This window comes from Calidris pugnax, unplaced genomic scaffold (genome assembly GCF_001431845.1).
Source record: "Calidris pugnax isolate Ruff unplaced genomic scaffold, ASM143184v1 scaffold211, whole genome shotgun sequence".
NCBI classification, from domain to species: domain Eukaryota; kingdom Metazoa; phylum Chordata; class Aves; order Charadriiformes; family Scolopacidae; genus Calidris; species Calidris pugnax.
Genome location: NW_015091083.1, coordinates 5,002,608 through 5,070,609, shown reverse-complemented (window position 1 = coordinate 5,070,609; position 68,002 = coordinate 5,002,608). Strand labels below are relative to the sequence as shown.

The window sequence follows — 68,002 nt, the reverse complement described above, 5'->3', positions numbered from 1 at the left end:
GAAGTGTGCCTACTCTTATCTGCAGTTTGCATCCACATCTGAGAAAGACAGTGGGGGTATACACCAAGCAGGCGAACACAGATTAAATGAAACTCAAGTGACTGTGAAAAGTAAAATTATTATAAGCTAAAATGAACCTTACTGCATTTTGGTTGGTTCTTCAATAGTAGTTCAGGACAAATCTTAAAGACTGGAATACAGTGATTCACATACTATTCAATAAACCTTGAAAGAACACGTTCTGATCCTAACAACCCGACCTGAATAAAAGTTCTCCTTTCACAGCCAGAAGGTAATTAGACTTCTACAGATCTTAGTTGCCTGACTACCACGTAAATATTTGCTTAAACGGCACCTACAGTCAATATTATTAAGGGCATTCTTGTCTCTTTTAGCGCAACTTCCCTTATACAAGCATTTAATGCATACACATACTGGGTGGTTGTGATAGCACTCTTCAGATTTCAGGAAGGTTGAGAAATACACCTCTACCTAGTGTTTCCCAAATTTGTAATCCCAGCTTTCTAGCAATCAGAGTAACCACACGGATGTAGTAAGCTGGTAATCTTCAGCCAGCCTCGGCAGACTTCTTGCTGCACCCTTGTGCAAAGCCGCCAGGCAATGGCTGCAGCCTGGGAACTGCTGTTTTAGGCTGCCTGTGGCTGGAGGGATGGGCAGTGGGTGGTTTTACCCTGGCAGATGACTCAGTGACACTCTGCCAGCTCTGACAGGGAAAAAGAGCTTTGGGAAGTGTGGTCACAAATGCCTCTGAGGGGTTTTGGGAGGTGCTGTGAGTGCCCAGGCACCATACATCTCTGCTGTGACAGCAAATGGGGCTGTTAAGTTTTGAAATATCTAGAAAACAAATAAAAGTTCCTGTTCACTGTGGCTGTTCCCATGTCTGTAATTCAAAAAAAAAAAATATATATTGTTTGACGGCCTGATATTTTTTCAGCTAATTCACTCATAATGAGAAGCAAATTAATATCTCTGGGTGCATTAATAGTAAAAAAATCTAATTAAAATCAGCCACGGTATTTCATTTCTTTCAAGTGTTTGTTTGCCCGTTAGAGCTTCACAAACTGTTAGCTACAAATTATACCAGTTAAGGATTCAGCTCGTTTTGATTAAAAAATAATTTGCAAATGGATTTTGCTTTTATTTGTCATAGGTATTTGTTAAATAGTTCACCCAACCATTTTGGCTTGTGGCTTGTTTGTTTCAGCTTTTCGCTAGTCACTCCTGTTCTGGTGCTAAGCACACAGTATTTATGACACACAAAGTACTGTTAAAAGAGCCCCTCAGGTAAAGGTAAGAAATACTCCAACCTCTGCTCTGTGACAGGCACAGTATCCACTAAATTTAGTCACTGCTGTTACAGAGAAATTGATCAAACCCAAGGAACTACTACTCCTCCTGTGCTGGATGATTTTAGATGCATGAATATTACATAGCAACTAATAATAAGCAATGGACTGTGTATTTTTAGGGAGAAATTTGCAGATGTGCAGTGATTCGTATTAATATCTGTGCAACTTTCAGCATTCACAAATATTACCCTGCCATGGGGCAGCTGTCTGAATATTTCCAACTAAAGATCTTTCTGTGACTCACAATAAAAAGCACCTTCTAACATTTACTCTAAACTTTTTGGGTTTTACCCCCATTTGGACTTCTAGCCAAACTCATTTCTTTCTCCAATTAAAATTTAAGGAGGCTTGATTTTGCATACATAACATACAAGGTAGCAGCTAAGAAATGCATGCAATTAAAAAAATCCCTAAGTATTCACTAAGCTGAAGGTTGACAGTCTATCAGTTTGCAGAAAAAAGTAAAGCTAATAGCTTTACTGAAAGAAAATACTTTGCATGGAAAAGAAACATCACTTTCTGCAACTGCTGCTCTAACAGAAACTGCTGCACGGTCCACTGCTAAATGCTAAGCACACCATCTTAAAGACAACAGTTCCTTCTCCGTGTGATCAAGGAAACACTTATTTTCTTACCAAGCAGAAGAACTAAAAGTATGCTGCTTTTAACTTGGTCTCCATGTCACTGTTTTACCAGTATGATAATCATTTCTGTTGATTGCGAGCCTGAAAAAAACACCTTTTCTGATCAAAATGGCTGTGGCAACACAGAGCCTAAGGCACGCTTGGCAACCCTGATATCAAAAGGAAGTCCTTTTCCTGGAACTGGGTTTGAGCTGCCTCAGCAAGTGACCCTCCTAAACTGCATCTCTGCAGAGGGATGGGAGAGTGCCAGTCAAGCCACAAGGAAGTACTTTCAAGTGCAGACAAGCCTGAGAGCTCTGATATTCAGAATCAGCCAAACAAATGCACAGTTCAGTGGGGATGGACATTCTTGCACTGCTTTATCATTTTGTGACCAAGGTTTAAGCCAGCATTAGGAAGTTTTGCAAGACAGATAAATCAATCTGATGCCGACACACACAAAAACGTTTCCACTCATATCCCTTGCTCTCAGATGTAGGCTGCTGCTTCTTGCTTTGCAGAGACACTGGTGTTCAGCTGACCTCTACGCTAATCAATTCATTTCACTAAACTGGCAGAAAATGGCGCATTGTTATTTCCTGTGTTCATTTTCTGCCTGTATAGTGAGCTGAAGTAGCTTACCAGGGCATCAAACAAGCTCCAGAGCTAGCATGAGGAGGGAAATCAGTAGGATTTTAGGATTGTCCTCTGAGGAAAGCACCCCCTTAAATAGTGTTATGTCACTGGACCTGGAGTTATCCCTTTGGTCACATCAGAATTATTGCTCTGACCAACTACAAGGATCTTTGGTAAGAATAAAAGACAAGACTTGCACAAAACCAATTTGGTTTTTTTAGGGTGGAATAAATTACACAAAGAAATACACCAGCCTGGCAGTTGAGTTATGCTGGCATTGCTGTGTTGATTAAGATTGTGAAGAAGAAAAATGAGAGGGAAAAAAAAAAAAAAAAAAGACAAAGAGCAAGCAACCCACACTTTCCTCTCCTAACCAGCACTGCTATGGCAGCAACTCCCCTGACGTATATGCCATTTTATCTACAAAAGAATACTTTTGCCCTATACTTATCTTGTTCAGGAAGTTGTATCAGTTTATCAGCTTTTTGTGCCAGTGTAAACTTGCCTCCAATGGAAGTGTCTGACAGTCTAGCTATATCACAAGCCCTTTCTAGCTAGGATATGGTCATAACAGGAACCTTTCGGCTTTTGATTACGAAGAAAGACTATATTTCAGTGGATGCCCTGCCACAAAGCTGCACAGCTGCTATGAGGGTGCTATTTTTGCTTCTTCAGTCACCACCTTTCCAAACAAAAAAGAAATTCTGCATGTGCTGTGAATAACAATAAAAAAAGAAATCTATTCAAAATGACTATGCTGCATTTGTGTCCTTTTATTTCTTTGCCAACGATAAAGGAGTTCACTCTAAAATCCCTAACATTCTGCAATCGCTTGAGAGCCAGGACAGCTCTCAAGCCAGGTCTAAATTATAAAGTGTTGTTGACAAAGCTGTTTCAGTCACAAGCATGAAAAAAATCACACCCTTAATTGATATAGATATGCCAGCAACACCCTCTGTATAGATGCAAGAATCCCTTTGCTGGCATGGCTTATGTCACTCAAAAGGTAGTTGAAGAAAAAAGAATCCTTTTGCCAATATATATTTTTCCCCCGGTACAGCTCAGCCAACAAAGCCTGTGTATCACGGGCCAATGATTCCCAAAAGTTCTGTAGTCAAGCCTTGCTTGAGAAAATTGGCAATGTGTAACACCTCCCTGCATCCAGCTCCCTTCTCCCAGGCTGGGCTTTTAGTTCCACCTTGTGTCCCTCTTCTTGCCTCCTCTCTCTCTGACATTTGTTCTATGGCCACCCTGTCTCCCTCCTCCTTGCGAGTCTCCTATGTTCTATGGGGCTGTTTCTGTTGAGTCACTCACACATGGTCAACTCACATCTCCCAGCACTTCTACTTGTGCCTGGGAAACCTCTGTGCAAAATGCTACAGATATTGTCAGAATGAAAGCAAGGAAAGACTTTCCATGTTACCATTTAGTTTTTTCACAGTCACCACTGACAGTCACCAACTCTCAGGATGACTGAAGTTGAGAAGGACATCTGGAGATCATCCAGTCCTTTGACCATCCATGGTCAAAGCAGAGTCAATTAGAGCAGGTTACTCAGGATCTTGTCCGGTTCAGGTTCGGAATATCTCCAAGTATGGAAGCAATGGAGAACTCCATGTAGGAGCCAGTATCATTTAAATCATTCCGTCATGGAAAACATCTCGAAATCTGCACAGACTCCAACATGTTTTTCTCATTTAGTTACAATACCCTGTAACCTGCAGAGGTATAATTACAGATAGAGAATATGCATGGGAAAAAAATAAATTAAATTGGAGGTGCCATTTTGATAAAAGAAAGGACATTTTAAAAGCAGGTATCATTTGGGGGGTTAAAGTTGATTAATTTCCTGTAATTCCTCTACCTTTATGTGTAGTCTTGAGTAACTGGAAGACTGTGTCCTCTGTTTCTTTGTACTGGGGTTGCTACCTGACTGCTAATAAGCTTAAATCTACTGATGCTTTAAGGGACATGAACAGGTCTAGCAGGAAGGATGAATTCTTATTTTGCACTTGGATTTACAGTCATGTATTTCAACTGAGTGGACTGAGGTTATTCTTATTTTATATGTTAGATTCAAAAATATACCAACGGCTTAGAAGTACAAGAAAATCAGTATGAAATACACAAAGTTGACTCTAGATTGTAGATGTAGCCATATGAAGACATGCTTATCCCCTCCTCCCTCCTTTTCCTTTAACTAATTCTCAATGGAGTAGCTTGCCAGACACACCCTAAGCCACTTTAGGTTCATTGAACTGAAGATTTAATCTTGCAGAATGGAATCTTCCCACGCTGTATCTTATGCTTGGATGGATCTATGGCAAACTGGACACATGCAAGGATGAATGATAATACATCACCATATTAGTAACTGCTGCCTTCTCATAACTTTCAGAAGGAAACTCTGGCCTATAATGATGCTTCATTTACTTTGGAGTTAAATACAGTATACACAGTATATACAGTAAATACCTCACTGATGTTCGTGGAGTTACATTAGTTTTAAAAAAAAGGCAAATTAAAAGAAAATTAAGTTCTGCCAAGCTAAGCATAAGGGAACAATATTGTGGGTTTTTTTTTTCTTAAACTGTGCCTTTGATTGTAAAAGTAGAAGAGTAGTAAATATAATTTAACAATAACATCATCTTAATATTTATATGAGCAACTGACTGAGCAACTATTACCCAGAATCTAACTTTAGAAGCATTATTTGAGGAAGTACGAAAAATGTTCTTGATATCTTCTTCAAAATTAATTGAACTATGTGAAATCTTTCTCTGTCTCTCTCTTAGTCATGCCACAATATTGTAGCAAACCAGCAACAACATATCTTTAATACATATACATTAGAGAAATCCTTCCCAAAAGAGCACATAGCTCTGTGTAGATGATGAAAGTTCTTTAGCTACTCCTGAAAATCAGCTCCATCAGAGGTGAAAAAGAGCAAGCACTTAACACATAAAGGATGACTCTAACTGTAGAAAAAGATTGTACCCAATTGAAATTTCAGGGAACGTAAGTAGAGAGAATGTAATCACCCAGTCAGAAGTTGATTAAGATACCACCCTTTCAGCTGTGAGATCTTTAGTTTTTGTAAGTGGCTAGGACCAAGTTAACTTCTCATTCGGAACATGCTACCTTACAAACAGCATAGCCTTCCCAACACAGCAGGGACAACCATGCAGAGGAAATAGCCATGATTGGCTGAAATCCTAATATCACACAAGTTCAAGTTCTGGATTCTTCATCTTGCTTGCTCCTAGACCTCCTTTTTTACTTGAAACTCTAAATTTTGAAAGAAATCTTGCAAGGCAAGAAAATAAAGTATCTAGTACAGAAGAACTAACCCTATTCCCACAAGATTCCTGAAAACAACATGAGTTTTCTTGCAGATTGCATCAGTAATTATTAAGCAGTAACAGCATTTTTATGTTTACAATATTTTCCTCTGTCCATCAACTACTCGTACTCTAATAGACTATTTTTCCTTATTATAATTCTCAGTAGCAGATGAGAACTGCAAAATTCATCCAAAAAGAGTGGCAAAACAGGCTTAAACTGACTTAGGACGTTTTCCGGAAGCCGAGTCCTATTTCTAATTTGTTCTTAGGGTCATGCCTAAGCAATCCCAAAAAATCCTTAATTTGTACCACAAATATTTGGCCTTAAGGGCTAAAATTAAGTAGTACTCTGCATCTCCATTTAAAAAAAAATTAAAAAAGGTAAGACAAAAAAAAAGCTATGGTCTTTGCTATAGTGTCTCAGCAACAGAGTTGCTAAAGCGTCACCAAAGCCTTCTCATGCAGGAGAGAGGCTGCAAGACCAGCCTTAGGGCAGCTCTTTCCCCAGGAGCAGCAAAGGACTGCCACGGAGGTCATAACCCAGAGCATGTTTCTGTGTCCTCCACACCCTCAATGCTGCTTGTGAAAGATGGGCACCCGTTTAGCAAGACGTTATGCCAGCAGCAGATCAATGCAAACTGTGCCGCCTTCCAATAATTTTAATGCTACATCATGATTGAATAAGAGATCAAGTGGACTGCAAGGTATAGCGTGACACTGCCCTACTGTTAAGCTTTAATTAGCAAAGGCAGCATAGAGCCTCCCTGGAACAAGGTGCTCATATTTCTTAGAAATGCAGACACTCTTTTATAGAAATATGAATTAAGAATAACTTTTTTTTATAGGCAAGGTAAAGGCAGGGGAGGGAATTAAGGTATGAAATCCCCACAGGACAGCTAATGAGCTTTCTCTTCTGGGCGGTGTTTGAAATATAAGTACTCCCTGAAGAACAGCAACAAGTAACAGTCTAGATACAGCAGCATAAGTACCAGGTGCTGTGCCTGGTACTTGCACACAAGTGCAGTGTGTGCAACAGGAAGGGGGAAGAAGATGAAAACTGCTTGTGTTTTACTATTTCCCACCTCTGCCACTGGCGCTCTGTGAGATCTTTAATGATGCACTCCTCTCCCTACCAAAACTGAAAATAAAATATGGGTGCCATAAAGGTACTGGGTGTTTTATCTATCTGCAAAAGCGTTTTGATCTGTGGATTAAAAAGCCATGAAAGAAATTGAATCCCTGGGCTGAATACAGGAGAAACATTGCGGGGAAAAAAAAATAAAACCATAAACATCAGCTTGGCTAATTATGGGATTATCTTCTGCAGCGAACTGGCAGTGGCGACATGGGCCCGCCTGAGACAACAAGGAGCACTGCATAAAAAAGGTTGACCAGTTATGTTATGGCAGGAAGTGTTAACACATTCTTAGAAGAAAATGTTGCATTAAGTTTCTGTATTGGAATTTGAAGTCTATGGATATGCAGAATGGAACAATTTCAAATGAACAGCAGAGTTTATCCTAAGTATAGTCACTTCAGTTAAAAAATGAATGGGTTTGCAGGCATGTGGTAGAGAATAGTTAAAAATGACTGGAGTACTCTTCAGATTATTGAAGCAATCTAGGAAATCTAAATTGGTCTGCAGTGCCCGTGCCCAGAGCACCCTATTCACTTCCAAAATGAAGAGCACTTAAAAAAAAAAAAAAAAAAAAAAAACTGTTGTGTGCATTCACACACACGGGAGTCTGCGTTGTTATGATCCAGAAGTTATGTGCCGTAACTACTCAACTCTAATTGTTGCCTTTCTTTAAAGTATTGAAAATCAGGCTCTTGTAGTTCTGGAAAAAAAAAAAAAAAAAAAAAAAAGTGAAGCATTGCATTTGGAAAGGATCGGAGTTCCGGAGTTCTGGGCATGCACTATGCAGAACAATTTAAAATTACTGGAGCACTTCTGGTTTTTTTTTTTTGTTTTTTTTTTAACACACACTTCTTTTTGGAAGCAAATCAAAAAGCATTCTATCATTGTAGGCAAACTCATGAATGATTTAAAAATTGAACCCTACGTAAAGCAAAAGGAGAAGAATAATTAAAAAAATAACGCTAACCCTCTCCTGCCCTGAAATCCACTGAAAGTGAAAGGGAAATGGAGAAAAAAGTAGGCAAGAGAAGAAAAAAATCCATACATTCAAGGGATTAAAAGAATTGTAGGGACATCTCTGACCTGGTCCGTGTGCTTTGCAGAGATCCACAAATCAATACACCACTGGAGCAATAGATGGTCTTGGGAATAGACCATAGTGACCCTATCTCCTCACCTTTGGCTACATGAACTTACTTCATATCACAGAAAATGCCTCTCCTCCTTCCTGGTTGTATCTGAGTGCCTGCTCCCTTAACAGCTGCACTTGCCCAGGACTGCTTAACAACATTTTTTTGTATGGATTTTTCTTTCTTTGGAGACAGACATCTTGCACGGGATGAATCTAAAGATCTTGTTGCGATTTAGTCAGGGTTAAAGCTCTAGATCTTCAGTGTGTAGGACTAGGGGGAATTTCAGCTTTCATTTAACATGAGAGTGTGTTTTCTAGCCCCTATTGTTGATGATGAAAACTTGGAAATGTCTCCCCAGGAAACTACAGGCTCCGAATCCGAGCAAGCAAATCTCCCCCTTCTCACCCCTCCCCACGCAAACCGAATTATTTTTAAAGCTCAGTATTTAGAAACCATCTTCACAACTAGGGAACATTTGGGGCTGGCAATCTCCCTCTGCTTTGCCTCCCTCCTGGTATGCAACGTTTCTTCCTCGCGAGCTAAGATTAAACCCAGAACCAGGAGAGGGTCCCCGGTTTGACCCGCGCCATGTCAGAGGCAGCGAGACAAGGCCGGAGCCAGGAGCTCAGCCTCCCCAAGCATGGAGGCAGAGGCGTTGCCTCTCCCGGAGCCGCTGCCGAGGGTGAACACGCCGGCTGGCAGCCTGCCGCCGAGCCGGGAGAAATCCAGGGAGGGTTTGTGTCTGTGGGACCAAGGAATGCTGCGGGCCCCGCTCCGAGGAAAGAAGGAGAGTCAGCTTCGCTGCCAACAAAATTAGGGCTCTCTTCCAGCATTCAGAAACGTACATGCTTTTATATATTTGCCACATGGCTTTGCTGTGCAGCAGCACATGTGTTGTGGCTGCGCAGCGCTGAGTGAAAAGAGCACCCAAATCGAGGAGCGTTGTGGGTGGGGAGGTGGCACCGGTGGTGGTACCTGAGGGTTGAGAGATACAGCTAGAAAAACCCATCTCCTGCCTGCCGAAGAAGGTGCAAGAAGTTGCACTTGATCGCCTTTGTACAAGAGCAGGAGACCCATTACCAGCCCTGATCAAAGGTGCTTGGGAAGCTCCAGTCTTTATTTTCTTCCCCTGATTTTGTTATTGTCGGTACATGCCCTGGTGTTGCTGTCTGCAGCACAAAAGCCTTAATGGAGACCAGGCCCCATTGAACCAGGCAACAAAACCGTGGGAGATAATCGTAAAGAGCTTACATTGAAATCTGACAAGAGGGGCAAAGGGTAGAAAGAATGAAACATTATTATTCCAATCTCAGGTCCCCAAAGTCCCACACCAGTGTCTTAACCATAAAAGAGATCCCTCCTCCTATGACTTTAGTCAACAGGGGAGCAACCATTGAAAAATCAGAGCCTGTTTTCCCACCGCTCTCCTGAAAACAATCCACAACATAATTTCCTGCATACATCTGTGCTTAAGAGGAAAAATTCTATAAAAAGGGACGTTCTTGACAAACACGCCTATGGTTCGTGAATAGCCTTGAAAAACAAGGAGGCAATTTAGGGAGAGTCAGTTACGAATGCAAAAGAAGGTTTTCCTTGCCACGACCACAGCCAGTATTTGCTCAGCAGAGAAGCAGGTGACACAAGACAATCTGCATGCAGCCGAAGGCTGATGGAAAGCTTGTTTGTGCTCAGTGTGCTAGAGAAGTTGTTCGGGAACAGTTACGTAAAGATTAGCCCTGTAACGCTGCCAAACACTTTGTGTTATTATGTGCTGTGTTTGTGCCAGGCAGCCCCACATGTCAGAGCTGCCTCATAGGGCAGTTTTAACATGCACACCCACATTTTCAGAGCGCTCGGAAGAATAAAAAAGCCACGGAGGAGCCAACTCTGACCTCGTTCGCATGGCTGCCACCGCCGATTCCCATCAGCTTGTACCTGCCTGAGTGCAACCAGCGTAGAGCCAGAAAGGCACATCCACCGCATTTTGGAGATGACTGTCCTCGCCTCCCCTCCTCCCCCTGACCCATCATGTTTCCTCAGAGAATCCCAGCTGCATGGATAAAAAAAAAAGTAGCAACTCAACCATGTGGGAGCATACAAATTTAATGTCGGCTAAACAGGAAGGCTGTCTAAATAACACAATGATTGGAGTTATGCAGGTCATAAGTCTAGGGAGTAAGGAGCTCACGGTGTTTCGTTTCTTTTCTCCCTCCTTCCGTTTTCTTCACAAAAGTTCATTAAACAATGATTCTTTCCCCTTTAAAAATTTATGAATGAATGATGTGTTCATGAAAATGAGAGAGCAAAAAGCACTGGCCTTAGCCAGGCACAGCACAGCCTGGCACTCTGCAGCCTCCCCCAGTGCCTTCCTCTCACAACGTACCTCAAGCCTGACCTGAAACCCTACTCCCCATGATGCCCTTAACCTCACAGGGGAGAGAGTTGTCAACAACGTGTGCGGGTATTACGTGTGTGGGACATATCTGTCCTGGCAGGGAGTGGACATGGAGCCCACGACTGAGACGAAAATGTTGCTCCATCAGTCCTCCAAACCCCTTTATTTTGCCCTATGCAGGTCTCAGCTATGAGGGTGCCATGGCTGAGAAGGAAAATAGGAGTCTGTCTGCAAACTTAAAAATGGACCTCTTTATCTAAGCTAGTACCGTAAGTGGCACCATCCTCTTCCAAGGCCTGGACGTAGCTACATCAGTGTAGCTTGCCTGATGAGAAAGGGGCAATAAATAACCAAGAGTAATGACAAGTTTTTATATAGCTCTTTTTATGGGCAGGTTTCCAGTACTTTAGAAAATAGAAAACTGCCACTAGTTTCCCACTCATATTCTCTCTCCATCTCCATATAATAGCTTTCTCTTTTTTTTTTTCTTTTTTTCATTTAAAATATATTTTCTACATTTATTTTCTTACCGGGCCTTCTTTTTATTTTTACTTTTTCTTTTCCATCCTCTTTATTCTCACTTAGCTTCAGTATCAGACTTTTTGCAGTTTAAGTATCTCTCCAGTTTTTCTAGTATTCTACTTCTTTTCATTACTTTGTATTTCTGCATCTCCTCCTCTCTATTCTTTGCCTGTCTGCTTGCCCTTTCCCTACATCTCTTCCTCTTTATCCGTTGCCTTCTCTCTTCATCCCCTCTGATGGTGATTCTTTACCTTCCCAGCTCTGTTTTCAAAGTCCTCTTCTCACATCTTGTTCTTTACTGTGATCATTTTACATACCTCATTCCCTTTCTCTTCTCCTGTTGTTATTATTCTTATTTATATAACTTGCTGCAATAGTGCCCAGAGATCTAGGCTTAACTGCCCTTTCACCATCACCATTCTCAGTGATCTGCTTAAACAGTCAAGGGCATTACCTGTCTCAAACACCTTTTTTTTTTTTTAACGATCTGTTGATAGGGCCTGGCTGGCAATGGAACTGTTAGGATTGGCTTGTCCTTGCGTATGTTGGGAGAATAGGTTCTGGCTCCAAGGGCAGCCTGCTCTGGCGTCTGCAGAGAAGACACCACAACATGATCTCCAGGAAGAAAGCCAACTCACTTATTGCACAGTACCTGCCTGTAATTTCAATGGACACCACAAACTCTTGCAACAACTCTACGTCTTCAATAATCAGGTTGACTGGTGACTATAGAGAAAAACAAACAGACTCCAGACTGCCTTCACTGACTGGGTGGCTGTCACCAGCAGAACTACTCTTCTCTAGGACTGCCCTTAAGATGAAGGCCATACGTGAAGATGTCTGGGCATGCCTGGCACAGCAGACTCCACTACAATAAGGATAATCCCCACTGGGACAGAAGACAAAATGACTCAAAGAACCTCACAGCTGGACAGAAGGGCATTTGCTGGGTACTTTTAAAGGACTAAGCCTCATCATAATTATGTTTTTTTTTTAAAACCCACCATTGTGAAGCTTTCTGGGCTGCAGTGGGAGTAATTCATGTCACTTTTTAGCTGTGGTAAGGTACAGTTTTATGGAAGCCCTCAACTCGTTTCCACTTGCCTTGAGCTGAATAGCGTTTTCAGTCGGCAAACTTTGGCCTCAGGAGGCTGAATCTTTTTGTGGATTTCTGTGTCTTTAGAGAAACTGTGCTTTAGAGCTTTGCTGGAATGGAATGGTACCCAGGACCTCAACAGAAGAGACAGCACCTGCTTCTGTCTAGAATGATAAAACGTAGACAATGATTAGTTTTACCACCGCCAAAGGAACCCCAGGTAACCGGGCCAGGTTGAACTTCCCTTACTTTGACAGACTGCATTGTGTGTCATAACTAAGAGAGGTCTTCAATCCAGAGGGCTGTGAAAGCCAGAGGAACAAAATGAAAAAAGGGAGAGGGTTGGAGTGACATAAGGAAAAAAGTGGCTGCAGGAACATTGGAACAAGGCGGGGAGGGAGTGGGAAGAGTGATGCAGAGAGCAGAAGGAAATTGAGAGCAGTACAGTTGTTTAAAAAAATGTTACTTATGGAAAAAAGATCCAAAAGCTGGCCCTGCAGGTACTGTGTTTTTTCCTTTTTCTTTCAATTCATTCATTTTTCACCTTTCCTTTTTGGAGGCAAATGGGTCATAACCCATCAGTGCACACTTGTCATGTCTCTGGCCATGTACACAGTTATGACATGGTCAGAACATTTTGGACAGAAGAGCTAGTAGCACTGATGCTTTTTTTTTTTGTAACAAATTATGGATATTTAAACCCTTTCCACACAAATCTGGGAGGATAAATCAGAGGTGTCAGCTGAATCTACACTGTCTGACCAGTAGCAAGAAGGTTTTTTGATATCATAATTTTCTTTCCTGTGCTGTGTAGTGCATGAGAATTTTACCCAAGAATTTTGAAGGTCATTAAACATCTTGGGGAGCAGATCTACTGTCATCCCATAGACCAGAAAAATGTTTGTTTTGTTTGTGGGGGAAAAAAAGTTTTTTACTAATACAACAGTGTTTGATGCCACTAGTAGGGATATTTATTCATGCTGCGCATCCTCAGCTGTATAAAAAATAGATCAAGAGTGTTTTTTTTATTATTGTGGAAACAGAAAGAGGGAGAAAAAGAATGAAACTTAATATGTTGGAAATATTTGTAAATTTTTAAACATAAAAACCCAACCACCCCATATCCCTATCAACCTGTAGCTCAAATTATTAACTTGGCATACAACATTAAAAGAAGCATGGTTATTATTGCACCCAGGAAACAGGGATGGATGGGGAAAGAGAAAGAGGGAAATTAAAGGGGAAAGACTATTATTTTCATGTACTCCAGTTCTGATATAAAAATTGGGATTTTGGCTGTTAAATGTTGATGCACACAAAATCATAGCCAGGTCTAAACGCCTTAGTCATGGCAGGGGGTTAAAAAAAGAGAATATTTGAGAATAATGTGAATTAAAAAGGCAAGTTAGTTTAAATTTCTGTTTGGTAGGGCCTGAGGCCTACAACTCCAGTGGGAATACACTCTAGCCGGAGGGCTGATGAATGCCCTTAATGAAGTTGGACAACCTGGAATACATGCATAAAATGATTTTAAATATTGATATGATGTCATTGTGTGTCTGAAGATATTGAAATGTTCATTTTCAGAGCTAGACAGGTTGCCTCTAATTTATTATGGGGAGGGGAATGATTATTTACATTTTTTAATGTAGCAATAAAACAATTATGGGATTTAGGGAGAGAGAAAATATTCATGCTTCTTGGAGAGCAAAAATGCATGTTGCGATGGAAATGACTTAGAGGAGCTTATACCAGCAGATATTAAGAAATACACTTTCCCTTTTTCCTTCCTGATAATTGGGGTAATACATTCATAAAGTATGTAAAGTAAAAGGACCTTTTGACCAATGTTAATTATATTTAACCTACTCTACGTATAGTAGAAGGAGCAGCTTAAATATATCACTGGGGACGACTAGCTCACCCATATATTCTGGATGTGTCTATTATAACATTTCCATGACATTGCCTGGTTTTCAGAACAATTCTTACCGTGAAGAAGAGGAGACGTGGTGTTACAATGGTACGTTCAGTTCCGTTGTGATATGAAAGTTTTTACGGAGAATGCCTCAGGGCAGCTGTCTGCCTCGTGTTCAGTATTACGGCTGTATAACACACAGGGGTAGAAGTGTATTAAAGGCAGAGCCATTGCAGTCTGCTGGAGCTTGCTGATGCTAAGGTCCAACTCCAATGATCCCCAGACCAACCCAAAAAAAAAGAAATTCTTTGCAAAAATCGCCTAGGATACTTGTTTCAATTGTTCTTTTGTTCCTGGCTGATCTTCATCCCTACCTGCAATGAAAAAGAACTTACATTGCATTTCAGCTCTAGTGAAAACTGGAGCAGCTTCCCTTTACATGGAGGCATTTGGAGGGTGTTTTTCTGTTTCTCTAAAGCAGATATTTGGCGTTGTGTACACTTATGATAAGTGCTAGCAAGCAGGAATGAAAACTTTTGCACCTCTCTGCCTCCTTGCCCACCTTTCCCATCAGCGCTTTGAAACAATTTAGCAGAATAGTTAAGCACATGCCTAACTAAGCATCTCACTGAGGCTGTTTCTCTATACAAAGATGGGTAACTTCTTGCTGAATCATGACCCATATGATTACAGATGCAGTGTAACATCAAATAGGTCTTTTAAAGGAGGTACAGACTGCTCACTCTTGTTCCACCTAACAGATCACAGGCACTAGAAATACTGTCAATGGTATAGGCAGAGCTCTTTCTGTGTCCAGCCTTGAGGTAAGCTCCAGAATGGGCAAAATACTTTCGGGAATGTAATGGCAAAATTGCTGGAGAAGCCCTCTTCTACTGGACACCCTTTCCTTTTCCTACAGCGTATATACCAATAATAACTGGACAGACAAATAAGGCAGGGGGAGGAAAATCTTGAAGAGTATGCTTGGACCCAATCATCAAATATGAGAAAGCTAGAAAAGGGAGAATGAAGGGAAGTATGGCTGAGGACAAAGGATATGTGAGAAATTCACATTTTTTTAGGGAGCAAGATAGACAATTGAGCAAGATTTGACAGAAAAGCGGAAGGTCACAAACTGCCCAGCTGAAGCATACAGGCATTGATTACTCCTCACAGTATCAGAAGGAAGGGGCACCCACTGATATGAGCAAGCACTACATTTGCAACAGAGAAAGCCATTGAACAAATTTTCTGCTGCAAGATGATTATAAGAGGCCAAAAATACTAATAGATTTGAAAAGATTAGACAAGTTCATGGAGCATAGCTTCTTATGTCTGGATGTAACCTCTGATTCAGGAAATTGCTAAACCATTGATTGTCAGTAACAAAATCACTTTACATGTCTCCTGTTTCCTCTGCTATTCCCCTAACCATCCATTCCTGTTAATGCCAGAAAGTAAACAGAGCTGGAGAGGTTGTCCAGGCTCTGATGAAGGTGTACAAGATACATCCTTCAGATGTGTATTAGTTCATCTCCACCGGCTCATCACTGAGAAGTAAGCTGATTCCTGGCATTCTTGACATATTTCATCCAAACAGGAGGAATAGAGAGCGAGTGAGAGACTTAGAGCAGAGTCTCTACAGGCTCATTCTTGGTGCACCTGCATGTCAACCTCCACGTGCACATTCATGGGTTAACCCAGTCCTATGTTTATGTATCCTCAGCTTCCCCAAACAGCCATGTGTCATACTGTGTCTCAGCAACTATTTGCTTCTTGGATTTTACATCACATGTGTTACAGTCATTTAAAACTAATTTCAATTAAGGAATAGATCAGATCTCATGACGATTCCAGTTACCCTCTTTTCTGAAGTGATTGCCCTGGAAGGAGTGGTGTTTGGATCAAAATTTGGTAATCAAATAGCCAAACTATGTGATTAGACTATATCAAATTAGTCACTGTTCACCAGCTGACACCCTCAACTAATGCCTCCTGCCACTAATTGACTTTATATCCACTTCCTTTAATGTGGCTACCTGTTTTCAAGCTGTTAACTGGATTTACATGTCTTTCAGCTTGGTCTTTCTGATAAACACCCTGCATCCCTCCTGCTCTTCACCTATCCTTACCACCATCAGTCCTCTCTCCTTCTGCCCCCCTATTCTCTTTTGTCTTGCATACTCTTCTGTTCTTAAGCTTCATCTCTCAAATAAACATGCAGCATCTATTTGGCCAGCATACAATGAAACATTGCAAAAACTTAGAGCAAGAAGGCCGGTGAATACTGAGTGGAAAGGTGTCCCCAACACAAACAAAAAATCCTGGGTGGTCATAGCGAGAGGTAAGGACTTTGACTGCAGGGAGCTTCCTAAACTTCACCCGTTCAGGCTTGAGGGGTAGAGCATGGCTGGCAACACCGAATCACCTCTGAGTCCTGGCCATTTTCAATTCAGCCTGGCTTAAGGTGGCCACTCAAAACTACCACCACTCCTACCCCTGCCCCTTGCATCGCCTCTGCGCACAGAGGCAGCCCAGAGAAAGCAACCTCATCTGGGACAGAGCACTCCAGCCCCACCAGGCGCTGCCATCGCTTCTCTTTGTAGGAACATATAATGTGCTACAGCCTCACCCAGGTACCACAGTATACGCTCCGGGTCACCCAGCACAAACCAGAGCAGGTCCCAGGCAGTTCTAAATGGTGCAAAGGGAGCTGAGAGTGCTGCACTTCTCCCCGAGTAACACAACAGCCTCACCTGCTCTGCCTGAAAGCCACGAATGGGCTCCACACACAGTCTGGATCAGGCTGTCCCCTGCACTTGGCCTAAAGCTTTTTTGGTTAATTAATATCATTCGCCATTCATAGAAAGTTTGACTATACGATATACATTGCTAGAAAAACAACTGTACGTTAACATCATTCACCAGTAATATGGGAAACAAAGGAAATCTAAAAACACTGCAGCAAGACCAGTTTTCCAAGGAAGAACATAAGCATGGTAAGAAACTGTTTTTTTAAAAAAGCTTTAAAATGTTCCTAAATATAAACGTTATTTTAAAATATTGTAACATTCTATTATAGAAATGTGATCTTAGCTGTCTAAAATTGCATTCACAAAACAGAAAAGTAGCATTATTTTAATGCTCTTAAAATTGAAGGAGTAAACTTTAATTCATTTAGTCAGCTGAAAAAAATTATCTGAACACAATTGTAATTCAGAGTCAGTGAAAATATGTTTCAATTCACATTTAACTTTTTGACACTTTTGTATTGTAACATATACAGTTCCAAAATTATTTAATGTATTTTGTTTCTTCCTTCACAAGACAACTGAAAAGCTTTCTACAATATGGGTCAAAGCAAAATTCTCATTCTTAAGCTTCCTAAAGAATTGTGTTCACTCAGCTGATCTTTTTTATGAGTATAAAAATCACCTCTTTATTTGATTTCTGCTAATCAGCAATCATCATTAGAAATGACATTTGTCTGAAGACCTGCAAAATTTTTAGAATACATTTGCAAGGCTGATTTAAAAATCACATCGTATAATATATATTACAACATATTGTCTAGGCCGCCTTAGAAGAAATCATTGATACAACTGAGTAAGCCAGCACTGGCCTTGATGGAATAGCGTTGGCACAAAAGAAATAATGCAGTAATGCACTCCCAAGAATTGAGAGCTAATAGAGAGCAACATAATGGATATTACCCAGGATGTAATACCCTTATTCTCATACATACCACTTCATTTCACATCAGGATGCAGACAAGCTCAGAAGAGAACTTGTGGGAGGAAAGGGGGAGGATGAGGGACGAGGGTTTGTCTGTGAACAGATGAATCCAATTCACTAACGAGCCCTCTCAGGCCCAAGTGCAAGGCACAGATTCAGTGGCAGTAGGTGTGAATTTTAAGGAACTCACTCAAGCTAACCAGTTTTCCAGTGCTCTAGATCTACCCTTGAGTTTTGTTCCTCCTCTATAGCTCTCATCACATCTTGAGCAGGAAAGTCCCATACTGGTAAATGTCTGAGGGCAGTAACCCTAGAGACAGATCTGAATTGGTTCAAGCAACTGTTGTTCACTCCTGAGAAATTTGGCTGGATCTGGATAATTTAGCAAAATAATGTTTGGGGGGTTTTTAGTCACATTTGTTACACTTACTTGTGTTGCTCTTGTGCAGCAGCCCCACCGTGCTGTAACTTCACAGGAGCACAACAGCCCCTACCCCAGAGCTTGCAGCAAGTGCTCCTGGCCAAGAAATGCAAAATTACACTGACAGAGGGAAGGGTAAGTTTCTCGGTCTCTGTCAATTCCTATATTTGCTTAACGCTTTACCTCCCAACTTCTGTCCTGTAAAAAACTCACATTTCTGAACCAGCGACTCCAGAATCTTAGTTTAAAATCGTCGCTCATTTATCACCCTTTCACAGAAACAGTTCCTTTGTGTGTGTGAGTCTGAGAACCCATATACCCCCACGCTTGCCATGATCTGAATCTCTTTGCGATGCAGACAGAGCTCTGCCTCTCTGTTGTCCTGCATCTTCAGGCAGGCATTTACATCTCCGGGATGCAGATGCTAAACATTACTATTGTTATCAGGCACTGCCTAACGCCCACTCTGCACTCACCTCAACGGCTACATAAGATGCACGGCAAAGGACAATCAGCCCCCAGATTTCTGGGCAAAGTACATACCTCTCGATTCTGCCATTGATTTATCAGGAGATGTATACTCAAGTAGATGGTTCAGAAGAGGATCCTTTAGGAAGAGTGTGGTCAGATTGACCTCACTTTCACTGAGCTGACAGCTGGTGAAGAAAGTTAAACTGAATATCAAAATCATCAGCAGAAAACCTCCTCTTTCTTTGATTGTACAGTTTAAGAGGAGCCATTCGAGCTCAATTTATTCTCTACACAGGAACTTCATTGATTATCTCAGACATTCATGCAGGAAGGAAGATGAGATAAGAAGAAAGTTTTTTTTTTTTTTTTTTTTTTTTTTAAAGTGATTGCAAGATGGAGAAAACTGCTTTGTGAGTGTAATATATACCATAAAGTTCCCTTTGTGTAATCTGCTACTGAAAAGTGAGAAGAGTTTACCTTTTCTGAACAAAAGAAACATTAGAGATGGGCTGATGATTACTGAGGGCAGAGATATGAATACTAGGATTAGGGTATATATTCAGATACGAGATTAGCATACAAAAAATAAGTTTTCTCAGGGAAAATATTATGGAGGTTCACCCATTGTCTTGTACTGTCAATCACCAGCATTGGGAAGAGAGGCTGATCACTATTCAGTTTTCTTCTAAAGGATATTCTGGTTTGATCCCAGACTATCGACCATAATGAGGATTTCCACTGACTTTGAGAGGGAATCAATCCTGATTCGAGACTGCTGCCATGAATGGAGATGGGTGTTCAGTTATGTTCTACCAAAGTCAAATGGAAGCTCCACCAGTCCTGCTCCGGCGAGGAGGGAACTGTTGGATTGCAAACCTGAACACCAGGGGCACGTGGAGGCACGGCTTCGCTGCTTCACACACGGGCAGGTGACTGGGAAGGGCGAGAAAGCGGTACGTGTTTTATCTGAGTTTTGGTGGTTGTACTACAAATTGAACGGATTAAGTATAAACATACCCTGGGAGGGTCTCTGCTCTCGAGTCAGTTGTTTGAACACAGTTATCCCCTTCACAGGAAACATCACACTTCCTAATGGAGCCAAGGCTTGCACTTTCACATGAGGGCAGTTCTTGTGCATTGATTGATGAAGAAACTTTCAGTTTATGGATTCCTTGGGTCCGTTTACAGAGCACCTAAAAATCTTCAAAGACAACCTCCTATGCAGGCAAGCTTTTATGGGCACACACTTTGAAACGGCCGTTTCAACTGAGGACAGCTAATCATCGTCTGGGAAGAAACTGGAGGGGACAACAAGGCTCAGTCAAAATGCCTTTGTGCTTTTTTGATCTCAGGATTGCTCTGTGTCAGTCCAGTCCTCTGGTGCAAGCCAAAGTGACATGTGAAATGTATCAGCCATGAGTGGCACTAAAAAGCTGTACCAATTTGTATTCTTATTCATAGCACCTCTGCTGACAGCAGCTGAGTATAGGCATGGGGGCCCCTAGAACAGCTGCACCAAAAAGTAGCCACACCACAGCCCTCCACGACTAGCTGAGCACCCTTTAAGTCTCCTTGACAAAACACTTGGAAAAAGAGATTAATCTCACCCAGAGTTTAAAACAAAAAGCACCTCTCCTGTCCCAGCCAGACAAACATGAACTAAGCCAGCAGAGTCATTCTCACTTGTCAGGTCACTTCAACAGTGTCAGAGCAGAGCTGGTTGTAGCTACTTCAAGAAATAAGAGCTACAAAAGCAGCTGGAAGCGTGCCTCAGGGAGGAGATAGGTAGATCTCTATGTGTACCATCTCTTTTATATTTTCTTCTATTTGTGTTATATTTTGGTGTAAGTATAGGCTATAGAGGACAGAAGCGAGGGACTCTTGAATTCTAGTATCCTCTCTTACATTAACCCCTTTGGCCTTGGGCAAATCTCCTTATTTTTGACTCCTATAATTTATCTTCAACAATGCAAATAAAACTGTATCACCTGTGTCATATTAGTGCTGAATGTTTGTATACTACCACTGATTTCAACCACAGATTTATGCAGAAGTAGGACTTCACAGAAAAAGCTTGTAGAGAAGCTGTATCATGGCACACCTTTTGGAAGCTCAGTACGAGGTAGAATATTCACATTTTGCATTTCTCTGCATGCAGGGTGGGATACTTTCTAATATTTATTGTCTCCCAAACGTTCTGAAGCTGACAAATCAAGCATTATTAAATAGACACTTTAAAAAAATTACTCAGCTGCTAAACCAATCACTGTAGGTTGCAGCTCAAAATGAAGTTGGAAATCTGCACCTTTTAATAAAACAATCTGCTTGAGAGCTGATGATATTTGGTTATGGAATTTATCTGTAAATATAATTAAAAATTCAACGAGAGAGTGCTCTGAACTGAGGGGTAAATATTCAGCACGATGCAGAGTGCTCAAGCTACATGATTCCCATTATCGTTAATGGGAGTCCTACAGCTAAATCCCTAAGCATCACGCTAAAAATTTACCCCCTAGTGTTTGCAGATGGAACAAAAGGATTATTGTACATACCAGCAGAAAATAAAGTTACCACTGACATTTTGACCAGAAAGCTTCCACCAGGATTGATCGGTGAAAGATTTAGCGTACTAATTCCCCCGCAGACTGCTTCTTTGGGGTTTCTCCCATCTGAAAAGGTATTCGTGATTTTTATTTAATTCATTTCTCTTTACTGGTTTTCATTTCGTTATATCTCTCAAATTCCTGTCCTCCTGGCTTCCTACCAGAACACTTCTCTCTGTTTCACCCCAGGCTTCCTGGCTTCAGTGTGCACAATTTCAGGTCCCTGAACCTTAAATATAATGGACATAAGGACAGAAGAAAAGTACGTATGCCAATGACCTTTCAGCTGAGTTAGCTGAGTGTGCAAATTTACCCAGCAATAAAATGCTGCAGGGGATTTTAGGGGTGATTAAAAAGTTGAGGGGGGAGGGGAACTCACACAGGCAACTTCATTCTTTCCTGCTTTGCACCTTCTGCTCTTCTTGGGTCGGGGCTACAAGCTGTCAGGCGTCCCTAATGCTGTTCAAATCAATGACAATTTAGGAGTTTAAGCCTGATCCTGCCAGAAAATTTACCAAGCACCTTTGGTTGGGCATGGGCTGGAGCAAAACAATGCAATCCATTAACTTTTTTAGGTGCTTTTTGATAACACATTCTTAAATGATGGAAACAATGCTTCTGACCCACCTTTTAAAAAGAATGAATACATATATATACACACACACACACCAAAATGAGAGGGAACCTCTAAAAATTTCCATTCTTGATTTCACATATTATAACTCAAAAATATCCAAAGGGATTTGTTTATCCTTTGTAGACCATGCTGCAGTCCTGAGTGAATTTTTATGGGTGAGTTTTAAAGCCTTCAACAATAGGGGCTTATAATGGAAACACTGATAGACCGTTATTATAGTACTGGTCATAAATACAATGCAATTTCATTTTATATAACATTCTTCATACAAAGTATCACAAAATGTTTTACAGTAAGCATCAATTGCAAGCTAAAGCAAAGGGAAAGAGAATTTAAAGGCGAAATTTCATTGACTTTAGCAAGGGGGAAAGAATTCCTTACAGGATAACGCAAATAAAATTGCAAGCTTTCTCCTGCCAGGTTTTTCAGTAGAAAGCTCTTAGGAGGCTGAGAATACATACCTAAAATGTACACTTCTCGCCAAAATTCAAGATTTCAGTTCCTGGTTTCTCTGTTTAACTATATATGCTTGTAAGGCTCCATTACATATCTCGGCAAGGACATTTGTTAAATATTCTGTCAGGATCAGGCCAAAACTCCTGAATTGTCATTGATTTCAACAGGGCTGGGGGCACCTGACAGCTTGTAGCCTTGTAGCCCCGACCCAAGAAGAGCAGAAGGTGCAAAGCAGGAAAAAATGAAGTTGCTTGTGTGAGTTCCCCTCCCCCCTCAACTTTTTAATCACCCCCAAAGTCCCCTGCAGCATTTTATTGCTGGGTAAATAATATAATGAAAAAGTGCCTACATGACACAAGCCACATGGGCACAGACAGCTATTAAAACCGAAATGATTTATTTCGTAACAATCCGAGGTAGCACACTTTAACTCTAGGTACAGCAACCCCTCCATTTTTGCTTGCCTCATTTGCATAGGTAATTGACAGCTTGTTAACAGCTCATTAGGAACACTGAAAACCATGTGACAGATACAAACCTAGTGCTAGAGGGGAGAAAATCTGTGAATTACAGTATATTGAAAACTCAATCAGATTCAGAATTACAGGTCACAAAACAAGTTGGTTATTTTATTAGGTTAAAAAAAAAATTAAAAGGTTAACATACCATTTTTCGACCTGTATTTTTAAGGTAGCAGGCTACACGGTAATTAATTAAGAATCTGATTGTGATGTGAGCTACTCTCCACTGCCATGGAAAGGTTTACAAACGATGCTAGGTTGATACAGTAGGACAAGTAATAATTGCTGAGAATTTTTAAAAACATTAAAAAGTCTTGTTGTGGTATTCAATTTTGGGTTTGGAATATACCTTTCTGAAAAAGCAAGTAACTTACAGACACTGCAATCTAATATTCTGTAACTGAGAAAAATGAGAGGAATAATTTGATTTTAGTCTATAAAAAGAAGATAAGTGTTCTGATATGCACACTCTTACTATCTGTAAATTTTGATGATGCTTTTTTTAAAGGACATTTGAATATAAACAGTGCAAATAACAGTTATATCAGCAAATCTACTTTTTGTATTAAAAACACACACACCATAATCTTGCTTTTCTAGCACTTCCAGCAGAAATACAGTAACCTGTAGAAATAAAATGGTCCTCCTGAAAAAAACTCTCCCTTTCCTTGAAGCCTTACAGATTCCCTGTAACTTAAGTGACTTTTGCTTATGAGGACACAGATAGCCAACTGCATGTTGGATTGTAGAGGACACCAGTAAACTGTGTGATTTCAGATCATCTTCTTTCAGACGCCACTGGTTTATAGATTCTTCTCTCATCCCTCTGACAAAAACACCAACAAAATGAGATCAGATCTAAAATCCCAGCTATTTAGCTAAAGGACCACCACCATTAAGGTGTGGGATTATCAAAATCCTTTCGTGCTTGTTCACACGGAGGGTTGTGCTGTTTCAGTTCAAGAGGTGCAACTGCTGCAGTATGGATGCATATGTTATTTAGATAAGTCCCATAAAAAAAAAATTCTGACACAGTTTCTTATCTGAAATCATGGATCTGCTCCTGTACTCTGAATATAGCCACATGATTACAGTATTCTGGCTGGTGGGGATAAAATCTCCTTGTGTAGACATGGTTTAAGAGTGATTAATGAATCTGTGACCTGCGATACAACAAAAGTTATGCTTGTAAGTCACTTCGGCACTTTTAAAAGCTCCATCTTTAGTCTTCATTATGAATAAAACCAATAGGGCTGTTGTGCCCCCAGCATTAATTACAATGACTCCTGCACCAGTGAAGTTACGCTGTTGTAACTACAGCAATATAAACTTCTAATGCAGACACGCTCCAACAGTACAAAGAGAGCTTTACACATAGTACCACTGACCCCAGATTTACACTGAGATTAGGCAAGGCATGATTCACATACACTGAAGAAAAATTAGCTAATTTTTTTGCCCTTGAGCCCATATGAACTGAGGCGTTTTATGCAAAGGAAAAGTCAGTGTGTGACTGCTGAGAAGCAACAGTGACAGAAACCAAAGTTCAAGGTCATAATTAACCATCATATCTTGGCAAATAAGAGAGCTGGTAAACTCTCCACAGGTGACAATAAGAAATAGGTAAAACCTAGAGTCCTGCATCAAAAATCAATGAATTTTACTCACATGCCCTTTTCTTTGACCATACCATTACAGACAACAGTGGAAAAGCTGTGTTTGACAATCGGTCTCATAACTGAGTACTGAGCCAAAGGTCTCAGGAAAAAGGGCTTGATCTTGAGATTTTCCCCATGCCATGCTTCAGTCATGTATACATCAACAGAATGACTTCAGTGGCAATATTCTTTGAGGCCTGGACTTTGTTTTTCACTTTTTCTTTTTTTCCCCTTGGTTTTTACATGTGAGAATCCCACTTTGATTTGGTTCCTATAGGGCAAAGATAAACACTGAAAATCAGTAACTAAACTGATTCAAGGCGCAGCTCACTTTCCAGTTAGGCTGGACTGAATTACAGCTGAAATTCTGGGAATATATTCTTTTTCTGCATTAACCACTCAGTCAACCCTTATAAGCAGATGACATGATTAAAACGAAGTTTGAACTTTTTCTGTAGATTAATTCTCTGACTTATGACAAGAGTCTTTTAGTTTTCATTAACTTAAGTGCCAGTTCCTTAGGACTCTTATTTTTACAGTTTCTAATCTACAGCTTTGTAATGACCTGGTCTCAGGAATGTATTATGCTGTATTTCCCTTCTTTCAGTCCTTGAGCAAGGGGCACGCAGGCTTTCCAGAAAGGGAAAAGGGCTGCTTCACTTTGACTTCCAGCTTACGAGCGTATAAGACACTGGATTTTGCTACTGAGAGTGCTTGATGGTCAACCCATAACTTCAGTTCCCTCACTCACTTAACGAGCATTCAGGCTTCAGTGTCACTGGTGAAAAGCCTCCAGCTCACTAATTGCTCCCTATTCTTGTAGCTCATTCACAGACTCTTCCTTAGAGAGAGTATGCTGCCCATCACTTCACTAAAGGTTCATTTCCAGAGTACCAACCAAGCACAAGCAGGTGTCCAAGCACACTACTATACTTGAGAGAAGAGAAATAACTTGGAAGTCTCTTTAGGAAGCACAGGGTAGAGTTTTGGCTTTGCACCTGTGTGGCACTGTTGTTTGGAGCAAAACCAAGTCAGTCTTCATCTGCTTACATCATAAGCTCATACAGCAGCATCTGTCTTCTAGTGTCTTCATACAGCCCTTGCCACAGTGGAAAATACGTTTGATCACCAGCTTCCTTCCAGTCTTTCAGTTTCCAATTGTGATCTTAGGATGACCTTAATAAAGATAATAAATATGAGATTAATTTTAATTTTTTTTAGCTCTTTCCTGTCAATATATATTCTTCATATGTTTGATTATTGACAACAAGAATAATTAAAATATATCTGTAAAGTTAACTCCTGCTAACTCTTCTAGTGTAGCACTAAGAGATAAAAACACTTATATATAGGCTTGTAAAGAGCAATACTCCCTGTTGCAAGTTTTACAGGATAGTTACTGAAGACATCTTTTCTTTTGCATGGCTGGAATGTACATGTAAGTGACATTGTGTATTTATAGCTCAATGCCCAATGAACTTCCACCAGGTTGCTGAGCTATGTCTAGGCTGGGAAACCAGGGAAGGAAAATGCACACTTAGTAGCAATGAATTCAAACTTTCAAGTCCATCCTTCAGGTATCCAGCTTCTCTTAAGCTAGACAGCTTCAGATACCTCATGCTTTCCTAAATATTCTTCCTGTTTAAACAAAAGATGTAAATAGCTGTAATATTTGCAAAGGGTCTCTCTAGAAGTCTGTGTGAGATAAAGAGCCTCTTCAAAGCTTGGGAAATAAGACCAGATTTCAATACTGACTGACAAATTGATAAAAAAACAAATGAGCACTTTCTAAGAAGATCTGACCATCCAAATTTGCAAAGGCCACAAGTCACACTTTGGGTGTGGGGTTTTGTTTTGAGAGAGGGGGAGTTCAATTGTGGAGCAAGTTTTGCATGTGTTCTTTCCTAAATCATGACAACATCACCTCAGCTTTACAGAGCGACGCCCTACAGACGGTCCCTGTTTTGAATCTGAGCACCCTAAGAAATACAGCAATTCTTTCATTAAATCTGAAATGAACATATAACTAGAAATGCTGTATTCTGGGGATGAGAACAGTATCTCTCCAATAAATCACCCAAAACAAATTCTTTGAATTGCTGTATCTATATAGTTAATAGGCAGCAGGTACATTGAAAATATAATCAAATCTACCAGTGACATTTTCTCCAGACTATTATCTTACTTTCTGCTGCACTTCTATTAGACATTGCTTCCTACTTAAGATTGCTTTACTTATAAGGCTCTGAGAACACAGCACAAGAAAGAACAACAAAAAGAAGCAGAAAAAATTCCAGGTTGCAAATAAGCTGCACACAGGGAAGGGCTGTGAAAGTATGTCTCTGAAGCAGTCCACTTACAAGCGTTTGAATATGCTCTTGAAGATGTAGATGCACCAGAAATACCTCTGTTTATACTCACTAACATAACCGGTTGGGTAAATGTGTATAAAGAAATAGCCAGGTGTTCAAACATCTTCCCAGCCTTTGAAAACATTGCCGTTCCAGAGAAGCACAGTTAGCTCGTCTAATACCTACACAGATTTGGACTAACTTACGTATCTTTTATTTTTTTAGTAACTTGCCCTATAGATGCATGCTATCGTGTATGCCATAAATTAGAGCCAGAATATAATTTGCCTGTTTTTATCCACAAAACTTCTGAGCCACTGCACTAAAGTTCCCCATGCCTCACTAAGCACCACAGGGGCATGTAAAACAAAAGCAGATGGAGCAGACACACACATAGATTTTATATATGTTAACACACACAAAAAAACCCCAAAAAAGTTTTAGCCTTCTGTACACTCAAGCCGAAACCAAGAAAAGTAACTTAATTCCTGAGATAGATAACATCACTCAGGATAGGCTTCTGCATCTTTACCTCTGTTCTAGAGGTAACATAGATAGATACTAACATATTATTTCCTTTTATAAGCTCCTCTCCTAACTGGAATTGCAATAGCAAAGTGGGATACACCAAACCAAGCCTATCCACTAACTTGAAAAATTCAGAATACATGCATATGACAAAATATCTCAAAACAGTCCTACACTTTTACATTGCCCATGTCTAGTGCAGGACTCCATAAGTAATAGCTTACTAGTTACTGTCTTCTATCAAATATAAGTTACTATTTTAAGATAAGAATTCTTTACCAAGACTAGCTTGAAATGCTTGCATATTTTTAGGAATGGGTATATTTATGTGGATGCCTGTATGAGTGGGTGTCTGTGTGTGTCTGTATTTCTACACACAAATTCACCAAATCTCTGTTTCAGGTACAAAGCTACAGAAAAAAGCCTTCTTTTAACATCATCTATCGGCAGGGTAAGTTCCCTCAGTTACTCAGAGAAACCACAAGCCCTGTCCTGTGACTATGCTGCTGATGGGCTGCCATTTTCTTTCAATCCCCTTCTTTGATTCAGAAGAATCTGCAACAAACTCCCTGGGCAATCCCTAATAACATCTCTCTTTTTAGGTGGCGAATCACGGGTTTCTGCAAATCCTTCTTTTTTCCCTTCTTCTTTCTTTTTTCTTTCTTTTTTCGTTTTATTTCTTTTTTTTTTCCTTTTTTTTTTTTTTTTTTTTTTTTTTGAGGTGTAACTGTTATATGTTGCCCTGTAAGCTTCAAAAGCCGTTTATTTAATATGGCAGGTGTGGAAAATCTAATGCTCCTCTAGTTTCTTGGACATAAAGTTTTTGTCTTGTCATCGTTTGCAAATTGAGCTGCAGTGAAGGGGAGGCGTATTACAGAGACTGACCTAAAATTGCAGGATTCAGTCCTGTGAACATTTCAGACAGCACAGATCACTGGACTGGGTGGGATATCTCCATCCAGAATTATTCTTAGCTCCACACATCACAGTCCAAAGTCCTAACAGCGCTGTAGTATGGAGCTAGTGCTAATTAGGATTTTTTTTTATCTCTGCTTTCATAAGGAATATGTCTAATTAAAGGTCATTTACCCCTCACCTGGGAACCCCTTGTGCATGTCTGAATCAAACAGTTCAAAACTCTGTCCTTTTCCACTTCCATTTCATTCAAGTAACGACAGGGTTAAATTGCTAATAGCGGTTTCATGAGGTCTGCCAGAGCCCACTCTCCAACACTTACATCTGTTCAACAATTATTACAGCATTTTTGTCATAAAAAATTCAACACCCTGAGTGTCGTGCTAGCAAAACCTGAAAATTTATGCAGTGAATAGAATAGCTAATTTCTCTGAGGAAATGCAGGGGGAAAAATTACAGATTTAACTTAAATTCTCAAGTACTGTAGAGCACACATCTGACTCCCTCTTTAGGTTTTGTCACCATGTAGCATAAGTAGGAATACCGTCTACAGTAGATCAAGAAACCTTTGCAAAGCAAATTTATGCCTTCGAAGAAACAATGTTTAAAACTCAGAAGGGGGCTGTACTGGATTCATCGTTTTACCTCACAAAATCTCATTTAAATAATAAATTATTCAGTTTATTTTCAGGATAGGGTTATTCTCTCACTACCCCTTGCTGTTAGAGAGTGCACCGCACCCTTCGCAGGGTACAGGTAAACGACACAGATGCAGAGGCAAAAAGCTGACAGAAAAACATTCTTTAATCCCGTGAACTTTGTGTCGGGCTGCTTGATGTTTTCAGTAAAAGGAAAAAGAAAACAGAACCTGCCTGGCTCCTCCATAAGGTTAGGAATATGGATTTTATGCTAAAACTAACGCTGTCTAGTTAAGACGCCAGTGGACTGGAACAACATGCTAGAGGCTATAGCCTTCTATTCTCAAGGGCCGGACTCTTACTTCCAGTACCGGTGCTTCAGCCATAACGATAATTGCAGCCACGACGAGCAGGGAGCTCTTTCAGTGTCACGAGAGCAACAAATAAGACAAATGGTTTGGGAAGGGGGGGCCATTTTCAAATGTAAGGTGCAAAGAGGACACTGGCTCAAGCAAGGACAAATACTGCTGGTTGCCTTTTTTCAGGCTGAATCCCACTGGGATGATGAGGGATGGACAAATGTTGCTGCTGCAGAGGCAGTCATATGTGAGTTCAGATGAACGCTGCACATTGGCTCAAAGGATATTTACAGGCATATTTGCTGTTTATTGCAAACAACATTAGCCCAGCAAGTTTATGGAAGTACATACTTAACCAGAAGTCTGTCGGGGCTGGACCTCCTAGACCAGTCTTTCACTTGGGCACCAGAAACCCCCAGGAGCAAGCCCCCGGTCATGTCCCTCAGGGAGTTCATAGGGCCAGCTTCAGTAGCAGTAGGAAAACTATCCAGAAAAACTTTGACATTGGAATTAAGTGGTGGACCAAGATTTTAAATAGCTAACATACTCAAAAACAAAATCTGCAATTTTCAAACTGCCAGGTGATCAGATTTCCAATGGGTTTGGGGTATCCCCTGTTAAGTGAAGCATTACAGAACACCAGGCAGCATCCAAGCTGCAGCCGTTTGCAGCATCTCAGCTGAAAAGCCACTTCTCAAAATGGAAACTGCTTCTCCTCCTGCGTGCTTCCCAAATACCAGTGATGTCTGCATAGGAACTGCCAGATTTAGTTCTTTCTTACTACTACGTTTTGTCTGAGGTTCAGATTATCAATCTGACTGCAAACAGAAAAAAATGTGTATGACAACCAAACACTTCGCTTAAATAAGAATAATTTCCACCCTAGAAATTAGAAACTAGTGCCAGCACAGGGTGAGGTCATGTATGCTCTGTGAAGCACGAGACCTGCAAAAATACCATTTCAATGATTTTTGTCACTCACTATGTTATACCTATAAAATCAAATATCCCAGAATATTTTTCAAAAATATAGTTTTGATACTTGCCTTTTTTTTAAATACAAATTGCAGATATGCATGGACAAAAAGATTTGCATTTCCAGGTCCTGATTCCAAATTACTGTGAAAATTACCAGTTTGTATGAGAACAGATAATTCTCTGCTACTGCTTTCCCTTTCCTCTTTTTTCCAGCAGCGGTGTCAGTACCCATGGAGGATGGTTGGCCGTCACGGGACACAGATGCCAAGTGCTGGCAGATATTATTCCAGTGTCAGAATCTTTTTCCTTGTCAAACTCCCCAGGCAGTTGTGTTAATGGCTCTGGAGCTGCCTCTGGGTCTGACACGTGGGGTAGCAGCTGATGGGTTGTTTTCTACAGTGTCCTCCCGCATGACATCTTCCTTTAACTCATCTATGGTCCTGAGGAATTTGTACACTATTACCCACTTGGAAATAAGCTCCTATAAATTTTGCATTAGGGCTATGATTTCTTCACAGATTTGCTTACTGCCCTTGGAGCTCACATGCACATTTTCTTCTGTAGCCCAGCCTTTCTATAACTTTGAATGCCATGCAGTTAATTTACACCCTGACAACAAAGAAATATTAAGAAAATGAAACTATTTACTAAGGATTTGTTTCTTCTCATCCTGGTAACCACCCCATTCTCTCTCACTCCCATTTTGTTTCTGATTAGTGAATCTTTCTTTGTGAACTGAAGCTGGTCTTCCATGTTTGTTAGTTCATTCACAGGCTAGGAGCAAGAGCTTTCAGCCTTTAGGCTGTTCATGGACTGGTTATATAGATTATTTGCCACTCATGCTGCTTGAGTTAGTCACTTAAATTTCAGGATCTTAATCCTGCAGAGATTAGCTTGAACTCAGATGAGTTGTTCAGGACATACATAAACCTGTGCTGGGCCTGGCCTGCCTGGCCTTTGAGGGCCAGCCTATCTAAAGTCTTCAAAATAAAGCATTCCAGACCTGAGCTGGAAGATGCTGATCTTCTACTCTCCCATGCAGCAGAGAACCTCAAGCGTGAGAGTATCTCTGCTGCAAGAACCAGATCAGGACAAAAGCACTCAGCAGTTTGCACTGGAGGCAGTGAATAGACATCAGTCCCTGAGGAGAGCTGCTACGCTTGACTGCAATATAAATACTAAATGTAAACAAATATGTAAAGCTAATCCCCGTCATAGTATCATTGCTGTTACTCAACTGAAATATTTTAAGAAGGAAAATAACGATTAACAAGAGGCAAATTACACACTCTCATGCAAATTTTGAGAAACATTCATTGCAAACTCTGTGAATCTTTCCATTTTTGCAGGCACTTTCAGAAACACAAGACAGTTGCCCTACACGTTCACAGCTAGCAAATCATGTCTCCTGCAAAACAAAATCAGCAATTTTATTCACAGTTGACTTAGGGGATATACGGTACAAAATCTGTGTGGATGGGTTTTTTTCCCCCATTGTTTTTGTTTTGATGACAATCTGTGTAACCTCATTTGGGATCTAATACCTTTCTCCGTAACTTGCAAGGGAAATCTCACAGAGTCTATAGGAGCAAAGGAGTACTGAATAACCCAGCCTTATAGGAACAGCCTTTGAAAGCCTTTCATTCTTGTTTGGTAACAACACTCAGAAAAATCCTGCCACAATTTTTCTGTTTGAGAGGAGAGGGGGGAAAAGCTTACTTTGATTGCTTACAAGCTTCTCTGATGTGAGCAAGAAGCACTCCTTGACGGTACGCTCTTTCCTTTTGTGGCAAACGTGGATTAAAGACAGGCTATGCCAAAGAGTCACTTCACAGGACGTCTTCACAAATGGTCTTGTTCAACCTAGAATGCAGCAAACTACAGATCACGAATGGGGAACATCATAAATGGATTTTAGCATCAAAACAATGTTCAAGTAACTGCACCCTCAGCTGAACATCAGAGACAGATCCGAAGTGTAAGTGCTGAAGCAAAGGATCTGCCCCAAAGGTTTCAGTTGTATCCTGCCCCTTAAAAGAAGCGAGGTTCTTTATACACCTTGTGCACACAAGCAGGAGATAACCAGAGCTAACAGACTCAAACCAAAGTAAAGAAAACATTGTTTACTTAATTTTTTCATGTACAGACTGATTTAGAGATCTTTCTTCTTGATAGCATGTTCATATAAACTTTGCAGACTCCACTTGCCCTTTTAGCTGTAGATTCATTCCTCATCTCAAAAAAAAAAAAAAATCCTAGCTACGTTAAGGTTTTTAAACACTCTTGTAATGCTCTGGATGAAAATAACGTGCAGTACACAGGAAAGACCTGACAAGTCCCTGTAAATGAAAGCAACAGGGAACTGACAGCTCCTACTTCCTAAATGGTACCTACCTTCAGCGATGCACCTCCTCAAACCCATGCGTAGAAAGCCAGCTGGTCAGCTTTCATTCTCAAGTCACATAGGGAAAAAAGTTTAGAGGAGATGTCTATAGGCCCAAGTAGAAAGGCCATGGGAATAAGGCCATTCTGCCAGGGGTTCCCCCTGCTTTTTGCACTCCCATCCCTTAGTTCTGTCTGAACTCCGGAGAGTTATACACAACCTGTGTAGCCAGGGTCACTAAGAAGTTCACATTCAACTTGACTCAAAGTCAGAATGCAAATAATATGGTAAAATATAGATTTGAACAGACTGAGTCATTGTATTTTGTATTTAAACTGTTCCTCACATCCTCATTCCTTGTACAAAATCAAGATTTTTAATATTTATTTATTTTATTTATTTAATAAAACTCAGTCTTCCTCGCTATCTTTTGTGATCGGGGAGCAGAGGGCAAAGGTTTTCTTATCATGAAATGAATTTCTCTCCTACACAGGCCAAAGACAGACTCAGCAGCATCTACCTTTTTGTGATAAAATAATTCCTTGATGCAACACCACAGACTGTCCTCGGAGTGGGACTTTAGCAGTTTTGCCTCCTCAAACAAAGCCTCAGAAAGGTCATATTTCCCCATATACCTCCTGCTGGCTTGAATGTTTATTTTATTATTATGGTACCCTGAAACTCTTTGGGCCTGATTCTCAGACCTATATAAACTTGCACACAGGTGTAACGCCACGGATTTCAGTGGGATTACTTCTGCTGTGCATCTGCACAAGGGGCAGCACCAACAGGACCGTTGTCGGTTTTAAGTTTACCTGGCTTCCCTTCCTACTGATGAGTCAGTACAGAGTCACAGCTATCTCTTATCCTCCCAGAGCATGGCTCCGTTTCAAAAACCCAAAATAGCAAAGTCTGCTGCACTGCCAAACAGGAGACCCAGATTAAAGAATTTCAGACAGCAGTCTATCACAAGCCCGTCAAAACCATGTATATCGTGCAAATAGTGATCGGAGAGACAGATCAGGTGACTGAACCAATATAGCAGCGCAATATGTTCGCTACCTTAATTATCCTGACTTTTTTTTTTTTTTTGGTGAGAAACCAAAACTATTTGCTTCTTTCCTCCTTATAAAGATATTTAGTGTTACTATGCCTATGGTTGCAGAAATATTCTTTACATAGGATTAGGAAAGGAGAATGTTTTTTGAAATAGGACTTTTGTTTAAAAATGTGTAGTGTCATTGAGTTGGTACTCAAAAAATAGATATTTATCCAAAAATAGCCTCTCTCCACTGTTCCTTCTGCTGTCCCCTTTCCTCCCTCTCGCATGCAGCCCATGGGGCTATCTCCAACCTTTTATTGAAGAATCAGCAGCCAAGAAAAACTAGTACATGCAAGGGGAAAAACAGTCATTTAAAAAAATCTATTATTCTTCGAAAAATAGTCCTAGCATTATTTTTAATTCTGAGCACAAACAGAAATTTGTAGGCGAATACTGCTTCAGCTGGTTTCAGTTTATAACACGGTCATTAAGTCCATATCAAACATGTGTGTTTTAGAGTTAAATCCTCTAAGACAATGAGATGAAATAAGTAATCATTTGATAGAAGTACTTACAATGAATTAGATTTGAAAATGTTGGAAAGTCATTCAAGGAAAATCCTTCTTTTACCTTACACTGAAAACATATCATTAGCCTTAATTTAAGTCAAGGTGAGGAGGGGAAGGGGGGGTGAGAGGGGGAATAGACATTGCAGGAAACTCTTGAGTGACTATTGTTTAATCCCATTTAGGGACACTTTGAACAATGACATATATATAATGAGATATTTAAAATTCTTTGGTCAATCTCTAGCTAAAGGCTTTTACTGTGGAAAGAATGAGTAATTCAATACGGACTACACAGCCTTTCACATGCTTTTATTCTTGATTTGTTGGACATGTGTAACATAAATTTCAAAACCAATCTATTAATGACTTAAATTGGAAACTGGTTTCCTTTGCTTTACATACAGCATTTCAGTAACAGGCATAATAACAGGTGGATCAATAGATACTATTTGGTTCAGTATTTGCAGTATGCTAACATTAGTCCTGTATCTCTATTATTGAACATTGTGTCAACAAATTCCTGTTTCAAGGAGGATGGCAAAAATATTTTCCAGTGTCAAGGTTATTTAACCACATGAAACGGTAAGAGTTTTTTCTGCATTTTGTTTCCTACTAACCTTGCTTCTTCCTCCTCCTTCTTTTAAATAATCCATGTTTTGATCAAATCAGTGGGTAAAAAAATAATTTTGCATCAAATCTGTCTGCTGTCAACTCAGATTACGTTCTTTAAAATGGACAGTAGTTCTGGGAAGAAAATCAATTTTTTTTCTCTTAGAGAAACATAAGGAAAGAGAAAGGCACTAATGTAAACACAAATTTAGAAAAAAACAGAAAAAGAGAGAGCACAAACAGTTGAGTTTACCATTTGAAGAAATTTAACTAGGGAATTATTCCCAACCTATAGTTCTCAAACACAGCATGAAAAGACAGAAAAATGAAATTTTAGTCATTAGAATTTGACAGCTCCCAGTCATAATATGCTGACATGTGTAACAGGAATTAAGGGGGTTCTGCAGGCAGAATAAGCACTAATAATTTTTTAGGCAAATCATTTTTTTCAGACGCATGAATCACGCAATGTTGGAGGATCACTGGACACTTAAAATGACAGGTACAATATAACTGTACCCTGCTTTGTGTTCTGTATTGAACAGATTTAATCCAGAAGCATTAATTATCACCTAACTGGAACAAAATGTCTCCATCACAAATAACCAAGGGCTCTATGTGATGACCACAGCCATGAAAGGGAACATCTTGATGGCTTTAGCCGAAATCAATCCTGCAACTTCTTACAAACATCCTATAAACTAAAGGTCCATTTTCTCATAAGTGAAAAAAACACCTGCGTTAGTCCACAATGGATGTTTCACAACTGAGTAATGACCTCTGGAGTATGACTGCACCAGAATTTCTCAGACTTTGAAGGGGTGAACCACTCTTGGCTCATCTGATCTTTAAGCGATGTGTGTAGTCTTACACAGTCAGGTGTATGAGGAAGACAAACACACTAGCTCTCCAGTGCTCCATGTGTGTGTATTATAAAACGTTTCTTAAATTATTTTCATTTTTAAAATAAATTTTAAAAATGCATACGGTTTTCTAGGCACTTTATGATCCCTTCAGAGGAACACTTGGAGGTTCTAACCCACAGACTGATAACTCAAACCAAAACCCAAGCACATACGGCATTCACGTTTGCTATATGTTGGGCAGAACCTTGGATCACATTTAAAGGGCTCAGGCAGCTGATGAGAGCTGGCTCAAACTGGGAAGGTGAGCTCAATTGGCTTGAGCTATGTGGTATGGCAGCAGCTGAGCAACGGGTAACAACGGCAGAGACACAGCAATGCTTTCACACTTCAACATATGACTCATGCAGAATATGAGTGACTCACATGCAGTATGTCATACCCAACAAAACTGAGCATACTTGGGGAAAACCTGAATACAATATGGAGCGTCATGCTCAGGCCCTAGTCACCTTGCTGGGATATACCCCCGCTGCCTCCTGCTCTATCACTATTAGCTACAAAGAGAAACAAGGATGAACTCAACATGCATTTCTCTAGTAGAATCACTGGCATTTTATGAGCAGTACATCATAAGGCTTGTTTCCAGCAGGTGTAACTTTATAACATCCAGGTCAGGTCTATTAAGCAACAGGGGATGCATTTCTTTGGCAGTAATCTGCCACTGTGGCACAAACAATCAGGGATGAGTATCTGACTCAACAAACAGCTGTTAAAATTCTCCCTTGCCTTTTCTTTCGAAGCAGATGGCACAACACACCTAGACCGTACCCTCTGCATTGTACAAGTTCAACAAGCTCTTCAGCCAGTGCAGAACTGGCTCCTAACACAGTACCATAATTCTGCTAACTTCTCTTTGCTTATCCTTGAATCCCGCAGAGAGGACAAAAATATCTCTGGAGCTGACAGTCTTTATGTTTTTACAGCTCTGTGTTGCATAAACCCCGTGAAGTCCGAAAGCCTTGAATGCCAAGTGTTTCCAGGTAGTAAGGAATGGGCCAAGGGCAAGCAGTACTATCAGAAAAAATTTTGGCACAGAGTATCGTTTGCTATTGGGAGCTTCAGGACTGTCTGTTAGGGCAATCAAGAGGGTTAGTCATACCTCTCCATCTAGGAAAAACTTCTTTCTTTCTTGCTGAATATTCATCTCTGTTGACCATAGATAAAATCCTTTGTGGGATCTATGAGACTTTCAAAGGAAGAAGTCAGAAGTAGTTTAGAGAAATGAAATAGCAAGCATCTTGGATCATGAATTCAGTTACTCTTCTTTCAACCCTCCAAACTCCCTATACTTTTCTGAAGCTTATCATATGTATCAAGAATTTCTCCTCATATCATTATTCTTCATCCATATGCAAGTATTATCTCTTCTAATTTGAATTTTTCCTTCTCAAAACCCATTCCCTTCTTTCAGAGGAAAATTTGCTTTCTGTGCCTGGACCTGAGGAATTACTACACTCTTCTGAAACTTTTGTTTCTATTTCCATGAGTTCAGTACCATCTCTAGATACCTTAACTTAAATGATAATTTAATGCATTAAATCCTCTGTCTTTTGCCATGCCCTGCATGTCTTTCTTTGAATTAGCATTTGGAGATGTGCTTACCTCAAAACATACTCCAGACTATCTGCAGTGAGAGAATGGAAGGCATGAATGAATTCTGCTCGAAGTGACAGTATGTATTATGAAAGAAGTTTTAATTTCAGAAAATAAAGCCCTACCCTACCCTCCAGAGGCCTGTGATAATGAAAAGACTCTAATGGTGGCAAAACCCACCTCTCAAAGATACTGCACTGTGTTCATGGGCTCAGCATTGAACCAGCAGTGCCCTTTATTTCCTCCTCTTTGGATCTGGCATGCATGTGTCAGTTGAGGTATCCAGAGACAGCACAGATGCCCAAATGTAGGCAGAAAGCCAGGCTGCAGGGCTTGCAGTATAAATATATATTTTTTAACTTCATACAGACCTTTTTTTTCCCAGTAAGTGTGTTTTTCGGGCTTAGAAACTCTGTGTTCTTAGCTATTTTAAGAAACCTGAAGGGTGAGAGATGGAGAAGCAGCAGACATCTTGGCAACAAAGATCTCTCCATGAACAGAATGCCAAGATTAAAAACAACCAAAAAAAAAAGAGGGATACCTTTGACTTTTTCGTGCTCTTCTATCTCAGAAAATTGGCTCATCTGAAACTGTTGGATTCTGGCAAAGATTTAATATCAAATGAGAGAAATAGCATGTTCCTGAAGCAAGGTGATTTCCAAAGTGAGGCTAGATGTGCATTCGGCTCCTTCTACTTGGCAGCTATCATGAAGGGCAAAAAGATTTACCAGTTCTCCAGAGGGTATGTAACAGGGTTGCCCCAATCTGTCAGAAAGTGTTAGAACTCAGTAAGACTTGAAGTGGGACTTAAAGTTACTGAAGCTCAGATGCTCACAATGTCAGGTGTGGATCCACCCCAATCAAGAAAGAAATAGGAAGAAGGAAAAAGTGCGGGGAGCCCTAAAGGGAAACTCTTCACACAGCCAAGCTTAGCGAAAACACTAAATAAAGAGGGCAAATGGAGAAGTGCTTGTAGTTATTGTGCATCAGCTGGTCTATCAGTCCTATCCCCATGAATGCTGTTTGCCTGCAACAAATACAAAGTAAAGCTGAGTTAGGCTGGTCTGTCATCAAAGGGAAGTTATGCATTTTATATAAACAGAGAGAGAGAGAAAGAAAGAGAATGTTACACATAATACCAAACTTAATGATTTTGGACGCTAGCTCAAAGTTTATAAGAGAAGATGAGAAGATGGCATAATAACAGAGGCTCCACATATTGTTTTTGCATTTGCAAGATAAAGAAAGCTAAAAAATAGCACTGCGTAACCTCTACAAAATGGGTCACAACTGGACTAGAAGTAATTGCAGAAGTCCTATTTTGTCTAACAACATTTCTCCAACGGTCTGTCCAGATTTCTGTCTAATCTAATCTATCCATACGCCCATCACTTTGAAAATGACTTGCCATTTTTCACATTTTATTAAGCCACCTTTGAAAATTCAAAATATGACTCAGAAGCAGGAAACAGCCCCGTGAAGCAAAAATAATAATAATAATTAAAAGTGCATACTCAAATCTGCACACTGTCTTAGTATGCGAGAGTTAAAATGCATACTGCATCTCAGAGATCTTTTTATTCTTTCAAAGCAAGAGCTAATGTAATAAGGGAAGGAAAAGTTTCCACGGCCCAGATATGTCTTTGCTGAATCACTTTGTAAGGTGTGGACAATTGAGTCATAAACTTTCACACTACAGATGGCTGTGTTTCTTTCATAGTGAATCAAGCTCTAAAAGATCTGTGACACTTTATGTTATATGTTAACTAGAGAGGCATATTATGTAAAAAGCACATAGGGTTTCAAATGCACTAGTGCTCTCTACACAAGAGAGCATCATTTTCAATATTCACTCATAAAACCAGCTTCCATTTTTATTCACTAACTTTCTCGTGCAACTGCCTGCAGTACATGTGGGTTGGTAGACTCATACTGCTATCAGACCTACTGGAAATCCTGCTGTGTAGAGCTTCACAAATTCATTAAATGCATCTTTTTATATCCCAGACAATTTGTATTTTCTATTTTAACATTTAAAAATTCAACACATAATACCTTTCTAGATTGCCAACCAATCAATTTTTTTTACTTTGAGAAACGTAAGAAAAGACAAGTAACTTGATATGTATACACATTTGCGTGTTCCCACATGATAAATATGTCCAAATATTTTAGACATATTTAGAATTTTGGAGATAATATGACAATGCAAAAATACTTGTTGTCTATCTTAAACCAAATCTCTCTTCAATAGAAGGCCTTACAACAGAAAGGCTGATGCCTGTAACTACAGGTGCACAGTGTACAGTTACACTGACACTGTAAAGAGGTTTAAGAGCTCCAGTAAAACTTCTATTTACATTTTGAGTGCAAGTATGCTCTCTATAAACATTCATTTTAAAACCAGATAAAAAAGCTTAAAATAATGCCTCTCCAACTGACAGGTTCCATGGCAATGGACTGAAGTGATCCTGAGGAGGATCAATAGCTAGAACAAGGATTAACACTTTGTTTGTTTGAACAAAGAAGATTTTGATCTCATTTTTCTGAATCAGTGGAACATTGTTACACACCATACAAATTGTTTCTAAGGCAATTATGACCAACTGTATATTTAAAACAAAGAAAAATTATAGGCAAAAAATTACTACAGTCCACCTCTCAAGATATATCCTCTTCTTTGGACAACACTGCTTCACACAAACCTATAATTTGTTGTTCAAGAGGAAATTGTCTTAATTATAAAAAGGATTGTATTCACTACCACGCTTCCAGCCAGACAGGGACTAATGCTGGGGATTAGTCCCTGTATTTTTTGAAACTTTTTCTTCAAAGAGTATGCTGCCTGAGTTTTTCTGGAGATGTAACAATGTGTCAGGCTGAATTACAAACTATTTATGTCTTAGATCTAGCTGGCTAAACATCTTGACCCAGCAGATAAAAATTTCTTGGACTTACTGGAGGACCACATTTCAGTCACGTCTCCAGGTGCATGAACTAAAGGAAACAGTAAAAATAGGCAGTGGAAAACAAGAAAAAGACAGACACAATGAGAACAGAATTTTTTTACTATCTTTCACTGTTTTTACAATTAAAGATAAGTTCAAACACACTAAATGCTCCATGCAGAAGATTGGCTTGATCACTGATCTAAGGTCTAATGATTCAAGTCTGCTATTAACACTTTTTCAGCTTGAGGTAAGAATCAGATTTCCTAGTATATAACCTGTAAGATGCTTCATTTGAAATTTTTGACCACCATTCTCCACCATCTTCCTGCTTCCTTCACCCATGTATGTGCATATAGCTCCACGAGACAGATTTTTCATATTCTCTTGCAATACAACACCCTGTATGCTTAAGTGGCAAACCCAGAACAATATATGCTTTAAACTAGCTTGGACTAATTAAACATTGAACAACTAAGGTCACCTGATCCCTAGCATGCCTTCTCAGAGTTGTTGGATAACACACGGTCCTACTACTTGAACTAGCTGAGAAGTTAACATTGGTGGGAATCTGCCGCTTTCAACAGGGACCAGCAATTGAAGGACAGCAAAAGGTGCATACAACCCATTTCACCACTTCCACAATATTTCCTAAGACAGCAAGTACAAACTTATCATTCAGGCAGCATTGTGTCTATCTCAGGTTCTGCATGGTGGCTGCAGACCCTTGACTCTGGTCTGTGAAGCAACCATCATCCCACAGCTCCTTTTTCTGTTTTTGCACGAAATAACCATATTAACAACATTACAACTTTTACCACTCTCCCACATTTCTTGACAGCAAGAAGACAAAGAGTGTTGTGAGGGTCCCTGCTAAGTCTGCTTCACAGTCACTTTTATTCCCATCCATCTGAAATTTCTCACAAAAGACAAGCCATTGTTTCTGCTTATCATCCACTTCTGCCGCTAGTGGTTCCCAACTGAAGGCTACCATTGCACGTGTGGTATCTATTTTAACTGTTCTTATTTCTGCTGGGGTCTTTTAAATATCTTGAAGTATTTAAAGTTGGTAGATGAGCCATCTAAACCACAGAAAACATATTTGATCATGACAATACAGAATTTGCTGATTATTATTCTTAAACTATAGACATTCAAAGACATTTGAGCCCAGTTTGCCCAAATGAACCACTGTGAACTCTTTCCTCTTGTCCTTATGTCCCTTATGTCACTCTGCTGTTTCAGGTATGCATTAAAACCTCTAGCAGTTTTCTGTTTATTGCACATAAGCTTTTACATGTGGCACAACTGGAATTTCAGACACTCACTCATAATAACCTGCTCGTTAAATTACTACTACACCCACATCTTTAGACAGATTATGAAGGTCTTGCAGACTAATTTGTCCCACCTAATTAGGTCCTGTGAGCTTTGCAGTATGCTTTCTTACTACGCTTTAAATTCCAAAGAACCTCTTTGGAGGTAATTTGACACATAAAATGCATGCAGTCCTCAGTATGTTTGCCACATGTTCTGCTGTTTCCTGCTATGTTATTATGGCCTTTCATCATTTCCTCTCACCACATCCTCTTGACTGTGCTTCTTTCACCCCTCCTCCATATACTTTCACTGAGTTATCACTGCTCCTCAGAGAGTTTCACTTACACTGGGAAGTAGCAACTGTAATAGAACCAGTTGGATATAATTTAAAGAAGAAATTATGGCAAATAATCAACATTTTGAGTTTCAGATATGAACACTTTCATTGCAACTTTCAACTTCTGTTTGTATTCTTTTTTGTCCCAGCCACTGCTAATTGTCTGTGTTCATACCACATTGAACAAGACCATTGAAATATATTTTACTGGCAACTTCAGAAAGATTGAAAATGAGTGTTAACAAAATAACGCATTTTCAGAGCAAGGGCAGGTTTTGACAAACTTGTTCAAGTAGGAAACAATATGATCTCTCAAGGAAGAGAGTATCAAAAGGTAGATGTTATATTGCTCCCAGTAGAATCCTTAAGTCCCTTGCCAAAAGGCATTTAATGTGCAACCATGTCTACTGTAAAACAAATGCTGAAGAGATGCCATCAGTGATATTTGCACAGATTCATTCTCATTAAAGGATTTTATGATAGCATTCACTCTGGTGTAAACTTTTAAAAATTGACTCCCAGATCCATTAATCCCTTTCATCTGGTGCTCATGAGCTTAATGTGTGACATTGTAGCTAAAAGGACTGGCTTGGTCCTTAGACGAATAAACAAGGGAATATAGAGTAGAAGTAGAAAAGATACATGTGTTTTTAATATCAGTGGGACCAGTTCTAGAAGGGTTGGAAATACTTTGGAGCAACTAAGGGACTAGAAAACAGACCTTAGAATGAAAGACGTAAATAACTATCTATTTAGTTTAGAGAAATGCAAGAGATAACTTGATTATGGTTTAGGCATGTCTCTAGAGATAATAGGAACTTAATACAAAGGGAATCTTCATCCAGCAAAAAAAGGAGAACAAAAAAAAAAGATTGCAAAAAATCAATAGCTAAAGACTAAAGCAATAAATCAGTTTTTAGAGTACTGAAACAGCTCAGTGAGGTTTAAGGTACAAACACTACAACTAGTAAAAATGTCATTTGATAGCTGAAAAAAGATCTTACCCAACCACAACTGTTAGATTTGAAGCAAGAATAAATCCAAGGAAGCTCTATAGCCTGGGATACGCAGGTGAAGTTTTAGATTTGCCCCCCCCCAGCTTCTGAAAACAATTCTTGAAGTTCTTCCCACACCTGTGGAGAGCACACTTGTGCCCTGTGGCTGTGACACTCCCGACTTAGTCAACATCCCCAACACCAGTTTCCTACATTCCATTAAGTGAAAGAAAGGGAGGGACTGTCAGGGGAATGTACTCACTGAATGCCACCCAGTAAGACACTACTTCCACTGTTGTCCAGCCTCTGACAGTGTCAAGGATTGCTGCATCGCCAGTAGAGTTTCTGAAGCATAAGTTAAAACACCAGCATTAACAACCTGCCCCTTTCTGTTGACTGTATAGGAAGTGAGGCATCCTGATCATACACAATGCGATGGCAGGAAGAGATATCCAAAAATATTGTCTTGAAACTCCTATTCTTTTCCAATAACCATAATGGAAATTATATGTGAAAGAATGAGAGGAATGCCACTTCTCTGCTTTCTCCTTAGAAAAGGGTGTTCTGCTCTATTGTTTATCTGTTGTTGCTCCTCTCCTTCCACATTGCTTGCAGAGTAGAAAACCAGGCTGTGAGAGGAATTACTGGGGACCTTGCCCTGGCTCAGGGTTCCATCTACCTTGATGGAACTGCCCAAGGCTCTGCCTCTGCCATAGGGTCTGTATTGGTGCAGCTTGTTCAGGTTCCAGCACTAAACATCACGTTATACATTGGGATAATGCCTCTGTGCAGAATGTATGCATTGGCCTAGCTGTGTGGGCACAACAGACAGGATTAAAAGTGTTTTCTAAGGTTCAGCACTGAGCATATAATGACTGTCACAGGGGAGAGCCATTTCCCAAGGTGATGAAAGAGCAACATGCCATTACACATTATTTAAACACTCTCTGACATCTCCTGCAAATGCATAGCCATAGCGTAGTGGCAAAGTGTGTCTTACGGCACGTCTACAAAAAAACCCCACAGTTTACTGCCCTGAGGACAAGCATCCTCAAGCCATGCCATGCAGAACTTCATTATTATAGTGATTATGGTCTACCTCCTTGTTCAACATTAAAACCACCCTTCTCACTACACTGCTAGAGGACAGAGCATAAACTGTTCTTCAACACTGAGGAGTTGGAAAGACCATCTTTTTCCTCCTTGTTTTCCCCTCAGCAACAATTAACACAGGGGACACCATTAGCTCAGCACTAGAGGGTGTATTTTTACCAAAAGTGAGTTAACTTCCCTTTGTCAAAAGCAGAGGACCTGTTGATGAGAGCTGCAAGAGTCTGATGAAGTGGGATGGACCCTGGCATAGTGCCCTAGCACTGAGTTAGACTTTGGTGGTCTTTCCTGACCTGGTTGTCCGAAATTCCCCTACATGAAGCTGGTAAAGCCGAGTGAAATTTCATGAGGGTGAAGATACCTTGTTGACTGGAGTTTCCAAGCTATTATGAAAGCAGGATTTAAGTATGTGCTCTGATCCCTCTTATACATGCATGTACATACAGACCCACTATGCAGACCCTGGTTTAGGACAAGAGTATATCTTGACTTGTGGGATCAAAGACCCTTGCAAACAACAAGTACCAAAAATAATACCTGTTTAACAGTAGAAACACTTTCTATTTCACTTCATAGTTAACTCTAAAAATACCTGGGATTTCAGTCTGAAAGGGAAAGCTACACCAGCCACATATGAACTGTTGTTTATTCTTTAAAACAATACTTAATTTTTCTAAATGTCAATCTATTTATATACAACAAAAATGAGTCACTCTTATTTCACATTAATGAGGAAGCTGCTCCTTAATGGCTTATGTCGACACAAATATGCCTCTATCTTGAAGAACACAGCAATATACAAATAACTCTTCTATTAAAATTCATGCATAATCAAAACAAATTGAATATCCACTTTTATTTCCATAGGGAACAAAGCTATAAAGATTAATGCTAGACAATGATATTTAATTAAAGCTTATTTACTTTATAAGTACTTCCACATTTTCAAGAATAGTCTTCTCTTTTGGAACAGGAAGCTGTAATGCATTTCTGAGCCATCTAACAGTCATAGGTGGAGGAAACTAGTTATGATCACAGCACAGTGCTTACAGCAATACTGACAAACTGTCTAGCAAAATTTTCCACATTAAAGAATTCTGGTGTTAAAGAATTTAATTGACTTTTCAAAATTCCATTTTTTATTCACAAACACACCTGAACACAATAACAGGAATTCATTTTTATATGCATTATTCTCTCTGATGGCATGTTGTTGTACTGTACACGTACTCCTCTCTTCATTTTTGAGATACAAAATAAAAGGTTATGCTCTTATGAGTGATAACCAAATAAGGCTCCTTTCTTTGGGCACTAGTCTGCTGCTGTATTCCAGATTTTTTTTTTTAATAAACCATTAACTACTTCAGTGAAATTAGAGGAACTAGTTCATGTATGAATGCAGATATCAACATGAGAAACTAAAGGTAATACAGGAGAAAATTGCACAGAATGGCACTTTTATTCTGCTTATTGAGTTTAAAAATTACAGTAAGATTTTTGAACACTAATTTCTAAGTGGAGATTTAGTTTTAAAATGCAAGATTTGTTGGGATATATGTGGCTGATGCTTGTTTCTCATCAGTATGAACACACAACCTCCAAACACAACACTTTCAATAACAGTTGTATTAGTCATCTACAGCTACAAGGCTGTTTAAGATACACAAATAAAATAGCTTTATTTGGATTGTAATTAACATGGGAAATATCACAATATTCTACAGGAAACAAACATTCTGAATCTATGTATTTTATTTCTTCTGACAACTGGCAAAGTATATTTTACTGCAGAATGCTTTATTGCTTCTTAACTATTCACCCTACACAGTATACATAAAAGCTTAATGAGTATAGCTGCATAAAAACTAATTTTAATGCTTTTAAAATCAATGGTGAACAAAATGTTGTTTAGATTGTTTTTCAAACAACTATACCGCATCTGATCCTTTGAGGAAAAGCAATTACTTCCTCTTGTCATAGCCAATACATTTCTTCATTCTCCCATTTTAGTTGTACCATTCTTAGGATCCTTTACACCAGTTACCATGCAAACAGTTAAATATTTGAGCAAATATTGAAGAATATGGTTATTAAATGTCTAATCAATAAAATGCCACTTCCACTAATAGGCTAACAGTGAGGAGGGCAAGAGGAGAAAAACTAAAAGGATTTTTTTCCAAATTAACAAATAGTGTGTGCAAGTTTGGCTAATGAAGTATGTCTTCAAGGAGAATTTGCAGAAAATAATTCATATAAAAGGTATACAAAGATCTCTACAAGACAGCTGCTATAATCCGAATTTAGCTCCTGATTCTTTTATCCACTCTGTGAATAAGCATCAGATTTTTTTTTTTATTTTCTAAGGAAACATCAAATGTAATCATTTTTTGTAAGTTTCAAGTGCTATAAATCATTGGGAACTTCTGTACACCTAATTTATGCAATCGTATTGGTAGTGAGGAAATCATCATTCTTTAGTGTTTTGTATCTCTGTCATTCTCTCCCAGCGAATTTCTTTATTACACCAGGCACCACAATAGTTGAGTTTCTCAGCATTTATATTAGTGAGACCAATTTTTTAAGGTATGTAATTCAGTCATAAAAATTGAGACCCTAGCCTGAAAGTGTTAGTTTGTGAATTTCCAAACATGCACTCACACACGCACACAAAGACACACACACCCCCACACATATTTTCCGATTTAAAATCCTTCCCTTTTCTTTCCCCTCACCTGCACTCCTGAAATCTAAAAACATATTCCTCCTTTTCAGTAATTTTGCAGGCCATCAGGCCAGAATACAGACTATCTCTGCAGTACAGTCAAAGAAAAAAATAACAACAACAACTACCAACCAAATGGCTGAGGTATTGTGATTTATAAAGCATTCTTAACACATGCATAAAAGCCCCTTTTCATACAGAGTTGCAATGCATTCTGGAGTATGTTTCAGAAATACAAAAAAAAGTATATAATACGCAAATGTGTACTATTGTTCATAGGCATTCGCTATACACATCTGTGAAGTGTGTGTTGAATCTGTATTAAGAGTCATACAGAAACATCACTAAACACGCTGCTTCTCTATAGCCCACATCCTCTTACTGCAACACAGCCCCTGTTAGCAATGCTAGAAATAGGTATTTCTTTAAAAAGTCATGGGTTTTTGGAAGCTTTGCCTAAGCATGGAGTGCAGTTTCAGGCTCTGCCTTTCCCACAATTGAGCAACTGGTTTCGGGGCAGCTTGCTCTTACCTCTGTGAATTAACTCACCTATTTGGAAAGAGGCTTTTGGGGGACATCTGCTCAACCTCCTTCTAGGTTAACCTCCTGCCTGTCTCAGTAAAAATCGTCGGCATCATAGGTAATTTCTAAGCATAGTTATTTAAGTACCTCTATTGTAATGAATTATTTTTTTTCCTTGGGATGTAAATAATGAGGCAGCAATATAAGCAACAGAACCTGAGCACAAAAATACAGCCCCAGCCGTTTCAGTGAGGAATTAAGTAAAAATCAGAAAAAAAAATGAGATTAAATTTCAACTTTAAGGTAATAAAAGATGGAGATGGAGGTGCCAATGAAATCTGCCGAAACTAAATTTCAGAAGCACGGCTTTCTCATCTTGAAATGTTACACCCATAAAAGCAGCCTATAAAATTAATCTACCTGGAGATTTTCCATGTTAAATCAGCTCAGAAATAACTTTTAAGCACTTATAGCATTATATCTAAAATACATATTCTCCTGTTGTCCATATATCAAAATCCTGTGTATTTTGAAAAATAAGATCCGAGCTGCACTGAAATGTTTGTATTATAAGAAAGAACAGTAATAAAGTATATCACTTTCAGAGAGATTTGACATTTGTAAGCATTCTCTAAAAATTTGCATTGGGTTGCAGTGTTGGGGGAGCATGCTGTTTAAAGGTTCCTAAATTCACTTTTTTGAAGAGAAGTCTATCGAACAGTGAAAGACAGTGAAAGGACGTAAAACACCAGTGTATCTTTTCAACCTGGATCTGAAAATGAAATTCCTAAAATGCTATTGTTATCCCTTTTACTCAGAGTGCAATATGGCCCATTCATATACACTCTTTTATTCCATTTGCTCAAGGGAAAGGAACATTCAGTACGAGAAAATCAGTGAAGTAATTTCCAAAGAAAACAAACCTTTACTTATCTCAGGAAAATAATGTGCTTTTTCAGTTTGCCAGATCTGGAAATAAAGAGCACTTAGATAACGATGTTTATATTCTAATCAATTTGTCCAAATTAGGTTCTTGTAAAATTTAGCATGATCTATATAATAATATGTGCAAATTCAGGGGTGGGTTTTTTCTGCCTAGAAAGCTGTAATAGGCAAAGTAGCAGATACAAGTAGAGAAAAAAAAAAAAGATGAAAAAAAGATTCCATACATTTGGGTTCTTTCCAAGAACTTTGCCACATTTTGCAGATTCTCAGTTCTCAAATAAAGGTGTCTTAGCCCTTGCAATTGTGGAGATATTCTTGCCTCTGTAAATCAACGCATTGTTGCTAGCCAGCCTTGCAGAAATCTGTCTACAGCCAGCCAGACAGAAACAATAGGAGCGACAATTATATGTATTCTTTTCTCTCCCTCCAAAATTAACGTGGTTTTGCCTTAAAATTGCAAGGCAATTTCAGTAAAGGATGTGTTAGTGTTCAAAACACTAAGCTGGAATCAAGCAGAGGTTGCATTGTAAAGGCGCATATAATTAAAGCGTACAGACTCCTTTTTTGCTTATACAATGTCAGTTTGGGTTACTTTTATCAACTCAATATTGCAGATTAGGTAGGGAAACAAATGAACTCTGTAAAGAAATACATTTGGGGTGAGCATTTGGATTTTAGTAGGTCTGGATGTTTGGTCAAACATGATGTTTCAGGAAAAGTTATTGAAGATGGGGAGAAAAAAAGCCAGTTGCAGACTGAATTGTACCAATCTGAAGCACTGTTAAAGCATTGCATGCCAGGAAGGGAGTGACTTCAGAAAATCTCAATTAATGTCTTAAAAAAACATGTTGGTGAAATTTCTCTGCATTTCAACAAACATAGCTGAGTTCAGGAGCTGATACAATCCTTTTCTATTTCATTTTTTCACCTGGAACTTTCATTAAAATCTATTTTGCCCTCTTGCTTCAGCTGTTCATAACTCACCTTACTTTACTTCTCTGAAAATCTACCTGAACCTGAATGAAATGTTAGGTTCCAGAATTTAAGAACTGTACAAATGTGGTGTGATATAGCATGTTTTTAATGTGCTTTATATTTCTGAATCTGGAAGCTCTCAGTGACTTAAACATGTTCACTCATGTTTCTGACACATTTATCCACAGAAGGGTTCAGAGGTGGACACTCTCTGATGTGAAATCAAGGTGTTACAGAATTCTGCAGAATCTATAGAAATACCTCCACAGATTTTGCCAAAAAAACCTCAGCAGATTTATATTGGCCCTGCCAATGACTTTCTGTTTAACTTGTAATCAAAACAACTCAAACCCAGTTACTGTTTGCATATCTGCCAAGCCTCTCAATTTCAGCAGTAGGCAGCAGACTCTCAGTATGACAGCCTGTCTTTCAGATTCAAGCTGAATCTGCCAAGGCTCCACTACAGAGGCAACTGGTAAATTAAATGCCAACAAGCAAGGACATTCATGTACCTTTACACTCTGCACATGAAGAGACATCACAGGCCTCTTCATTCTAATGGGTGCATTGTGTGTTTTGGGCTGCACAGTAAAGAGTGCCTGCTCTTATGCATAATGAAGCCATTGCATATATATTAGTTTAGCTGTATTGCTCTAATTCTATGGTCACAAATTACCTAACAGGTTTTCTTGTTACAGAAAAACAGAAAATCTTTTTACTGGTGAAATTAACCCACGGAAATCAAGCAGTGAAAGAAAAATCAACTTTTAAGCCCTCTTCTACTTAAAGACAGCAGATAACATTATATAGCCATGTTACAGCAGAGTCATTGCCAAGGGTAATTGAAAATAAGAAACATTCAAAATCATACCGTCTAATTCTCTTGTTCATAATATAGGCATGCTCTCTGATTTGGAAAAGAGAGATCTTTTTAAAGCTATCAGCATTACTGATGATTCTTTATAGCAAGCAGAAGACGTTAATTATATTTATGTAATTATTGACTCATTAATACTTACAAGTTGCATGAGACTTTTTGATTATTGATAGCTGATGCAGTGACTATTGCCAAGTTTAGATTGTATTAGTGATTTTGAGTGCACAACCATAATACAACCAGAGATATTAATACCACTGAGCATAAATAACAGCACTTGACAGACTCAAGTGGGGGGAAAAGCACTAACACTGGTTACTCTAATGGACAGAATAAATGATAGAATCATATAATGAGTTTACAGCAGCCAGGTTTAGTGAAATCTATTTCTGAAGTAAGAAGGGGGGGGAAAGGTAGCAGTTTTGGTAACAGAATGAGGGTACAAACACATTAAAAATTAACAGGGTGTTTTCAGATAATTGAAAGAAAAAGCACCGACATGGGAAACTTAGCTGTTGTAACTCACACCGCTCTACAGTGGGCATTATCACTGTTTCCTGCCATGGATTTAATCTGCTATCACACCTACAAACGAAAGAAAGAAGTATGAGCTTCCCAAGACTTCCTACAATAACATGAGAGTGTTTTCTTTTTTTTTTTTTTTTAATAGGAGGAGGAAGAGAAATCCTCGGTCCAATATAAAAGAGGTTACTGTTGTGCAAGTGTCTTTTTTATTTACTATAATTTGGCAGACACAGCTCTGCAAGACTTCAGAACTAAGAAAAGTAGAAAACTTTGATGTTCCTTTGACATGAGCTGGTTGAGATGCATCTTCTTCGTAATTGTAGAGAAATATATTGTTGCAGCTGCCTGGTGTTAGCCGTGAACTATACTTCATTTTACAGTGTCAATTCCTTCCTTCTCCACTTCACTCCAGCATCTTCAGTACTTACCTTTGTCACACCAAGATTTACTTTAACTGGAACAATGTCAGGTGTGCCCAGAAAAATGACAAACTAAAATTAACCTATAATTGTAATATGAGCCTGGAGGCATGTGCTTGGTGGGAAAGAATTCACCTTTTACGGACACACACACGGAGAAATGTTAGAGGGATGTTTGAAATTCCAGACATCACAAATTCATTAATCAATGAGTAAATCAGTTAGCAACCAGTCATGCTCTTTTGCAATGTGACCTAATCCTTAGCTTGAACTTGCCATTGCCCAGCTGTATGTCATTTCCAGGTCCTAATGCAGCACTCACTGAAGATAACAGCAAAGCTCCTGAGAACCACAGCAGCTGCAGGTCCCCAAAACAGTCTTTTTCTTTCTACTTATTAACTATTTTATAAGTATATAAGTGAAAACTGTCAATATAAGAAGCGCCTAGCTATCGAAGTGAAGTTATAGGCATGTGTCCTTCAAGGTTAAAAAAAAAAGAGAGCTCCAGAAATCCTCGTAGTTTTCAAGTTCCCTTTTTTTCTACTCTTTACTTTAGTCACCTGCCTATAGGCTGGAAGTTAGTTGCTGGCTAGCCTGAGACAGGGATATTGTAGCCAGCAGTAGGACAGACAGCTAAAAATCTGTAACTCTGGTATATAAAGACACGCTATCCCCTCCCTGAGGCCTACCTAAGTTAAAACATAAAGTACAAGCACACACAAGTTAAAAATAATGAAACTTCTCCTCTCTCCAGGAGCTACTGAATTTGACTTCTGCAAACAGATATTTCCATGTAAATATTCTCCCAACCCTAACTTGAAACAACCCAATTCTGTCTGTCTCTGCTAGACCTGGTTTGTTAAAGCATTTTTTTTTAAGGTAAAAAAATTCTCATTGAAAAATGATTAATAGAGATAGTTTTAAAAAGAAATAAAAACAAAAAAAACCCAACATAAGCCCAAGCCAAAACAAAAAAACCCAGCACAGTTTGCAGTACTAATAGGGCAATAATTTACTGGTTTGTGTTCTGACCCATTCAACGGCAACTGATTTGGGGCTGGGGGGAGGGGATCAGGGTGATTAAAGGGTTAATATTCAAATGAGAAATTTGCAAGGCCTGCATAATGGAACTGCCACCCTGATAACAATAGGAATTTTTAACAATATCGAGCCTTGTTAGCAAGAGAGTTACAAGCATTGAGGGCAATCAGTGTGTCTTGTCAGTTTCTTTTTATCTACCATCTCCAACCGCCAAGGAACCGAAATGAAGCACTTTGGAATTATCAATTTCAGCCACATTTGCATAACAAAGCCCCCGAGGAAGAGGCATGATAAATGTGAAGGACCCCTCTTGGAAAAGGAACTGTCAACCGCGCCCCGAAAGATTCTCCGACCGAGCGCATTCTCAGGGATTGTAGTCAGCGAAAATAAAATGAAAGCATTAAAGAAAGTCATTCTCTCAGAGAGAAAAATCTCCCCCTCTGCACAGAGAGAACTGGATGAAATGACATTATGCATATGAAAATGTCCAGAAAGATGTTTGATTTATGTATGCATTAGATGCAAATTCCATTACCGCACGCGCGCTGTTGTGTGATTTGGCTCTGAACACATCACTGCCCTGATCAAATCTGATCTCATTAATTCCGACAAGGAGAGAGAGAGGGAATTGAGAAGAATTTATGGCCTGGACACTTGAAAGAAGTAAATTGTAATTCTGTTTAAAGCTGTAGCGAACCTTTTAAACACCTTTTATTATAGAAAAAAGCACTTACTTTTATAACACTGTTAGAACTTACTTAATCTTGTACTTGGAACTTCTAGTCCTCATTTAAAAAAATCTATGACCTTGTTTAGGGGGGAAAAAAGAGAGAGAGAGACAGAGAGACAGAGAGAGAGAGACAGGAAAAAATACGCCTGTCTTAGACTGAAATCCAGCAGAAGCATCATAATAATATGATCAAAGAAGACCTATTGACTGTCTGAATAATCATGTGAAAATTCTGCTCTGCCGGTATATGTTTATTTTTAAACAATCTTTTAATATCTTCAAATAAAATATCAAATACTTTACAAGTGTTTTTATGGGACTAGATAGACATTGCATACTTAAAAATGTTATTAATTGTGTTCTAGATAAAAATGGCAATAAACACATGTTTTATAACAATATTCTCAAGCAGTACAGTGGTGTCAGCTAAAACTGATGCGTGTTCCATTTTGAGATATAGGCAATTTAAAGACAAAAAAAACCCCAGATCTTTGCTAAAAAGGAAGTATATTACTGTAGGGGAAAAAAAATAAAAAAGCAAAAAAAAACAACAACAAAAAAAGAAAACACCACAAAAAACCAGATTGTTTCTTACATTAATAAAGATTCTTATCCTTGTTTTGCTCCTGAGAAAGACCTTAATAACTCATTTCCTCCCTTCATGAAAGATAATCACCCTTCATGGGTGAGATATCCTGTATTTACTTGATACCAAGTGTAAAACTGAAATAGTGTCTCAATATGTTATTGCATTGTATAATCAGTGTTCCTCCCCCAACATTCATGAACCCCTAGGGTGCTTCATAGCCCAGAATAGTTTCTTTTCTGTTATGCATCTTCCGTTTTAGTAAGATATGATGAACTACCTCCCCAGTAAAGAAGAGAGAGGAAGAGAGTGAAAAAAAACCAACCCCCCCTTTGATTCCTAAAATCTTAGTTGCCGATCATGATTCATTTATAGAGAAATGAAGTGATTTCTGCAAACAGTTTCCCCAATGAAGCCTGCAGTTTTCTTTGATAATCTGCTCCAGCTGAAGTAATTGTTAAGCAAATGTTACCCAGAGAGGCAGAGGAAACTTATAAGTTATTGTATCTATAAACACAAAACAATAACCTGTAGGCAAACCATGTGAATTTTAAGAACCATTCACATTTTCAGTGGTTAATATTGATTTCTTGCAATTTTTAAAAAATCCTTCCACATGCAGAAAGTATATGTTTACAATTTCCATTATTCAGAGAAAGATGTTATCTTTTGAAGGGTTATTTTAATATATTTGGCTACCAAATTCAATCATTAGTTTAGAAAAAAGGGCACATAGTTCTGATTTACGTGGAAATTTCAATGGAGTCCTAAGTATGCATTCAAAAACCACTTTACAGAAACATGCAGACATTACAATATATAAATGAGTACAGATATGTCCTGTCATTTTATTATTTTGTCATTGGTATGTACACATTTCTGTAAAAGTATTTGAATGTGTATACCTATGCATGAAAAATAGCAGAGAGATATATTTTGTGAGTTTATAATAGAGTGGGTATTTGTTAAGGTGAATATAACAGAATGCTGCTTTTTGACTGTACTAAATCGAGTACACTGAAACACGCAGTGGGTATTGTGCTGAGCATATGAAACAACTTAGCAATTTGGATATCTAAAATATAATTATGTATGGTACAATATTTGTCAGATTGAAAGTGTTAAAGAAATATTTTTTGTTCTAAATAAATATTTTTCCATTATTAACTGGAGTGTGGATTACTTTATGTTATGTCTAAGGGAAAAAAAAATCACCCAGAATTTTCCTTGCATGTAGACTTTAAGAAAATTAGCACAGTGTGAGAGAAACTGTAATTGCAAAATTTGGTTTGGTGTTTTACATAAGGTTATCTCTCCCTTCCTGCATAGCCTTTAGCATATCACTGAATGTATTTTATTAAAATATTCTAGCCACCTGTCTGTTTGAGCCTGTACAGTTATCACCCAAAAATAAAAGCAAATTTGTACTTCACAACGCGGGGATCCAGAAATAAGTTTCCATTACTGGTGGCTAATTAAGCAAAGGGGGCTTGCTGTCCCTTTAAAAAAAAAAAAAAAAAAAAAAAAGCCCAAGCCAAAACACAACAACAAAAGAAACCACATCCTTTTTGCCACCCTAAGCCCTCCTCCTGTCTCCCCCCCAGTACAGACACAGACACACAGACTTCCCCTCAGTGAGTGGTTCAGGCTCCCTGATTAAGGTCATGCCGTTTGTTCATTACTGGCCTGGCTAATGTGATTGAATTGGAACAATACCTTTGAACTCCTTGGCTCTGATCTGCATACTAATTGACTCTCTTGTCCTTGGCAGTGACCTTGACAGGCTTTCCACCACTCTCAGAATGGCTGACCAGTTTCTCATCAAAAGTTCCTAGTAAAAAAAGCCCCAAACCCAAAACAAGAATTAGTCATTTACACTACTTTTCTCTGTATTCATATTTCCTTATATACCATTAGAAAAAGCAAAATTGTTACTCCCTAGCTCCCCCTGGATGTTTATTAATACTTGAAAATCACAGTGTCACTTTAAAGTACTGAAACAGTGACAGCATTGTTTTGAAAGAGTTCATTGTTGCAGTCTAAAACACTTTTTGCACATATTTTCAGGTGGCTTTTGTCCTTGTTACATAAAAGTTTTGCAGTTTAATTCATGGACCTTTACATCATTGTAATTTTTATTTTTCAAATAAAAAAAAAAATAATACTGGTTGTATCCTAAGAAAACAGCACAAATTAGTTTCCTTTTTACAATTTACATTAGCACTCTAACAGCCTGGGTTTCAACAGGTTCTATAGTAATAGAAATACTATGGTTTCAAACACAACAAAACCAAGCCATGCAGAACACTGCATCTAGAAAATGCCAGGTTTAAGGTAATGAGCTAAGGATTCTATTTTTATATCTCTGAAGCTCTTAGACCAACATATTAGTCAAGAGAGGCATGATTTCTATACCGAAGACATTATTAAACACTATACCAATATTTATGAAAAAGACTTCAATTTCTGACTGGAAAGGAGAGGTTTACTTCATTTTTACTGGAGTGAAGATTTACATTGAGAGACAAGTGTGAGCCTCGGTGAACTTTTATTATTAAATTAATGAAGTAATAACTGAATCAAAGTAAAATTAAGTATCATCAAGAAAAGGAGATGGACAGCATGCCGAGAAACGTACTTTTATCAGGCTGTCAGCAAAGATCCACTTTAGAAAAAGGACTATTTTTTTCTTTAATATTCAGTCTTACTTTAGGCAAAATCTATTGCAGGAAAAACAGCTGGAATTTTAAACTCATTTAGTAACACTTTGCACTTCTCTAGCGGCTCTTTACTAGGTTCTCAAAGGGCTTTAGAAACCTGAAGGAATGAATATGTATTATAACCAGGTGAAGTATTATTATGGAACATTAATGATGACCTGCAAATCTATAAATAGTAAATCAAACTACAAAATTTCTAACACACATTCTTTAATGCAATTCCCATTTTTATTCTGCTGTGGTAACCAGACCAGCTGTTTTGAAAAAAAGTCTCAGAACAGAGGTATTCTCTATTAAGAAAATTATTTTTAGTTTTTAAGGCAATAATATCCAAGCATTTGGCCAATGTCCAAGTACTTATGCAGGGCAGGCCTCACAAATTTGGCATCCAGTTCAAAACCATTATAGAAATAAGTCATAAAATTCAGATCTTAATCCAAACTTTCCTAAAAATTTCAGGACGGCGTGGATCCAAAAATTCCAATATGAATTCCAACATTTTAGTAGAAAGGAACATGTGGGGCTCCATTTCATCTCTATGACCACTTCTGTTCAAGACCAAGTGCTGGAACAGGCTTCATCACACTTGAGCCTGCACATACCTCTTGTCGGTGATGCCCTTGCTCTGCTGGGTAAAAGTCCCAGGCTTGCTTAGGACACTAGAAAGCTGCTGGTGCAAAGGGGAAAGCCAGAGAAGCAAGGTACAGACTTCAACATGTGGAGACCCGCAGCAGCAATGGCCAGGTAAGCCCTGCAAGCAGGACACCTCCAGAGCATCATGGCTGAGAAGAGGCACACGTCTGTGAACAAATGAATGCTCCACAGAGCCACACAAGTAACACAGGAATGAAGAACACAACTTTAAAGCTATTTTGGTGCCTAAAACAAATACAGATGGTTATAGGAGTTTTCAAAAGCATTTGGGCCAAATTTGCATTGATTTCCCTTCATTCTGGGGCTCTAGAAGCAGCAGTTAAACAGGTGAAGTTAGTGTTTACATAAATTGCTAATCAATTTTTCTCACCAAAAATAGCACAGCATATATAAAAATGTAACATTTCTGGTATTCTGAGACCTTCCAAAAGCATACTGAAATGCATGCAGTATTTTGCAAACCACTGAAAAGCAGCTACCTCTGTAATAAAATATAGCAGGTGTCCCTGCAACACGAGAGCATACAGAGGAGTTTTAGAGTATTTGTACATAAAACTGAAAAAGGAAACATTAAGTAGATATAATGCACTCTATGAAACAAGGCTCTGCTCTTTCATACATATGGTTTTTTCATCACAAACTGTCCATCCTTGGTTTTAGGACTCAAACAAAAACTGGTATGCCCATCACTGTCACCACTTAATTTTATTTAAGCAGTGAGCACCACCTACTGCAGGGGAAGATTGCAACCTATTTAGTCAGTACATCAATCACTTCCTATAATAATTTGTTTTTCTAAAGCTGTTACAGCTGAAGTTCTGACCAGAACTATGTATAGCTTTCATGTGAGATTGGAGCTGATCGCTGCTCAAAATGGAGCATTTGTGAGCTATCAGTAACACGTATAGGCCTTAGATATTAACCAGCCGAAGGAAAATGAAAAAGATTAATCAATTAACCTCATATAGAAAACCAGAACTCAAACAAAGGCAGCTGCTGGGAGAAATTAGTTTATCCTACCTTCTTTACTTGATCTGTGAGTAGCATGTTAGAGAAATCATTCACTGACTGGGGTAAGACCTGTTCCACTCCTTAAAATAATAAATAAATAAGTTTTAGCACTGAGTTTGATACATTTCTGTACGACAGCTAGACTTGATTCAGGAAAAGGGAAGTAAGGGCACAGAAAATCTCACCCCTTTCCCAACTCAGAAGACTGGCAGGGGGTTCTGACACCACTTACACGGTGCTCAGGCATCGTCTTCCCACTGTAGATGAAACCCCCTCACCTGCTCACCTCTTATCTGCTCCCTTGCAGCTGCCACTGCTTGCTCACCTAGTTGCTCCCTAACCTGATTCAATAAAAACTCTTTCCTTAACCTGCATCAATTTGACTGGTTTGGACTAGAAAGCCGTTTTGTGAATCACGCCAGTAGACCCGAGGAGGCAATAACTTTCAGCAGGAGCCTGTGTGTGAGCTGAGGGGATGCTGAAGCCGGGAGAAATCAGGGTACCATCTGCAGCCAGAACAGGCTGTCTGCCTGTAGAGCTGAGCTGCTGCCAAGCTATGCTAAGTTACACTGGTCATATAGGTTCCTCAGCAGCTTCTGTCTGTGATGGAAAGGTAGAGAAAATCCAAGCTCTGTAAGACCCCGTCCTGCCGTCACAGTCAGGATAAAGGCAAAGATTCTCAGCAAACATACTTCCAAGAATGAGGCAAATAAGATGCTCAGTGAAATGTCCTTCTGGGCATTTACAGTAAGATTGCACATGCCTGTGCAGTGCAAAGAAGCTGCAATGCATAAGACAATTGATACGCCAGAGGACCATTAAAAGAAAAATATCAATACAACCTAAACACCTGCAAAGCCATATAGACTCACACTCTCAGCACTTACTGCTTTTCACTTGCAGCTGACATGCTGTTAGCAAAGTAAGGCAGAGAAAACCACACCCCTCCCAACTCCATGGTAATGACCATGATCTTGATTTATTTCAAAACATTTAGCAATAGAGAGAGAGATCTACAGATTATAAAAAAATAATCCAAAATGTTCTGTGTGCCTTTCTGCCTAAGAAAAGTACAAGAAAACAAACACGTGGCAGCTGTGGAAATGCACAGAACAAGACACACAGCGAATGTGGTGATGAACAAGGTGTAGTGACTCAAAAGAAGAGAACAGAATACAAGTGAAAAGTATTAATTATTGATAAGATAAGGGACAGATAATTACCACACTTCATACATGCCTACCTGCTATAAGGACAGAGAAGACGTTTCCTAGCTGTCTAATAAGTAGAGTGGTGGGTTGCAGTTTGCTCTTTTGGCTCCGTAGGCAGGTTCTCTTCTTCCTTGCCGGCTGGCACTGTCAGGCACATGCTACATTATTCCAGGTTACTGCTAGGAGTCTATTGAAATCACTTAAATAATAATAATAATGAGGATAATTATTACAGTCAGATCTGATCAGAATACTGGTTACAACAAAGTTCCAGGACTAAAATGCATCCCCCAGTTCGGTCATTTACTAGAAGGAAGATAGATAAACATATGAAAAGAGTGTTTTATTTATTTCAGATAAAAACCACAGCGAGACATTTATAGTCAGCAGCAAACTTTAAGCTGTGTCCTTTTGAAACCAATGAGAGAGTAAATACCTAGCATTATACACGTGAATATTCACATGCAGAACTTAGGACATATATTATCTGTATCATGCAGAATGGGTAAAAAAGCTGAAGTAAATTCTGAACATTTACCTGCTGAACAGAGAGCTGAGGCAGGTTTCAGGATTGCTTTTGCTCTTTATGTGTTTTATTCTATCACTTACTGTACTGCATGTGTTCAGTCTTATGCTGTAATTTCATATTTAAGAGGGTACAGAACTTATATTTCTCACCATTTTATTTCAATCACCATCTCTTAATGACTACTTCTTTGTTAATTGAATAAAGACTTCTATATTTACCATTTAATCTAAAAGATTAACATAAAAACATGTGACAACAATATAACAACAGCAAAGCTGAACCTCAAGGCACAAACTGTATGCTGTTAGTTATCCATGACACACTGTAATGAGAACATTCATAACAAAATCCTTCTTAGTGGTAATGCACCTGTCTTCAGGCTTGCAACATATTTGTTGTATCAGAGCAATCTTGCTAAACGTCAAGCTGGTTTGCGTTCCTTTTTGTTTAAAACTGGTGTTAAGTTGGTAGGTTGATGGAGAAAGCATCGACATAGATTTCTGCACTCTTTTTTTTCTGCTGTGGTAGGAGATGAGCTGTCAATTGGGAGTAGCCAAGAGATTCTGGATCTCTGATGATAGTCCTCCAACATGCCACAACCTCTAGTCAGATCTGAATCTGTTGGTGTCCACACTCATGAGAAATGCCACATTCTTGCCTGAGAAACCAGTGAGCCACTCTGCTACCTGACAGGCACCTGGCTGCCAAAGCAGTCTAGTGATGTTCTCCTCAAACGCTCTTCCTGCCACCATGAGTTCAGATAACCCAGCAGGGTTCCCATGAGTTGCATGCGAGGACTCCGTCAGTGGGGCCATGTAAGCACTTGCTGAGAGTCCTCTCAGGAGCTACACCTTGGCTACACCAACCTCATTCAAACAGCAGAGGAGCACTGAGCCTGTTGGTCCGAAGGGTAGGCCAGATCACCTTTATGGATGTCTTTACTTGCTTCAGAAAGTCCCCCTCTCTTTTTAGTATGTTTGTGTTTCCCTTTCACTAGGTGGAGGCAACAGTTAGCAATGCAAGACAACCTCTAACTTCACAGGTTATAAAAGGCACCATTTTTCTAACATTTCTTGCTCCTGTTAGTTCACAAAGTAGGAGACTTAAAGGACCTTATGCCATGAGGCATCTCTGCGGAGATTCAGTGCTTGCCACTTTTCAAGATCGCCCTCACAAATGAGTTCAGTCATTCCCAGACAAGAGATCGTGACCTCTGGTGACATGAAAGAGACTCAGAAATGCAAAATGCAGCAGCTTTCAGCTGACAGACTGCAGCTGAACAGGAAAGTAGACTATCATCTCTGCCAGCTTTCAGGTGCCAGAAAATGGGTGCTGGCAGCTAAATCACTTGCCTACCTGCAACAAATGTGTTTTCCCTGAAGCACCTTCTGTGAATGTAACTGCCTAAAGAAAGGCTGAAGGCCTGACCTTTTATTTAAATCTGAATTTGGAGGAAAAAGCAAACGACCTCAAAAATAGCCACAAAATGGGGACAATAAAAAATAGAGAGCACACAGAGAAACAAGTATCAGATGGGAACACCACTGTGACAGTCCAAACCGATTCTCCTGAGTAGCGTTAGATCATGGCATCTCTGGTCTATTAACAAAATCCTTTTTCTAGGGATCACCAGCCTTCAGCCTGGATGGCCAGGATGGTCCACAGGCAATGTCTTAATGGCATGCAGCAGGGCTCATGCATACTCAGGAGATGGGACACAAAGCGGATCTTTAGAGGGGCACCCGTGGGAGGCAGAGGCTCCCCCACCTTCCACGCTCAACAGGGGCTGAGAAACTACGGCTTTGTGCAGAGAGATGATACCTCCAATAAGGTGATTGGCAGCATCTTGCTTCTGTGAAAGGCAGTATCTCCCAGCTCTTGCTGAGTTTCTAACAGCACGCTTAACTTCTAATTTGGGAAAGAAAAATACCATCTGGCACCTCAACTTTGAAAAGTTGCCAAACCTTTACTTACTCTCTGAATCCTCCCCAGGAAATTATGGGAACTACCTACCAAGAACAGCATTACAAAGTGTGAACAAGGCTCACGTGAGCTAGCTGCATGTAATCTACCACAACATGTCTTTAAACAGAAAAATAACTGATTTGGGGCAGTTTAGTCATGCAGTCACCTTAAGAACTTGCTTGAGTCTCCAGTTCTGTCTCCAACTGGAAGTTAATGAACCACCACTGTAAATTCTTGGTGGATTTTCAGAATAACAAATCATCTTTTCTAAATTAAAAAATTGGAGGTGACTTAATTTTAGAAGGAAGGCTAACAATGAGCCCTGCAGTGTCATGCTGGATAACACTGGAAAACACACGAGCTTTTGATTTATGTTGGTGCTCATTAGAGTCTTATTTGTGTATTGTTAAGAATAATCTTTTTTTTTAATATAAAATTGCTTCAAAATAAATAGTGTTGGAAGAGTCACTCTGTCAGAAGAAAAAGCATTCATGTCAGGGAAAAGATTTTAAAATTGCAGTCAATAAAGAATGAAGAAGAAAAATTTAAGAAAAGGGAAAATCTGGGAGGAGAAATACCATTGTTGTTCTTCACCACCTCATTATTTGTAACCACTGGTATGTAAACTCCATATTATAATACAGGACCAATTCAGATGCAAATATCTGAGCCTTAATTGTATATGTGGAAGAAAGAAAACAGTGGAAATGTTCACGTATGCTTCATTTTGCTACTTCTGTGTCCTCCAAGACATACATTCAAAGTTTAAGCAGAAACACATCACCTGGGTAGATTTATACTGAAACAAGCTAATAAATGCCATTATAAATATTACATGCAAATTGAAAACCATAGCAAGATGCATTGTACTATAGCCAGATAGCAAATCTGTAATATTATTAGTTCAAATTATTTCAGATGAGATGTATTCTATAATAATCTTATGTATCAAAGTCAGTAAGGCATCGAACTCATCCCTATGTTGCCTTACTCAAGTAAAATTTATTTTGAATTCAAATATACAGATTCAAGCCATTTATGTTTTTGTCTCATATATGTATCTGTACAGAGAAGATGAAGAATGTATCTATTTATTCTTTAACAATATGCTGAATAAAGATCAAGCGTACCAATTTTTGAACAATTCGTTTCTTTAGTCTAATTGTTAAGTTGCTTTTCCATGGGGACAGATCTTTTTCTGCTCAAGTCTATTCTCTCTGTGATTCAATATATGCGCAGTTCTCATTATGCTAACTGGAGCTGTGCATGTAGTTGGACACAAAATTCACATCCCTCATGCAAAGCCAGATATCACTGTTTTTGCAACACTGAGTCCTGACATGAGGATTTACAGACATGGACTGCCCTTCACCATCTGCCAAAGTACCAAAATCCCACATCCCTGTGTCTCATTATATTCCCATCCCTCCTGTTTTTTCAATCAGGCCATATAGTTTGCATTTATAATGCAGGTTCAGGCCAAAGCTCTCCTGAAGTCAATGGAAAGATTCCCTATGTCTTTGACAGTCTCTGGAACAGGCTGTATTTTCCTTAGCCCTTCCCAACTCACATTCCTGCAACGCCATGGGAGGCAGTATTATGAAAATCAACTCCATAGCATAAACAGTGCTACAGAATTTCCTTCCGTGAACCTTTTTCCTTCCTTGCCTTGTGTGCAATTATTTGAAGCTCAGCATTGTTTCAGCATGTGTATGGGATGCGTGGTGGCTCAGTTTCACCCAGATTTTGTCCGTGGCAAAGGAAACATCTGTCACTCAGGCTGTACTTCACCATAAATTCAGTTTCATTTACTAGTAATGTATATATAATAATCACAGACATACTCAAGATATTTATTTAGTTCAGGAAAATGTTATACACTTTAAAGGCCAGGCTATATGCTGGCATGCATATGTGTGTCCTAATTTGGAAAGGTCTTATTGAAGACAGTATGCCCAAAGTGGGTCAATCTTCCAGCTATAGGTGATAGCAAAGTTTTCTAGCTGGACTGGTAAGCCCAGAGGAGACTAGGGTGAGGACTTCACTCCAACACACCCCATCTTCCTTCAGCAGAATATTTCTGCAATGAGAAGGAGGCTGATGCTCGCTCAGTGCCCAAGTGACCTGGAACAGTACTTGAGCACAGAGGTGGAAAACTCAAAGCCAGGCCTGCTCCTCCCTGCAGCATCTCTGGAAAACCACTCCCGTGTTTTAATAATGATCTGACAGTGCTCAACTTACCAGCACACTTGCTGCAATACATCATTAAACTGCCACATATCCAACATGGGCAGAAAAATATTGATGTAGATAAAAGCCTGTGAGAACATAAAGTGTCCTGCAGCAGCATTATGAAATCTAACATACATCCAAATGTGCAAAAGATTGCATAACTGAACTATTTTTTCCCTCCCCACATGTACAGGATGCTTTTATCAAAGGAAAAAAAGGGTGAAAAAAAAAAGTAAAAAGTTTCTGACTTTCGTTAACCTTCTCTTGTAGTTCAGGTTATTTCTTTAATGCATTTATCTGCTTTAAAATTGTCTCCTTAGCCTCTCAAGGGAAACCAATATAATACACCATCACATTTCTCACAGGAGAAAAAAGAACACTTACTCTTAATAGGTGGCAATTTTGCCAGATGTTATTGACATAGTAAGTGCGAAATTTCAGTGATACTAAATGCAAAGTGCAGCAGATTAAAGAACAATGGAACAAAGTGCAAAATGAAGTTTAAAAAGCAGCAGTGTCAAAGTCAGAGAAAGTGTGAAAAAATTACATTTTAACAACACTATTAAGAACAAGTTTACTAATTACTGTAACTGGCACAAATTTAAAAGTACCTTCCTTAGACTTGGGAAAGTTTTTTAAAGTGTGATATTTTTTCTTGTCAGCATTTCTTCTTTTCTTTATGCACTGTAGCAGAGACATAACATCACTGGTACTAAAACAATGACACTTGGAGCTCTTTATCTTTCACTTCTTAACCCTTTCTTACCAAGTAACATTGCTGCAAATCCTGCTATCTGAGCAGGGTAGTGAACTACAGAAAATTATTCAATAACTAATACTGAACAGTTTAAAATAAAGATTACGGGATTGATTCAGTCATGCTTTACACATTCACCCACTGACAATAATGGAATTTACACACTAGGAATGACTTCTCATTAAAAGTTTGACAAAATCCTGTTTTGCTGCTACAAAAAAATCTATATAATGTGCACAGTTTCCTCATATTCAATTATCCACTAAAATGCAATAATAAAATATTACAGTTGAGATGCTCATCTTCTATAAATCAGAGAAGCTTCACTGCTTTCTTTCAGTGGTATTACACAAAACTTAAAGAACATGATTTTCTAGATTTCATTTGTATTCTTGGTATTGTATTGACAAAGAGGAGCCATTTCTCAACTGCAACTACTCTTTGTTTGGCCCTCAGCCCTGGTACTGTACCCCATAGAGTCTTCAGTGAGACTACAGCCAGGCAGCAGCACAGCCAAGACCTAAGCGTATATCCATAAAATAACAAATGGAATGCTTTCAGGCATATGAATGGCCAGGTCTGCTTTGATGGTCTAGAAAGGAATGCTCATTGTAGCAGCGGTTCAAGCAGTCCAGGATTCCTTGCCCTGACTGGGGACACAGCCATCCACACACCTATTGCAGACAATGGCAGCTCTGGTGTGGGAGACAATATCCTCACTCTAAACTGATCAGTTTTCTTCCTGCTTCTTGGAGACCTCCAGAGTGCCTCTAAAGTGCCTCGCATTTCAGGGACAATTCTTGGGCAAAAATCTAACACCAAGATCCTATGAGCAAAGAAAAACCCAACATATCCTTTTCCAGGATAAATTATCAACATCAGTTATTTTCTTTATTTTCACTTAGCGCTTTTATTATTCACGGGGTACATTGAGATTGCAAATGGAAAAGTGACTTCAGTGTGAAGTATCCAAGACATTTTGAATGCATCTTATTCAGACAGAAACAGCAGTCGAACCTGCATGCCATGGTACCAGCTGCCCAAGTAACAGCCCAGGGTCCTTGAACAATCCACACCACTGCACACCAAAACTTAATTTCAGCATCTCATAAGCTACAAATATAGCAAGCACAATTCCAAATACAGATCTAGCAGGCAATTCCAATCTCCAATTATTGTCTGAGAAAGGATTTAATTTAAAGTCCATTTGGAAAGAAAAGCAGCAAAGCATCAAGCTTTACTAAAATACTAATACTTTCTTCTCTGTGACAAGGGAAAGTTGACTTAGCACAGGACGCAAGTAGCTTGCACTAATTATGATTCCATTAGTGGGAGTTCTTCTAGCATATCAATGGCTACCCTTTTCATGGAAATCTGATATTATGCAGCTGAATACATCTGCACAGCTTTCTTGGGGCACTTTAAAGTGCGTTTATCATAGTCATCTATCACCACTTTTTCCACCTCATGACTGCACTTGACTCAATCAAATAATTTGTGAAGTAGAAATAAAATTGGTTCAACTTCAAAAATTGTGTACTGTACATTTTGATGCAAGGCCTAAGGCTCTACCCACTTGAGGAAGAAAAGATGTGGCATGGCAGATGATTCATTTGCCACAGAATCTAATTCTTTCTAGTAAACAAAACTCCATGTATATGAAGTTATCTTCTAGATCTTCATAAGAACATAAAGAAAGCTACCGGGATTTTTTTTTTTTTTTTTGAGGGGTGGGAGAAGGAGGCAGAGGTGGCGTTATTTCCCATAAATGTACTTTCTAAAGCCTCAGAAACCAAATATAGATCCTGAAGCCTGGTGTCCATTTAATATCATGCAGTTTAATATTGCAAGCATTGAAAAATTGTCTATAGCAGATTTAAATGGAAACATGCTTTTTATTGTGCTGTGTGTGTAGTTTGCTCCCTTCTACTGTGAGCTAAATGCAATTGATGGTGTTCACCCTTTTCACTGCCTTTAACCAGAGCTCATCAGCAGTGACCTATACCGACGATGCGTATTGGCTTCCCATCAGGTATGATATCGCTGTGTTCGGTATATCAAGTCTGCAGTAACCCATAGCCATTGGTTTCACTGTATCAAACACAGTGGGCCTGTGTGAACCTCATGAAATTCAACAAGACCAACTGCAAGGTCCTGCACATGGGTTGGGAAAATCCTAATCAAAAATACAGGCTGGACAGAGAATGGATTGAAAGCAGCTCTGAGGAGGACTTGAGGGTGTTGGCGGATAAGAAGCTCAACATGAGTCAACAATGTGCAAGAGGGTAGATTTAGATTAGATATTAGGAAGAAATTATTTACTGTGAGGGTGGTGAGACACTGGAACAGGTTGCTCAGAGGCTCTGTGGAGGCCCCATCCCTGGAGTTGTTCAAGACCAGGATGGATGGGGCTTTGAGCAGGTTGTTCTAGTGGGAGGTGGCCCTGCCCATCGCAGGGGGATTGGACCTAGATGATCTTCAAGGTCTCTTCCAACTCTAACCATTCTATGATTCTATGAAACAATATACATGTGATGAACCAGAGACTACATAACTCTTACAGGGCCCTGGTTCTCCTTGTTCCCTGGCTGGTGACCTCACCTGTTACTTCCAGATTTTAAAGGAGCTATTTGTTTTTAAAATACTTATTCTTCTGGCCCTGTCTGCTACATTTTTATAACGGTTTTGTCACATCCGGGTGTCCAGGTCAGTATAATGACTCTCTAATCGCTATCTTCTATGTGCAAATCCATAGATAGCCTCATCCGGGGCCAGAAACCATTTGTGCTGGGATCCTAGAGCAAGGTATGCAGTGTGCTGGGTGCAGAGAGGGCAATCCAGCTCTCAAGACTTGAGCAAGAAGGCAGGAACACTCTTTCAAGTACTGTCAAATATTCAGTGTGAGTCAAAATGAATCTCTTTGGCTCCCTCAGCCGTCTCGATTTCCTTTCATCTTCAGATAAAGAGAATGACCACATTCTGAACTGTTTTGAGATTTTACTAACAACAATCAGAAAAAAAGGCAAAAAAGTAGAACTTTTTAGTTATTTCTATAGTTTTAGTATGCTAGTTTTGGTGTAGATTGACAGCCTCAGCTAGACTCTTTACCTAGACTCCATTATTTCCAGGATTTTAGAAATTATATTATCCTTTTATTTCTTTTTCATTAAATAGTTACAAAAAAGATGCCTCTCTAGAAGTCCTCCCAACCACCACTAGTGGAAAAATAGGAGGCAGTTTTCACCATTTTCCTATTGTGGCTTTTTTAAAAATTTTGTTTCAGTAAATTCAGGGTAAGTTTGC

At 39.2% G+C, this 68,002-nt stretch overlaps 1 long non-coding RNA gene across 1 annotated transcript; it reads right to left on the bottom strand.

Annotated features, from left to right (window-relative positions):
- Positions 1-24,802: 24,802 nt before the first annotated feature.
- LOC106897094 lies at positions 24,803-55,453 on the bottom strand. The gene is made up of 3 exons (XR_001413717.1): positions 55,337-55,453; positions 32,166-32,309; positions 24,803-25,853 (listed from the first exon to the last, which is right to left on the bottom strand). It is a non-coding gene; the product is annotated as an uncharacterized LOC106897094 (long non-coding RNA).
- Between the last annotated feature and the right edge of the window lie 12,549 nt (positions 55,454-68,002).